This window comes from Rhinoderma darwinii, chromosome 2 (assembly GCF_050947455.1).
Source record: "Rhinoderma darwinii isolate aRhiDar2 chromosome 2, aRhiDar2.hap1, whole genome shotgun sequence".
NCBI classification, from domain to species: domain Eukaryota; kingdom Metazoa; phylum Chordata; class Amphibia; order Anura; family Rhinodermatidae; genus Rhinoderma; species Rhinoderma darwinii.
Genome location: NC_134688.1, coordinates 251,848,844 through 251,920,932, shown reverse-complemented (window position 1 = coordinate 251,920,932; position 72,089 = coordinate 251,848,844). Strand labels below are relative to the sequence as shown.

Below are 72,089 nucleotides of genomic sequence, written 5' to 3'. Positions count from 1 at the left end.
TAAACACCAAATACCACAAGAAATTATGCAAAAAATATATATATCCTTTATTACAATAAATACAAGAACATGATGGCCATCAAGACCTAAAAACCACAAACAATTAAAATACGCTAAGTGGACAACACAGGGCTACTCAAAAGAATGGCATATATATAATAGAAAATATACCATACAGGGTCATTGTAACAGTCAGGCCATAATTTTATATAGTATAACAAATAACAGGCCCCTGGAGCTCAATCGCCAGAAGAATATACTGAAACAGAAAAATAAAGACCCTTATCAGAGATGATATGCAAATAGGGCTGAATAGCCAACACCGAATGAACAGTGTGAATATGGTTGTATAGATACCAGGATATCACCCAGAAATTTCAATAGGTCCCAGGAGCCATACCAACCAGTGTTTTGCATATCAGGCCAAAACAATGAATGTCCACCGCAAGAGCCCCGACGCGCGTTTCGCGGTAGCTTTTTCAAGGGGTGCTAGCTAGTGAGATGACCTACACTAATATTTGTACTAAGTTAAGGAAGAGGTGTGTTTGTAAGCAACGAATGGCAGCACAAATCACCGATACACAACACCTGAAGTGTGTCAGGTGTCATGTATTGACGAGTCGAGCCTGCACATGATTACCTAAGTGTGGATTGGTAGGCAGCGAGACCGACGTCATTGGCAATATCAGGTACGTCCGAGAAGTGAGAGGTGCGCATGCGCATACGCGTCATATTAAGATCGTCCCAGAATGAAGGAGATCATCGCATATAGATGACACATCGTACAGTGGGGGCCATCTTAAGTCTGGGCAAAGATAAGGAATGCGGCTATGCAGACGGCCAAATCTCAAGATGCCGGAAGCAAACGTCAAAACATGTATGTAGAAATAAGTAATGACAATAAAGAGTTTAGGTTGAAGGATGAAGGTAGATTGCACATCAAAATACAATAAGACCGTAATATCTACACAGACAGATCATATATAGTATCACAATATCAATTCATATATACATCCATGTTAAATTGATCACAGGTCCAATCATCCATTATACACAATACATAATACATAATATTGGAAGGAGGGGGCAATTTGCATAAATATAATAATAAAAATATATATATAATAAATAAAAAAATATAAATATACAAAATAACAAATTTCTTTATTTTACATATAAACATATAAGCAAATATAAAGAGATAATATAATAATAAAAGTAAAAGTGAACAACACGTGCAGAGTGAAGTGATAAATAAAAGAAAGTAAATAAAGTGAACCACACGTGACAAATAATACCTTTAAAGATCTATACTACTGTTCATTAGTGTTTAAATACATACAAATAAGTATAGGTATATTCCCAAAATGTGATACCAAAAAGTATATACACATAATAATAATAATGTGTAAATGTAAGTGAATATATTTAATAAGTGTAACCAAAGTGTATATGACAAAAAATATATATGTAAATAATAAATATATATATTTTTATAATAGTGAAAATAAATGTGTGGAATTAATATAAAGATTAGTGTATGAACTATAAATAGGTGTTTGTATATATATATATATATATATATATATAAAATATAACAAATATAATCAACAACATGAAAAAACTCCATATATAGAGATTTTATATGTATGATATGTATACCTGGATGTGCAATGTATGCAAAAAAATTATATATATTTGCATACATTTTGTATCATTTAGTTGGAATGTGCTGTTCAACTTTTTGCTGTGTTTATGTGATCCATATATGTGGGGTTAGTGACTGCCTCCACTTGTTGTTCTTGCACTCCTCCCATTCTGCCCTGGGTGATTTTAATCAGTTCAATGCTGGATCCTACCATCCCCAGGTATATATGTAGGCTTAGTCCCAGTTCTGGGTGTATGTGCAGCGTAGGTTCCCACCTTACAGAGGTCGCCTTGTCGTGGCAGGTGGGCTAACACTTTTTGATCAAAATGTGCACTAAGAACCTCCCTATTTGTAAGTAGATTTAGCTTTAGTGCATATTTATTTATATTTAGTGGTTTAGGTGGCATTAGTGTCGCAGGGTGCTGTCACCATTCTATGTTTGCTGTATATCTGCAGTCATGGGTGTTCTTGCACCTGCATACATTTTGTATCATTTAGTTGGAATGTGCTGTTCAACTTTTTGCTGTGTTTATGTGATCCATATATGTGGGGTTAGTGACTGCCTCCACTTGTTGTTCTTGCACTCCTCCCATTCTGCCCTGGGTGATTTTAATCAGTTCAATGCTGGATCCTACCATCCCCAGGTATATATGTAGGCTTAGTCCCAGTTCTGGGTGTATGTGCAGCGTAGGTTCCCACCTTACAGAGGTCGCCTTGTCGTGGCAGGTGGGCTAACACTTTTTGATCAAAATGTGCACTAAGAACCTCCCTATTTGTAAGTAGATTTAGCTTTAGTGCATATTTATTTATATTTAGTGGTTTAGGTGGCATTAGTGTTGCAGGGTGCTGTCACCATTCTATGTTTGCTGTATATCTGCAGTCATGGGTGTTCTTGCACCTGCATACATTTTGTATCATTTAGTTGGAATGTGCTGTTCAACTTTTTGCTGTGTTTATGTGATCCATATATGTGGGGTTAGTGACTGCCTCCACTTGTTGTTCTTGCACTCCTCCCATTCTGCCCTGGGTGATTTTAATCAGTTCAATGCTGGATCCTACCATCCCCAGGTATATATGTAGGCTTAGTCCCAGTTCTGGGTGTATGTGCAGCGTAGGTTCCCACCTTACAGAGGTCGCCTTGTCGTGGCAGGTGGGCTAACACTTTTTGATCAAAATGTGCACTAAGAACCTCCCTATTTGTAAGTAGATTTAGCTTTAGTGCATATTTATTTATATTTAGTGGTTTAGGTGGCATTAGTGTCGCAGGGTGCTGTCACCATTCTATGTTTGCTGTATATCTGCAGTCATGGGTGTTCTTGCACCTGCATACATTTTGTATCATTTAGTTGGAATGTGCTGTTCAACTTTTTGCTGTGTTTATGTGATCCATATATGTGGGGTTAGTGACTGCCTCCACTTGTTGTTCTTGCACTCCTCCCATTCTGCCCTGGGTGATTTTAATCAGTTCAATGCTGGATCCTACCATCCCCAGGTATATATGTAGGCTTAGTCCCAGTTCTGGGTGTATGTGCAGCGTAGGTTCCCACCTTACAGAGGTCGCCTTGTCGTGGCAGGTGGGCTAACACTTTTTGATCAAAATGTGCACTAAGAACCTCCCTATTTGTAAGTAGATTTAGCTTTAGTGCATATTTATTTATATTTAGTGGTTTAGGTGGCATTAGTGTCGCAGGGTGCTGTCACCATTCTATGTTTGCTATATAAAAAATATATATATCCATATATAATAAATAAAAATAATAAAAATAAAGAATAAAAATAAGCACCCCATGAAAAAGCCTCCGGATAATCAAAATTAGAGATGTTCAGAAGGCAATTGATGAACGAAGTCCAAAGAGATCTTAGTTCGGAAATATAGCATATGATGATAAGTGTTCACTTCAGCACAACAACAACATCTCACAACGAACATACATGTAGCCCCTGAAGGGAAACAAAAATAAAGATAGTAAACATAATATAAAGAAATGCTACCGAGTATACATGCAGCCACACTGCACAAATGCTTAAACAGAAAACCACACCAAGTATCATCGCAATAGTATGATCAACCAAACTAGCAGAATGTATGCAAGTTAAAAGATTAATGATGCTATAGGACCCAAAATATAATGAAAATTACAGAAAAGAAGCAAAGGACATTTTCTCATTGAGACCCAGAGGCGAGCTTGTCTTTAGTTTCGTAATCCATATACATTCGATCCGTTCTAGTTTTCGGAAAGTATCTCCTCCACGTGAACCAACAATGATCTTATCTATGCCATGAACCCTCAAATCCTGCCACTTGTTGTTATGGAAATCCCGAAAATGCAGAGGAATAGTCTTCAATTTGCTAAGTTCTTCCCAGTTATTATCCTCTATTGTTCCTGCCTTTTTAATATCCCTCACATGTTCCTGAATTCGCATTTTTAATTCTCTTGTGGTCATACCCACATATGACAGGCCACATGGACAAGTGGCCATGTATACCACACCAGTAGTGCTGCAATTGATAAAATGTACGATTCTGATGCTTTTTGTCTTCTCAGAATCTGTAAAAGTATCAGTTTTCACAATCAATTTGCAGACGGAACAGTGACCACACGAAAAGGATCCCCACACTGGTCCTTTAGAGCCAAAGAGGTAGGTTTTAGGACCAGGAGCACCATAGTGACTCCGGACTAGGTGATCACTCAGAGTTTTACTTCTTTTGGCTGTAAGTTGGGGTTTCAAAGGCAGATGTTTTTTCAGATCAGGATCAGTAAGCAGGATTGGCCAGAAACGACTCACAATATTTCTCATCCCAGTCCATTGTGAATTGTAAGGAGTGATAAGTCTCACTATATCATCCTTCTTCTTGTGTTTCTGTTGGATGAGCAAGTTATTTCTGTTACTATGACAAGCCCTATAATATCCCTTCTCAATATCACTCTTCGGGTATCCACGTTGTAAAAAGCGGGTCCTCAAACATTGTGACTCCTTTTCAAAATTAGAATCGGAGTCACATACCCGTCTTGCTCTCAGGAACTGTCCCGTAGGGATAGCCCGTATGACATGAGAAGGATGAGAGGATGTTGCATGTAGGAGAGAGTTAACAGAGGTTTCCTTTCGGAAAATGGTAGTACTGAGCTTACCTGAATCCTGTACCATCATTTTGATGTCGAGAAAATCCATATTCGTTTGGCTGATCCTGCTTGTTAGTTTGATGTTCTGTGAATTGCTGTTCAAAGATTATATAAATTCATCAAGGTCTGCTCGCGTACCCTGCCAAATAAACAGGATATCATCGATGAAACGCATCCAACCAACAACACTACCAGGCACCTTATCCATGGTTTCCTGTACAACTTCCTGTTCCCAGTATCCTAGAAATAAGTTGGCATATGACGGTGCACAAGGGGCACCCATTGCCGTCCCCCGGAGTTGTAAATAGTGTTTGTCCCTGAACACAAAGTAATTATGCTCAAGGACACCACTTCCACTCCGTTTCACATTGTGTACAGTCAACATCCGATAGTCCCTCTTCCTGTGTCAACTACATCTCAGGTACCCGCAGTGGACTCTGCATTTGGGGACTTTCTGCATATCTGGCAACAGACCCGCTCCTCTATTTTGCTGGCTGTCGATCGCATAAAGCGAAAAGCGGATACAAAGAGAAGAGAGCCACCTCAGTATCTTGCGGGTACCAAAGTCTGGCTGGCCTCTGGGAACATCCGTTTGAAGATGCCTTCTCTGAAAGGCATTACTAATACCTCACATTTGTTTAAGGACAATCGCTTGGTTAGTTTTGAGCATCTTACCTCTCAATACTCTATACCTGTTTCAGATTTCTTTAAATATCTCCAGATTAGAGATTGTGTCACGACTTACAATCATTTTGATGCTGTATGTCTTTTTAAAGTGTTTGGATATCTCTCTAAACGTAGCAGGGGTTTTAGCCATGTATATAATATGTTGCACTCACACTCACTTTTTTCTAAAACACATCCCATGCGGTCCTGGGAGAGAGACTTGGGATGCTCCTTTTCAGAAGAAGCATGGGTGTCTGCCTTTAAATTAATCTACAAAGCCTTACCCTGTATCCAACACGTGGAAGCTGCTATAAAAACCTCTATGCGATGGTATTATACCCCAGATAGACTACACAAAATGTTCCCTGAGTCGCCCCCATTATGTTGGAGGAGCTGTGGCCACACTGGCACTCTATATCATACGCTATGGGCATGCCCCATACTTATCCCATATTGGTCTCAGGTTTTTGACCTTGTGACCTCAGTCTCCAAATGTCGCATCCCCCGTCCCCTCAAATGGCCCTGCTGTTTATAGATATGGGTTCATTTCCTGTACCACTACGATGCTTAATTTGTAAAATCCTGGTCATGGCTAAACTGGTCGTGACCCGTCTCTGGAAGAAGACCGCTGCTCTGTTATTAGGAGAACTGATTACACTGATCAACACAACCTATGCCTATGAAAGAATCATCTCCTTGGGCAACTCCTCGTTTCATAAATTCTCACTAGTATGGAATCCATGGTCAACTGGCGGGTACTATGCCACGTGACACACTTACTCATTTCGGTATTGATGTCATATTTGCTACGTTGATATAGATGACATGTATGTTCTCTTTTTGTTTATTTCTTTTCCTTTCTTTTCTTTGTTGTAATACCATAACGTCTCTCCAACCACGTTTACTCTCTGCGTAGAGATGGTTTTATTGTACTGTTGATATTGCAATGTTTGTATGCAATACTGCTATTTTGTTTTCTCACAAATACCAATAAAAATTATTGAAACGAAGGTGCCTTCATACAAGTTTGCTCCCAGGTTCCTTGGTCCTTTTGAAATTCTGCAACAAATAAATCCTGTCTTCCATAGGATGCGGCTGCCTCCTACCCTCAGAATCCCCAACTCCTTTCATGTGTCCCTCCTGAAACCAGTGGTCCTGAACCTCTACAGCAAGACTTCTAGTTCCACAATTGCTCCCAGGGGTTCTTCTAATGTGTTCGAGGTGAGGGAGATCCAGGACTGCAAAAGAGTAGGGGGAAGGACTTTCTATTTGGTGGACTGGAGAGGGTTTGGTCCTGAAGAGAGGTCCTGGGAGCCGGAAGAGAACCTCAGTGCTCCTGCTCTCATTAAAAAATTCCTCTCTCGCTGTGGTCCCAAGAAGAGGGGGCGTAAGAGGGGGGATACTGTAGCGTCCATGGCCACGGGCCATCGGGTTTACTCACCTCCCAACGCCCGCAGCCATGGATCTGTGAGTGCTGGTCCCCATCTCCTTCCTAGGAGACACCAGCGCTCACTTCCGCTCCGGTCCGCTGTGTCCCATAGGGTGCGCGCGTACGCTCGTGCCCGCTCTTAAAGGGCCAGCGCGCACATGAAAACAATCATCATCATCAATCCACATGATTTCCTGGCCTATAAGAAGGCCCCAGCCCTTCTGATCCTTGCCTTAGCATTGTTAGTTTATCCCAAGTCTGTCTTGCAAATGGTCCCTTAGTGTTTCCGGTTCCAGTTGTTACCCTTGCCCTGTTACCTGTTCCTGTATCCTGTGCTGTGTTCTTGTTCCTGTGCCTACTAGTGCTGGAGTCGTGTTCTACTGCTCTTGCTGCCGTTTGCCACATCCAGTGACTTCTGCCACGTCCAGTATCTTCTGCCACATCTTGTACTGCCCGTCACGGTCTGGACTAGTTCAAGTACCCGTGTGTTACGAACTGCCATTAGACTTTTGTATAGACTGAGACCTGGTCACACCAAATATTGATTTGATTTAGATTTCTCTTTTGTTCATTCACTTTGCATTTTCTTAATAAATTGATTAAAAAAAACTGATAACCTTTCTATTTTTTAAACCATTCTTACTTTGCAGCATTATTTTTTACACAACTGCGTAAAACGTTTACACAGTACTGTATGTTATGACGTCTGTGATTTGAAAATAGTAATTCCTTTCCAATATGCGTTATGTTTGAGAAAGTTCCAAGTGTTGCTAACAGCATCACACCCAGGCATCTCTCTAAGGCCCATGGAAAATGAAAGATGCTAAGCTATAGGCAACTGTACAACTTTTTCTTTGCCCTAGTTTTGAAAAATCTCCCCCTAAGAATGATTGGTATAAATCAGAAAAAATATTTTCATGATTACAGCTGTTTTTTTAATTTGTTTCCCACTTATCCCTCTTCTGAATTCTTCAAATGGCTTTCGCCAATCGTCTCCAAATTTCTGTTAGGAAACTCCAGACCATAAATAGGACAACAGAACCCTCTTGAAACCAAATTTAGCTCGAAGACCTCGTTAGCAGATCTTAAACAATATCATATAACAGCTTCATATCTTTTACTGGCCCACATTGCAATATAATAGATGACCATCGAGGACCAAATTACTTTTTCAAACAGTCTTCTCACCTAGATAAAGAGCATGGCCATTTCACTCTACTTTCCTTCAACACAGATTTTTCCCTAAGATTTAGATGAAATGTTCAGAGTAAGGGTATGTTCACACTGAGGTTTTTCGGGCTGTAAACTTCCCGAAAAATGGCTAAAAAATCGGAAGCAGAACGCCTACAAACATCTGCCCATTGAATTCAATGTGAAATTCGGCGTTCTGTTCCGACGGGTCGTTTTTTACGTGGCCGTTTTCCAAAATGGCCGCGTAAAAACACGCCCGCAAAAAAGAAGTGCATCTCACTTTTTCAGCCATTTTTGGAGTCGTTTTTCATAGACTCTATAGAAAAACAGCTCCAAAAACAGCCATTAAAAACGAGGCGAAAAACGTGACTTTGATTAAAAAACATCTGAAAATCAGGAGCTGTTTTCCCTTGAAAAAAGTTCCGTATTTTGAGACGTTTTTTATTTTGTGTGTGCACATACGCAATTTTCGCTGCATTTTTTACGGCCGTTTTTGGAACTGTTTTTCCATAGAGTTAATGAAAAACGGCTACAAAAACGTCCCAAGAAGTGACATGCACTTTTTTTTCGCGGTCGTCGTTTTACGTGCCGTTTTTGGAAAACGAAGAGTAAAAAAACGCCCCGGCGGACAAGAACACCGTATTTTCCATTGAAATCAATGGGCAGATGTTTGTGGGCGTTCTGCTTCCGTTTTTCGAGGCGTAAACGTCCTGAAATACGCCTGAAAACACTCCGTGTGAGCATACCCTAATAGGCAAAGTTTTTTAATCTCGGCAAAATATGAGAAAATTTATTTTCCTGAAAAAAAACAAAAAAAAACGAAACTTAATAAGAGCCATACAGGATGGCCAGAATGTTGACAAAGGGAAATCTCCAGAAACACTAGAAGCCTTATGGCTGTCACATTGAAATACCCAAACAAGCTATGGTAGCTGTGTGGAAACATCTGGCAAAAGATTATTGAAGAAACACAAATTACAGATTGGGGTCCACATTCTAAGGTAGATATGGATATTGATAAATTGTCAGGGCTCACCATGCTGCCTGCTGGAGAGGACTCTAATCTCCATGTACCAGAGGTCTGAGTGCAGGGGCATAACTAGGAAAGACTGGGCCCCATAGCAAACTTTTGACTGGGGCCCCCCCTCCCCTGGGTGTCACACAACCCCCCCCCTTGTAGATAGTGCCTTTTTTACAGCCCCCCCTGTAGATAACGCCATACAGCCCCCTTTGTAGATATCTACAGAGGGGGCTGTATGGCGTTATCTACAGAGTGGGACTGTATGGCCTTATCTACAGAGAGGAACTGTATGGCGTTATCTACAGAGGGGGACTGTATGGCATTATCTACAGAGGGGGACTGTATGGCGTTATCTACAGAGGGGGACTGTATGGCGTTATCTACAGGGGGGATTGTATGGCGTTACCTACAGGGGGGACTGTATGGCGTTACCTACAGGGGGGACTGTATGGCGTTATCTACAGGGGGGACTTTATGGCGTTATCTACAGGGGGACTGTTTGCCGTTATCTACAGAGGGGGCTGTATGGCGTTATCTACAGAGGGGGCTGTATGGCGCTAACGCCATACAGCCCCCCCTGTAGGGAACGCCATACAGCCCCCCCTGTAGGGAACGCCATACAGCCCCCCCTGTAGGGAACGCCATACAGCCCCCCCCTGTAGGGAACGCCATACAGCCCCCCCTGCAGGGAACACCATACAGCCCCCGCTGCAGGGAACGCCATACAGCCCCCCCTGTAGGGAACGCCATACAGCCCCCCCTGTAGGGAACGCCATACAGCCCCCCCTGTAGGGAACGCCATACAGCCCCCCCCCTGCAGGGAACACCATACAGCCCCCCCCTGCAGGGAACACCATACAGCCCCCCCCTGCAGGGAACACCATACAGCCCCCCCCCCCCTGCAGGGAAAACCATACAGCCCCCCCTGCGGGGAACGCCATACAGCCCCCCCTGTAGGGAACGCCATACAGCCCCCCCTTGCAGGGAACACCATACAGCCCCCCCCCCTGCAGGGAACACCATACAGCCCCCCTGCAGGGAACACCATACAGCCCCCCCCTGCAGGGAACGCCATACAGCCCCCCTCCCTTGCAGGGAACGCCATACAGCCCCCCCCCCCTTGCAGGGAACTCCATACAGCCCCCCCCTGCAGGGAACACCATACAGCCCCCCCTGCAGGGAACACCATACAGCCCCCCCTGCAGGGAACACCATACAGCCCCCCCTGCAGGGAACACCATACAGCCCCCCCTGTAGGGAACGCCATACAGCCCCCCCCCCTGCAGGGAACACCATAAGCCCCCCCCTGCAGGGAACACCATACAGCCCCCCCCTGCAGGGAACGCCATACAGCCCCCCCCTGCAGGGAACACCATACAGCCCCCCCCTGTAGGGAATGTCATACAGCCCCCCCCCTGTAGGGAACACCATACAGCCCCCCCTGCAGGGAACACCATACAGCCCCCCCCCTGCAGGGAAAACCATACAGCCCCCCCCCTGCGGGGAACGCCATACAGCCCCCCCTGTAGGGAACGCCATACAGCCCCCCCCTTGCAGGGAACGCCATACAGCCCCCCCCTTGCAGGGAACACCATACAGCCCCCCCCTGCAGGGAACACCATACAGCCGCCCTGCAGGGAACACCATACAGCCCCCCTGCAGGGAACGCCATACAGCCCCCCCCCTGTAGGGAACGCCATACAGCGTCCCCAACCCCTCAAAAAAATGCGACCTTCAGTGTGTGCTACAAATAACATGCATCCCCTATCCACAGGACAGGGGATACATGTGTGATCGCTGGAAGTTCTCCATGACTAACCTCTGACTTCCGGCGTCTGCGCAGCTCAATAAAAATGAAAGGAGCGCGGGTCACGCATGCGCACAAGCGCGACCGGCACTCCATTCATTTCTACGGAGCTGCCGACACAGACCCCGGAAGTCCGAGGTTTGTGATGGAGAACTTCAGGGGACTTTCAGTCCCCCGTTCTCCCTATCAATGCCAGCGATCACACATGTATCCCCTATCCTGTGGATAGGGGATACATGTCTTTTGTGTAATGGCAGAGCGGGGAGATACCTCCCTGCTCTGCCGTAGTGTTCAGTGGCGTCCCGCTGTAGCAGCTATAGCGGCTGCTAGCAGAGCCTCCGGCCATGGTGAGGGCCCGTGCCGGCGGGCGACACGGGCCCCCTCATGCCGCGGGCCCCGTAGCAGCCGCTACGGCTGCTACAGTGGTAGTTACGCCACTGTCCGAGTGCATTCTTAGTAGACGTTACTTGTCTGCCTCAGCTAAGGATCCTTTTACACTGGCCAATTTTGGCCGTAAAAACGAGCGCCAATTAACAAAACAGCTCGTTGAGCGGCCCTCTTTTGCTCCTTTCACAAGGAGCTCTGATCAGTAATGTATGGGGATGGGTTGTTGCGATTACGGCGACACGGCAAATTTATATAGTTTTTTTATGTTTTACTTTTGCACAATAAAAAACACTTTTTTATTTTTTTGTTGCCACATTCTGAGAGCAATAATTTTATTTTTTACTGTCAATGGTATATACTAGTCCTTCTCAATGAATTAGAATATCATTATCATCAAAAAGTTAATTAATTATTATTATTATTTAAATTCAATTGAAATAGTGAAACTCATATATTATATAGATTCATTACACACAGAGGTATCTATTTCCAGCATTTGTTTCTTCTAATGTTGAAGATTATGGTAACAGTTCATGAAAACCCAAATTTAGTGTCTCAGAAAATTAGAATATTATATAAGCACAATTTCAAACATGATTTAAAACCGAAATGTAGGCCTACTGAAAAGTATGTACAGTATATGCCCTCAATACTTGGTCGCTGCTCCTTTTGCATGAATTGCTGCATCAATGCGGCGTGGCATGGAGGCGATCAGCCGGCGGCACTGCTAAGGTGTTATGGAAGCCCAGGTTGCTTCGATAGCGGCCTTCAGCTTGTCTGCATTGTTGAGTCTGGTGCCTCTCATCTTCCTCTTGACAATACCGAGTTTGCTGGCCAATCAAGCACAGTGATACTAGAGCATGAAGTGATCTAAAATGTCCTGGTAGACGGTTGCGCTGACACTGGACTTGATATAACACAATGGACCAACACCAGCAGATGACATGGCCCCCAAACCATCACTGACTGTGGAAACTTCACACTGGACCGCAAGACACTTGGATTGACACCTCTCCACTCTTCCTCCAGACTCTGGGACATTTATTTCCAAATGAAATGTAACATTTACTTTTATCTGAAAACAGGACTTTGGACCGCTAAGCAACAGTGTTGGTCCACTGTATTATATCAAGTCCAGAGTCAACGCAGGACCTTAGAGCACTTCATGCTTCCCTCTGCTGACAAGCTTTATGGAGATGCTGATTTCGTTTTTAAGCAGGACTTGGCACCTGCCCACCCTGCCAAAAATACCAATACCTGGTTTAATAACCACAGTATCACTGTGCTTGATTGGCCAGCAAACTCGTCTGACCTAAAACCCATAGAGAATCTATGGGTTATTGTCAAGAGGAAGATGAGAGACACCAGACCCAACAATGCAGACGAGCTGAAGGCCGCTATCAAAGCAACCTGGGCTTCCATAACATCTCAGCAGTGCCACAGGCTGATCGCCTCCATGCCACGCCGCATTGATGCAGTAATTCATGCAAAAAGAGCCCTGACTAAGTATTGAGGGCATATACCGTACATACTTTCCAGTAGGCTAACATTTTGGTATTAAAAATCATTTAGTTTTCTGAGACACTAAATTGTGGGTTTTCATTAACGGTTACCATAATCATCAACATTAAAAGAAAAAATGCTGGAAATAGATCCCTCTGTGTGTAATGAATCTATATAAAATATGAGTTTCACTTTTTGAATTGAATTAATTAAATAAATAAACTTTTTTGTGATATTCTAATTAATTGAGAAGGACTAGTATGTATGAGGGATTATGTTTTGCAGGACTAGTAGTTTCAATTGGTACAATTCTGGGTTACATATGACTTTTTAATTACTTTTCATCCCTTTTTTTTGTAAGGCGAAATAACAAAAAAATCTGAAATTCTGCCATTGCTTTCTAGGTTTTTTTATTGGCGTTCACTGTGTGGGATAAAAAGCAGTTTGTAAAGGGCAAAACGTTGTTTTGCTTTTTTTTCATGGAATTTTTTATCTTTTCTATAAACTTAATTTAACTTATTTTTTTTACTTTTTTGTTTACTCCCTTTAATGGACTTGAACATCCGATCTCCTGATCGCTTATATAATACATTGTAGAAATGAGCGAACCGAAGCAGCCGAACTCCGTTTCAGTCCGAACTTTGGTATAATTTCGGTTCGGTGCAAACACGAACCTAGTGCAATTAGTTTCAGCTGAACTTGGTAAAATCGCTAATGTTAAATATGGCGTCCGCCTCATGGCAGAGAGGAGTAGGAAGGATCACATGACCCCAGGCCAGCCCATAATGTGCTGCAAACAGATCCCCCAGCCAATCAGGAGGCAGTATGAAAGGCTATGCACCATGCTTCAGCAGCCATTTTAGGCAGAGAAGCTGAGAAGATCTCTGTGACAGAGAGAGACACAGTCAGGGGCGGATAGGCCATTGTAATTACCGTTGGGCAGATAGTTTAATACATAGTAGGCTGCCTGGCCCGCCCATCCCCCCTCTACGCTCACGTTTGTTTGTGTTTTCTATGCTCGGTCAGGCACACATTGTCCTGGCCAGTGTCAGAGCATTATGAGCGGCCCTGCGGCGCACATAACGACCTGACGCTGGTCAGGCCGGCGTCAGGACATTCTGTGCGGAGATAGCGCTGCCATCAGCCTCCTTGCTCTCCTATCCCCCGTTGGCACGCGGCACCTTCTTTATTTTCCAGCTCCTGGGCTGAGCGGTCGCCTTGGCATGCCATTACTTCTTCCATTTGAGAAGAGGGCAAGAGGCAGAGGTCGCAGAGCAGTCAGACAAAATTTGAAGTGTGAGTGACAATTTGCGTGAGTGTGTCTTTTGGCTGATAAGGATATCTATGACTTACGGGCTGACATGATCACTGTACTAGGCACTGATAATCAGCCCCACCCCCAAGGCTACATAAGTGATGAGTCTCCCTAGTACAGAATTCATGTCAGCCCACACAGAAGTAATCAGCCCCTAGACTAGAGGATGATTACTTATGTATGGGCTGACATGATTTTTGTACCAGGGGCTGATATAACTTATAGAGCCTAGGGCCTGATTATCAGTCCCTAGACCAAAAATCATGTCAGCGCAGGATTGGGGATACATGTGTGATCGCTGGGAATCTGACCGTTGGGACCCCCAGCAATGAGGAGAGTGGGGGAACGAAATTTCCCTGAAGTGCTCGATGGGAATGGAGCGCTGATACTCATCAACAACAAGCGCGCCATTCATTTCTCTGGGACATCTGAGACCACTGTCTCTGTCAGCTCCATAGAAATAAACGGAGCGTCGGTCGTTTATGCGCACCAGCGCTGCATTTTCATCGAGCACTTCAGGGGAATTTTGGTCCTCCATTCACCTCTTCCCTGTGGTCGGACCCTCAGAGATCACACATGTATCCCGTATCCGACAAAATTGCTTTTATTTTCCATCCCCCTTCCACAAAAATTTGATAAAAGTTAATTGATAAGTCCCATTTACACCAAAATTATACCAATCAAAACCACATCCCATCCCGCAAATATCAAGCCTGCATACAGTTATCGACAGAAAAATTTAAAAGTTATGGCTCTTTGAACAAAATGATGCACAAACAAATTATTTTCTATTAAAAGTGTTTTTATTGTGCAAAAGTAGAAGAAAAAACAAACAAACCTGTAAATATTTGATATTGCCGTAACCGAATTGAACCATAGAATAAAGGTTACATGTTAATTGCACCGCACGGTGAACGGTGTAGATTTAAAATGCAATTGTGGAATTGCTGTTTTTTTTCTCCATTCCCCCTCCCAAAAGTTAATAAAAGTTAATCAATAAACTATATGTAAGTCAAAATGGTTCCATTAAAAAATACAACTCGTCCCACAAAAAGCAAGCCCTCATACATCTATGTTGACAGAAATCGAAAAAAGTTATGGCTCTTTGAATGCGTCGATGAAAAAAACGGAAGAAATCGCTTGGTCATTAGGGTCCCTCCAATGTTACTCTCCCGCCCAATCTGACATCGGGCTTGGAAAGCCATAACTGCACACTGGGCAGTGCAGTTACCGAGGCAACTGTACGACGCCCAGCGAGTAACGTGCATGGGTCCTATTTTAATTACTAGGACCTGTGCACGATACGCACACGGTGTCGTACGGTTGCCTCGGTAACTGCACTGCCCAGCATGCAGTTACGGCTCTCCACGACCTATGTCAGATTGGGTGGGAGAGTAACTTTGGAGGGACACTTTTAAGGCCAAAACAGACTAGTCACTAAAGGGTTAAGTGGCTTTAGGCTACAGCATTTCATTTTTACGGCGCTCTAGTCTAAGTGGCCAAATACAGGGGTGGGATCCGGCTGGTTCGTCCCGGTTCCCCCGAACCGGTTGTTAAAATTACAGCCGGTTCACAGAACCGGGTGAAGTGGGAAGCCAGAGCCGGTCCCCTGCACTCAATTGTATTCGCGTCTTTAGGACGCGGATACAATTGACTTCACTAGCGCTGCCCATGCAAGGCACATGATGCCTCGCCATTCGGCGCTTTAGTGATGATGCAGTCGGCGATGACGTCATCGCGCCACTGCATCATTCCGCTGGAGGACTGGCACCGCTGGAGGACGGAGCGGGAACGGGACAGGTAAGAAATTGTTTTTTTCCCTTCTACCATGGGCAGCGTTGTATATAGTCCCCAGTAGCTACAGGGGACTATATAGGGAACATAAACTACAGGGGACAATACATAGGTAGCAGTAGCTACAGGGAACTATATAGGGAACAGTAACTACAGGGGACTATATAGGGAACATAAACTACAGGGGATAATATATAGGTAGCAGTAGCTACAGGGGACTATATAGGGAACAGTAGCTACAGGGGACTATATAGAGAACTGTAACTACAGTGGACTATGTAGAGAACAGTAACTACAGGGGACAATACATAGGGAGCAGTAGCTACAGGGGACTATATAGGGAACAGTAACTACAGGGGACTATATAGCGAACAGTAGCTACAGGGGACTATATAGGGAACAGTAGCTACAGGGGACAATACATAGGTAGCAGTAGCTACAGGGGACTATATAGGGAAGAGTAGCTACAGGGGACTATATAGAGAACTGTAATTACAGTGGACTATATAGGGAACACTAACTACAGGGGACTATATAGGGAACAGTAGCTACAGGGGACTATATAGGGAACAGTAGCTACAGGGGACTATATAGGGAACAGTAGCTACAGTGGACTATATAGGGAACAGTAGCTACAGGGGACTATATAGGGAACAGTAGCTACAGGGGACTATATAGGGAACAATAGCTACAGGAGACTATATAGGGAACAGTAGTTACAGGGGACTATATAGAGAACAGTAACTACAGGGGACTATATAAGGAATAGTAGCTACAGGGACTATATAGGGAACAGTAACTATAGGGGACTATATATGGAACACTAACTACAGGGGACTATATAGGGAAAAGTAACTACAGGGGACTATACAGGGAACACTAACTACAGGGGACTATATAGGGAACAGTAACTACAGAGTACTATATAGGGAACAGTAGCTACAGGGGACTATATAGGGAACAGTAGCTACAATGGACTATATAGGGAACAGTAGCTACAGGGGATTATATAGGGAACAGTAGCTACAGGGGACTATATAGGGAACAATAGCTACAGGGGACTATATAGGGAACAGTAACTACAGGGGACTATATAAGGAATAGTAGCTACAGGGACTATATAGGGAACAGTAGCTACAGGGACTATATAGGGAACAGTAACTATAGGGGACTATATAGGGAACACTAACTACAGGGGACTATATAGGGAACAGTAACTACAGGGGACTATAGAGAACAGTAACTACAGGGGACAATACATAGGTAACAGTAACTACAGGGGACTATATAGGGAACTAACTACAAGGGACTATATAGGGGACACTAACTACAGGGAACGCCACAGGGGGTTCTATCTACAGGGAACGCCACAGGGGGTTCTATCTACAGGGAACGCCACAGGGGCCCTATCTACAGGGGGCACTATACAGGGAAAGCTACACTGAATGCCACAGGGGGCACTATCTACAGGGAACGCTACAGTGGGCCCTGTCTGCAGGGAACGGTACATGGGGCACTATCTGTAGGGAACGCTACTACCTACAGAGGGCTCTATGGGGAAAACGATCTACAGAGGGCTCTACTGGGAGCACTATTTACAGAGGGCTCTATGAGGGGCACTATCTACAGAGGGCTCTATGAGGGGTACTATCTACAGGGGGCTTTATGAGGGGAACTATCTACAGGGGGCACTGTGTGTGGTGCATTACTTTTCAGTGTTTGACACAATTTTATTCATGGGCACAGTGTATGGTACTATTATAATAAGGGGTACAGTGTATGGTACTATTATATTCAGGGGCACAGTGTGTAGCACTATTATATTCGGAGACACAGTGTATGATACTATTATATTTAGTGGCGTAGATTGTGGCACCATAAGAATTTGGTCTTCGTTTATAGGTGGAGAAATGTTGAAAGTGAGCTTCCGAAGACATCTGATTGAGCAAATTGAACCATTTCCGCAGAAATGGGTCATGGCCAGGAGGCATCATAGAGTTCTGGACCAGATGGAAAAGTAAAGAGAAAAAGAACGAATCTGAGAAGTCGTCACCTGTGAGTCACTAAATGTAAATGTTTATTCTCCCTGTGACTGCTCAGTACTGTACTCGCTGTATTAACTGCAGCGAGATGATGGGTGTATCGTTCTTTTTTGTGAAACCGCAACTCCCAGCATATCCTTACCATTGTTCTGGCTATACTGGGAGCTGTAGTTTTATTCCGTATAAACTTAAATGGCAGGGGTTAAGCTAAATTTGCAAATTATCTCTGTACTGAGCTGTATTTGTACTGGTGCTGTATATATGTACTGAGCTCGGTTCTGGTGCTGTATATATATGTACTGAGCTTGGTTCTGGAGTTATATTCATCATAACAACCAAACTCAATACATATATACAGCACCAAAGAGAAACTCAGAACATATATACAACTCCAGAACCAAGCTCAATACATATATACAGCACCAAAGAGAAGCTCAGAACATATATATATATATATATATATAGCACCAGAACCAAGCTCAGTACATATATACAGCACCATAACAAAGCTCAGTACATATATACAGCACCATAACAAAGCTCAGTACATATATACAGCATCAGAACAAAGCTCATACACATATACAACACCAGAACCAAACTCAGTACATATATACAGCAACAGAGCCAAACTCATACACATATACAACACCAGAACCAAACTCAGTACATGTATACAACTCCAGAACCAAGCTCAGTACATATATACAACTCCAGAACAAAGCTCATTACATAAATACAAAACCAGAACAAAGCTCAGTACTTAAATACAGCATCAGAACCAAGCTCAGTACATATACCCACCAGAACCAAGTTCTGTACATAAATACAGCACTAGAACCAAGCTCATACACATATACAACACCAGAACCAAACTCAGTACATGTATACAACTCCAGAACCAAGCTCAGTACATAAATACAACACCAGAACCAAGCTCAGTACATATATACTGCAACATAACCAAGCTCAGTACATATATACAGCCCCAGAACCAAACTCAGTACATGTATACAACTCCAGAACCAAGCTCAATACATATATACAGCACCAGAACCAAACTCAGTACATAAATACAACCCCAGAACAAAGATCAGTACTTAAATTCAGCATCAGAACCATGCTCAGTACATATATACCCACCAGAACCAAGCTCAGTACATAAATACAGCACCAGAACCAAGTTCAGTACATATATGTCAGAACAACCAAGCTCAAAACATATATAATTCCATTTCAAAAAGTGTCTCTCATATATTATATAGACTCATTACACACAGAGGGATCTATTTCCAGCATTTTTTTCTTGTAATGTTGATGATTATGGTAACAGTTAATGAAAACCCAAAATTTAGTGTCTCAGAAAATTTGAATATTATATAAGCCCAATTTAAAAAATGATTTTTAATACGGAAATGTCGTCCTACTGAGAAGTCTGTCCAGTATCTGCCATCAATACTTGGTCTGGGCTCAGACTCTGCATGAATTACTGCCTCAATGCGGCATGGCATGGAGGCGATCAGCCTGTGGCACTGCTGAGCTGTTATGGAAGTCCAGGTTGCTTCATCACTGACTGTGGAAACTTCACAAAGTAAATTTCGCATTTCATTTGGAAATCTCATCCCAGAGTCTGGTGGAAGAGTGGAGAGGCAGCAATCCAAGTGTCTTGCGGTCCAGTGTGAAGTTTCCACAGTCAGTAATGGTTTGGGGGCCGGGTCATCTGCTGGTGTTGGTCCACTGTGTTATATCAAGTCCAGAGTCAGCGCAGCTTCTAGCAGGACATTTTCCAGCACTTCATGCTTCCCTCTGCTGACAAGCATTATGGAGATGCGGATTTCATTTTCCAGCAGGACTCGGCACCTGCCCACCCTGCCAAAAGTACCAATACCTGGTGTAATAACCACTGTATCACTGTGCTTGATTGGCCAGCAAACTCACCGACCTAAACCCCATAGAGAATCTATAGGGTATTGTCAAGAGGAAGATGAGACACCAGACCCAACAATGCAGACAGGCTGAAGGCCGCTATCAAAGCAACCAGGGCTTCCATAACACCTCAGCAATGCCACAGGCTGATCGCCCGCATGCCACACCATTGATGCAGTAATTCATACAAAAGGAGCACCGACCAAGTATTGAGGGCATATATTGTACATACTTTTTAGTAGGACAACATTTCGGTATTAAAAATCATTTTTGTGAAATTAGGCTTATATAATATTCTAATTTTCTGAGTGACTTAAATTTTGGGTTTTCATTAACTGTTACCATAATCATCAAAATTACAAGAAAACAATGCTGGAAATAGATCCCTCTGTGTGTAATGAATCTATATAATATATGAGAGACACTTTTTGAATTTAATTACTGAAATAAATTAACTTTTGATGATATTCTAATTCATTGAGAAGGACTAGTATATATACTGAGCTTTGTTCTGGTGCTGTATATATGTACTGATCTTTGTTCTGGTGTTGTAGTTATGTACTGAGCTTTGTTCTGGTGCTGTATATAAGTTCTTTACTTGGTTCTCGTGCCGTATATATGTACTGAACTTGGTTCTGGTGTTGTATTTAGGTACTAAGCTTGGTTTTGGTGTTGTATATATTTACTGAGCTTGGTTTTGGCGTTGTATATATGTACTGAGCTTTGTTCTGGTGCTGTATTTATGTACTGAGCTTTGTTCTGGTGCTGTATTTATGTACTGAGCTTTGTTCTGGTGCTGTATTTATGTACGGAGCTTGGGTCTGGTACTGTATATATGTACTGAGCTTTGTTTTGGTGCTGTATATATGTACTGAGCTTGGTTCTGGTGTTGTATATATGTACTGAGCTTTGTTCTGGTGTTGTATTTATGTACTGACTTCGTTCTGGTGCTGTATATTTGTACTGAGCTTTGTTCTGGTGCTGTATATATGTACTGATCTTGGTTCTTGTGCTGTATATACAGTGAAGGAAATAAGTATTTGATCCCTTGCTGATTTTGTAAGTTTGCCCACTGTCAAAGACATGAACAGTCTAGAATTTTTAGGCTAGGTTAATTTTACCAGTGAGAGATAGATTATATTAAAAAAAAACAGAAAATCACATAGTCAAAATTATATATATTTATTTGCATTGTGCACAGAGAAAAAAGTATTTGATCCCCTACCAACCATTAAGAGTTCAGCCTCCTCCAGACCAGTTACACGCTCCAAATCAACTTGGTGCCTGCATTAAAGACAGCTGTCTTAAATGGTCACCTGTATAAAAGACTCCTGTCCACAGACTCAATTAATCAGTCTGACTCTAACCTCTACAACATGGGCAAGACCAAAGAGCTTTCTAAGGATGTCAGGGACAAGATCATAGACCTGCACAAGGCTGGAATGGGCTACAAAACCATAAGTAAGACGCTGGGTGAGAAGGAGACAACTGTTGGTGCAATAGTAAGAAAATGGAAGACATACAAAATGACTGTCAATCGACATCGATCTGGGGCTCCATGCAAAATCTCACCTTGTGGGGTATCCTTGATCCTGAGGAAGGTGAGAGCTCAGCTGAAAACTACACGGGGGGAACTTGTTAATGATCTCAAGGCAGCTGGGACCACAGTCACCAAGAAAACCATTGGTAACACATTACGCCGTAATGGATTAAAATCCTGCAGTGCCCGCAAGGTCCCCCTGCTCAAGAAGGCACATGTACAGGCCCGTCTGAAGTTTGCAAATGAACATCTGGATGATTCTGAGAGTTATTGGGAGAAGGTGCTGTGGTCAGATGAGACTAAAATTGAGCTCTTTGGCATTAACTCAACTCGCCGTGTTTGGAGGAAGAGAAATGCTGCCTATGACCCAAAGAATACCGTCCCCACTGTCAAGCATGGAGGTGGAAACATTATGTTTTGGGGGTGTTTCTCTGCTAAGGGCACAGGACTACTTCACCGCATCAATGGGAGAATGGATGGAGCCATGTACCGTCAAATCCTGAGAGACAACCTCCTTCCCTCCACCAGGACATTAAAAATGGCTCGTGGCTGGGTCTTCCAGCACGACAATGACCAAAAACATACAGCCAAGGCAGGGGCGTAACTAGGAAAGACTGGGCCCCATAGCAAACTTTTGACTGGGGCCCCCCCTCCCCTGGGTGTCACACAACCCCCCCCCTTGTAGATAGTGCCTTTTTTACAAACCCCCCCCCTTTTGATAACGCCATACAGCCCCCTCTGTAGATAACGCCATACAGCCCTTTGTAGATATCTACAGAGGGGGCTGTATGGCGTTATCCACGGGGGGACTGTATGGCGTTATCTACGGGGGGACTGTATGGCGTTCCCTACAGGGGGGACTGTATGGCGTTCCCTACAGGGGGGACTGTATGGCGTTCCCTACAGGGAGGGCTGTATGGCGCTATCTACAGGGGGGCTGTATGGCGCTATCTACAGGGGGGGCTGTATGGCGCTATCTACATGGGGGGGCTGTATGGCGCTATCTACATGGGGGGGCTGTATGGCGCTATCTACATGGGGGGGCTGTATGGTGTTATCTACAGGGGGGCCTGTATGGCGCTATCTACAGGGGGGGCTGTATGGCGCTATCTACATGGGGGGGCTGTATGGCGCTATCTACATGGGGGGGCTGTATGGTGTTATCTACAGGGGGGCCTGTATGGCGCTATCTACAGGGGGGCCTGTATGGCGCTATCTACAGGGGGGGCTGTATGGCGCTATCTACAGGGGGGCTGTATGGCGCTATCTACAGGGGGGCTGTATGGCGCTATCTACAGAGGGGGCTTTATGGCGTTATCTAGAGGGGGGACTGTATGGCGTTATCTACAGGGGGGCTGTATGGCGCTATCTACAGGGGGGCTGTATGGCGCTATCTACAGGGGGAACTCTATGGCGCTATCTACAGAGGGGGCTGTATGGCGTTATCTAGAGGGGGGACTGTATGGCGTTATCTACAGGGGGGCTGTATGGCGCTATCTACAGGGGGAACTCTATGGCGCTATCTACAGAGGGGGCTGTATGGCGTTATCTAGAGGGGGGACTGTATGGCGCTATCTACAGGGGGGCCTGTATGGCGCTATCTACAGGGGGGGCTGTATGGCGCTATCTACAGAGGGGCTGTATGGCGCTATCTACAGGGGGGCTGTATGGCGTTATCTACAGGGGGAACTCTATGGCGCTATCTACAGAGGGGGCTGTATGGCGTTATCTACAGGGGGGCCTGTATGGTGCTATCTACAGGGGGACTGTATGGCGCTATCTACAGGGGGGCTGTATGGCGCTATCTACAGGGGGGCTGTATGGCGTTATCTACAGGGGGAACTCTATGGCGCTATCTACAGAGGGGGCTGTATGGCGTTATCTAGAGGGGGGACTGTATGGCGTTATCTACGGGGGGGCTGTATGTCGTTCCCTACAGAGGGGGCTGTCTGGCGTTATCTACAGGGGGGACTGTATGGCGTTACCTACAGGGAGTCTGTATGGCGTTCCCTACAGGGGGGGTCTGTAGGGAACGCCATACAGCCCCCCTGTAGGGAACGCCATACAGCCCCCCTGTAGGGAACGCCATACAGCGTCCCCCCCCTGTAGGGAACGCCATACAGCGTCCCCCCCTGTAGGGAACGCCATACAGCGTCCCCCCCCTGTAGGGAACGCCATACAGCGTCCCCCCCCCTGTAGGGAACGCCATACAGCGTCCCCCCCTGTAGGGAACGCCATACAGCGTCCCCCCCCTGTAGGGAACGCCATACAGCGTCCCCCCCCTGTAGGGAACGCCATACAGCGTCCCCCCCCCCTGTAGGGAACGCCATACAGCGTCCCCCCCCCTGTAGGGAACGCCATACAGCGTCCCCCCCCTGTAGGGAACGCCATACAGCATCCCCCCTCCTAAAAAAATGCGACCTACAGTGTGTCCTAATAAAAGACATGTATCCCCTATCCACAGGAGAGGGGATACATGTGTGATCGCTGGCAGCGATAGGGAGAACGGGGGACCGAAAGTCCCCTGAAGTTCTCCATGACTAACCTCTGACTTCCGGCGTCTGCGCAGCTCTGTAGAAATGAATGGAGCGCTGGTCACGCATGCGCACAAGCGGCACCGGCGTTCCATTCATTTCTACGGAGCTGCCGACACAGACCCCGGATGTCCGAGGTTTGTGATGGAGAACTTCAGGGGACTTTTAGTCCCCTGTTCTCCCTATCGCTGCCAGCGATCACACATGTATCCCCTGTCCTGTGGATAGGGGATACATGTCTTTTGCTTAATGGCAGAGCAGGGAGATACCTCCCTGCTCTGCCGTACTGTTCAGTGGCGTCCCGCTGTAGCAGCCATAGCGGCTGCTAGCGGAGCCTCCGGCCATGGTGGGGGCCCGTGCCGGCGGGCGACACGGGCCCCCTCATGCCGCGGGCCCCGTAGCAGCCGCTACTGCTGCTACGGCGGTAGTTACGCCACTGAGCCAAGGCAACAAAGGAGTGGCTCAAAAAGAAGCACATTAAGGTCATGGAGTGGCCTAGCCAGTCTCCAGACCTTAATCCCATCGAAAACTTATGGAGGGAGCTGAAAATCCGAGTTGCCAAGCGACAGCCTCGAAATCTTAATGATTTACAGATGATCTGCAAAGAGGAGTGGGCCAAAATTCCATCTAACATGTGTGCAAACCTCATCAACTACATAAAACGTCTGACTGCTGTGCTTGCCAACAAGGGTTTTGCCACCAAGTATTATGACTGATTTTCGTCCCATATATTTCATAGTCACAGAAGCCGCTGCAGAAGAGTACTCCTAGATGGGACACGGTTAGATTGCGCCTCTCATTCGCAGGAAAGTTCCCAATGGTATGGACTACTGAGGTGTGGAACAGTGGAGACATAATGAATATAATAAATAGATTGGAATTCATGAAAACTAGAGAGTCAGAGCAGGAATACACGACTGTAGTAGGCAAGGACCCCCATACAGTGGTGCGCTCCCACCTGGTCGGTGCCTCTTGATGCCGTGCACTATACTGGCCGGCTGCTGCCTACTAGCTCACTAATGCCTCAGAGGATTCCCACTCGGCTATTTTAGGTAAATCATATTATTAAAGAGGTTTTCCCACAATCATCGATAATCACCTATCAACAGCATAGTTGATAATTGTCTGATCGATGAGGGTCCCACCACTGGGAACTCCACCGATCATGAGAACTGGGGTTTGCCCCGCCTGCTGCCAATTTGGACCCACCCACAACATGGGGCCACTTTTACATTTTTTTAAAGTTTAGTTAAGGGTATGTTCACACGGCAGCGTCCGTAACGGCCGAAATTACGGGGCTGTTTCCAGGAGAAAACAGCCGCGTCATTTCAGCCGTAACGGCATGTGCAGGCGCTTGAACGCCGCGTCCATTACGGACGTAACTGGAGCTGGTTTTCCATGGAGTCCATGGAAAACGGCTCCATTTACGTCTGAAGAAGTGATATGAGGGTATGTTCACACGGCCTATTTACGGACGTAATTCGGGCGTTTTAACCCCCGAATTACGTCCGAAATTACGGCTTGAAAGCGTTGACAAACATCTGCCCATTGAAAGCAATGGGCTGACGTTTGTCTGTTCACACGAGGCGTGTATTTACGCGACGCTGTCAAAAGACGGCGCGTAAAGACGCCCGCGCCAAAGAAGTGTCATGTCACTTCTTCAGACGTAAATGGAGCCGTTTTCCATGGAATCCATGGAAAACCAGCTCCAGTTACGTCCGTAATCGACGCAGCGTTCAAGCGCCTGCACATGCCGTTACGGCTGAAATGACGGGGCTGTTTTCTCCTGGAAACAGCCCCGTAATTTCGGCCGTTACGGATGCTTCCGTGTGAACATACCCTGACACTTCTTTGGCGCGGGCGTCTATTTACCCGCCGTCTTTTGACAGCGATGCGTAAATATACGCCTCGTGTGAACAGACAAACGTCAGCCCATTGCTTTCAATGGGCAGATGTTTGTCAACGCTTTCAAGCCGTAATTTCGGACGTAATTTGGGGGTTAAAACGCCCGAATTACGTCCGTAAATAGGCCGTGTGAACATACCCTAACACTTACTTAAGCCTTGGAATGTCCGCAGTTAAAAGGGTTTTCTGGGATTTTAAAATCTCTGCATTTGGGCTCAAATGTAAAAATAACATACTGTGCAAAATACTTACTTTACCAATTTCGCTCCCCTGCCGCTCATGTTTTTCCTCCCTGTGCACTGACGTGCTCTCCATAAAGACACATCAGGCGACAGGTGGCTAATCACTGGCTACCATGTTGACATCAATATGGAAAGAACCTTACTGTACACAGAGAATGAACAGGAGCGGCAGGGGGTGCACAAAACTGATGGGGGGAATCACAGCAGAATCGGTAAGGTAAGTTTATTTCACAGTTTGAGTTGAAACGCAGAGATTTTAAAACTCCAGAAAACCCCTTTAAGAAAATTATTATGGTCAAACTTTTTACATTGAACCAATGATACAAGAAGTTGGAAACTTTCTGCAGGATAGTCATGACTGTGGCATTCCTGTATGGATTGGTTGGGTTGACATGTTGCGGCACCACTGGTCACGTGATGATCAGCAGTTACCAGTCTGGAACAGTGATCAGAGCTCTCTATGGGCAGAGATCTTGAGAACTGTGATGAATTGATACACAAAGTATATTAGAAAAATGCATAACAAAATGAAGAAGTTTTGCTTGCTGAACCTGGAAATCTCTCTGAGGCCCATACTTACTACACAACACGGTTATCCAACTGCCCAATCTCAATAGATTGCAGAATAATATTGCGCCTTATCTCTGACTACTGCAACCTATGGGGGCACATAAAATCATATGTGTACATGCACCCCCAATTTTGCAACGGCCAAAATCTGACATTATTGGATTTCTGAAATTGCAAAATTGTGGATGCATGAAAGGGCATGTACACACCCAATACTGTGCCCCCATAAGTTAACCCAAAAGGCATGCAACATTGCGTTGCAAACTACCGCAATCGGACAGTGCAATAGTCACAATGCTAGCATCTCTGTGGAGTCAAGGCCTGAGATTGAGCCTTTGTGCAATCTTAATGTGTTTCAGCAGGATTGGAACATGGCGCTAGTGAACCACAATTTTTGGCAATGTTCTTGTAAACTAATTTTTGCTCAAAAACGTGTAGTGGCAGACATATCAACATAACGCTCCCTTTCTTCATAGTTAGGGGCACTGAGCCCCTTCTCCAGTCCTACCCTAAAATAATACACCACACTCTCAACTACATGTCGCACACCCAGAGCAGGTTTAACTTATTACAGGGCACGTCAATTACACACTACAGAGTTTACACTAAAACATGCTCAGTTCTAAAATGTTCCCATGTGAACAGCGGCCTTCAGCTCCTTCCTTTCGGCACAACACGAGTTAAACGACCGAGTATAGCAAAGAGTACCAATTGCATGCTGGAACTTGTAGTTATAGGCCCAACTAAAGAACCGCTTACGCGTCACGAAAACTACACTTCCCAAAAGTATCTGCGGGCAAGAGCGCTTTGATTGGTTCCTTAGTAACCCTACGTATACTTGCTGGGAAGTGTGGTTGCACCGCGCGAGAGCTGGCTAAAAGGTGAGGCGGATAAGGTTTGATATTTTGTATGATTTTGTGAGGAAAGCGGGAGATTTAGGTAACCGGCTCGTTACTTAGCTGACTGACTTTATATAGTGCCCATGAAGCCAACAGCAGCACGTCTCCGCGTATGCATGAGACATGGTAGCACCTATAGAAGCCTATGGTAAATGTGGTTTATGCTATGTATAGGCTGTAACATGCATTTTTGCACTAGAAGCTCCACTTCACAGCGCGTTGGCTTCGGTTTGTAGTCTGGATATGGCTGTTGCACTATATAGAGTATGTGCATCCCAGTGATTAGTGATGTAATTCATTAATGGAGTGCAGGATTTGTAGTGTGGAAGAATGCGTTGTTGTGTCAGTCACTGCACTTCATCTGTATGGAGGCTACATGAAACATGAGGTGGAGATAGTCACTGGCCTCATGTATGGGGCTTGTACAGGTTCTAGCCTTCACCCAGCATGCCCCATGTGAAATAGCTGCAAGTTTCACCAGTGATGGTTTCCTGTCACCTTCCCAAATGTGGCACCTATCAGTCACCACCTGTGGTGCGGGATGTCCCCAGATCTGCCCCTCTTCTATCAACACTGCTCAATAGCGCCACTTTGTGGCAGGAGTACTATAAGGTGTGTGTGTATCTATATATATATATATATATATATATATATATATATATATATATAGATACACACGTAAATGGCAGCTCTTATTGACTGCTGTAATAAGAAATATAATAATGGGCTTTGGGGAGTTACTCGGCCATTGACCTGCAGATGTGTCCGCTCTGCAAGCTGTAATATACAAGTTGATATCTATGCAGTTTACAAATAACCCCTTCCTGTATACTTTGGTAAGGTTTCAGCAAATAAAGATAATAAAAAGTTTAGCAATTTTTTTTTTTTATCAGTTCCTCGTGATTTTTAGGATCTCTGCTTGCAGTCATTGAATGGGAACCTTCATTGTTTACCTCTGGAGACTGTACTGTAACCAGTCATCCATCTGTGTGAGCAGGACATGAGCAGGCCAGTTTTTAATTTCTCTGGAAGTAAACACTGAAGATTCCCATTTAGGCTGGATTTCCACACCGCGTAAACACTGCAGAATTATGGCAATGGTGTTCTGTATGGAAATTCTGTAGCATTTACAGTAGCAGAAACCTGGATGAGATTTTACAAATCTCTGGACCACACTGTGGAAATAATCACAGAAATGTTGTGCAGAAAGTGTTCTGTGGTGCGACTTTCAAATCTGCAACATGTGCGGAGACGATCCGTGTTTGGGCCGTAGACAATGGGTAGCATGTGTTCCGGGCTAAAGTACGCAAATTGAGTTATGTTTCCGTTTGCACAGTGTTTATGCTGCTGTAAGGGCTTATTCAGACGAACGTGATATACGTCTGTGCAACGCGCGTGATTTTCACGCGCCTCGCACAGACCTATATTAGTCTATGGGGCCGTGCAGACAGTCCGTGATTTTTACGCAGCGTGAGTCCGCTGCGTAAAACTCACGACATGTCCGTTCTTCGTGCGTATTTTGCGCATCACGCACCCATGGAAGTCAATGGGTGCGTGAAAACCACGCATGGCACACGGAAGCACTTCGATAACGCAGCAGCATAGTGGATGAATTTTAACAAATCTCACACACGCGCTGCCTAAAATTCCGAGTAGAAATTGACCTGCGGTGCAGACCGCAGCATGTCCGTTTCTGCTGCAGAAAGTGGCCAGAATTGCTGTGTTTTTCAGAGATGTCTCCATCTCCTAACATTGTGAAAAACACAGCAAAATATGCACCATTTTCTGCCATAAAAACCGCAGGAAATTGGTGTGTTTTTGCCGCAGTGGAATGTCTGCGTTTTTCAACAGAATTGCTGCGGAAAATTATGTCGGAACATACCCTTGGGCTCCACAGCAGCTATTGGTTGTGTGATGGTCATGGTAAAATCGTGGGTTACTGTGATCTCAATAAAGAAGAGTCATGGGCAACTTGTGACAATAACGAATATTCTGTCCATGTTGGAATTACTTCCGCCCAAGTCTTTTCCCCCATGAGGAAATATTAAAGTTGCGCAACATAGATCGTGAAAACTGATAGGAATTCAAATACATCTGAGGTTGTACGGATATGTCAGATGCCGGAGTACAATAGCTGTTAAAGGGGTATTCCAGTCACAAACACACTTATAACCTATGCACTGGATATTTGATAAATGTTAGATCGGTGGGGGTCAGACTCGCTCGGCTGTTTTCGTGACTGCAATACAGTTTAAATGGAGCGGCAGTGGGCATGATCGACCATTCAAACTCCTCCTTGCTGCGGTTGCATGCCTTAGGTGTACAGCAGGGGGTATCAAACTTGGCTGGGTAAATAGGCCGCACATAGAAAAAATGTGAAGTTGACGGGCCGCGTTACTTTAAAATTTGATACAATACAAAATCAATGTTAATTAATTAGTTATTTGAACTACTATAACAATACTACATTACTATAATAATAGCGCTAGATTTAAACTTACCGGAAACTTGTGCGTTTACTTCACGTGCTTATTTTAACAATCCAGTTTAAGTGTCGCTAAATGCAGTCTGGCTGCTCAGTTTGCAGCGTGTGGCAGACACAAGAATGTCAAGATTGGGCAGCCCCTTCTTAGATAGTGCCATAGTGCCCTCTGTAGATAATGCTATTGGGACTTTCTCTAGGAGTGGAATGCCCAGACAGAGCATAGGCCGGGGATTCCGCTTCTAGAGGGAACCCCCTGATGACACTGTCCATAAATGAACAGTGACGGCAGGGGCTTCTCCTGGAGCGGAATCCCCTGCAAGAGCGTTGGCAATGTGGATTCCGCTCCAGGAGTAACCAATAACGCCACTGTCTTTATATTGACAGTGACATCAAGGGCTTCCCTGGGCTCGGCGCTGAAAGTAGCGCTGGGCCCGGCGAGTCCTTGACTAGTGGCGGAGCTCCTCCGCTCTGAACTAATGCTGAAGCAGAGAGCTGGCGGTCCCTTACTTCAGCATTGAGTTCAACTGTATTTGCGTCCTGAGGGCGCAGATACAGTCGACAGCGGGACATACCTCCAGCCGCCCGGAAAAGTGGGACAAAGCTCAGGATCTGGGACTATTACGCTGAATCTGGGACGGTAGGGAGGTGGCCCTGGGGGGGAATGTAGCGCTATCTACAGGGTGGGTGTGGGGCAATATCTACAGGGTGGGGTTGCACTATCTGCAGGCGGCTGTCTTGCTCACCTATCACCAACGGACTGCCCTCCGTCATGAAGGAGCGCCGGAGCATTCCTCCTTCGCCCTGCTCTCTCCCAAGAGAGGTACGGTGCCCCGTGGGCCACAGATGACAGCCTCAGGGGCCGCGTGTTTGGGACCCCTGGTGTACATGATCGATTTAGCCATTTGTGGGGTTCCGTTCTAACATCGCGTTTCCAGTGTATATAGCTGGAATAACCCTTGAAGGCTAAGTTCACACTAGCGTTGTCTCCCATTTAGGTCTCTTCTGTCAGAGGAAGAGATGACCGAAAATCCAAACGGAGAGCGTTGCTTCCGTTTGATTTACCATTGATTTCAATGGTAATTCTTTTGTTTCAGTTAGATTCCGTTTGCCTCTGTCCGGCTGGTTTCTGTTTTTTTCACGGAAGCAAAAGTGACGTCTGCAGCACTTAAATCGTTGTCTTTATGGTACTAAAAATTATCCATTCCAACCGTTGGGAAATCTGGGTGTCGGAACACTTATTATTCATACTTAAAACTTTTTTTCTTAGTTGTTAGTCTTCGTTCACATCTGCGTTGGGACTTTCCGTCAGGGGAACCCATGAACTGAATAGAAACGGAAACCATAGGTTTCCGTTTGCATCACCATTGATTTTAATTGTGATGGATACGGTGCAAATGGTTTCCGCTTGTCACCGTTGTGAAAGGGTTCCGTTGTTTTGACGGAATGAATAGCGCAGTCAACTACAGTATAGATTCCGTCAAAACGAAGGAACCCTTACACAACGGTGACAAAAGGAAACCATTTGCATCGGATCCGTCACCGTTGAAATCAATGGTGATGCAAACGTAAGCCTATGGTTTCCGTTTGTATTCCGTTTGTGGGTTCCCCTGACGGAAAGCTCCGATTGAAACCATGAACGTAGTCCCGACGCAGATGTGAACGAAGCCTAAGTGATAAACTATAAAATTGTAGCGTTTACTTTCGAAAGAAAAATTAAAGTGGGGTGATGCAAGTACACAATGGGGCAGATTTATTAATAATGGTTTAACAATAGGGGTGCTAGACTGAACATACACCAAATTTTTCAATGACGCGCACACTGTTTGGGGCATCTTGGCGCATGTTCTATACTTTAGACCAGTATTTTGTGCCTGAAAACTGGTGCACTTCACGACTTGACAACTCCATTGCCATATTCTGTTTGAATCCCGACATGACGAGCATGTCACAAATAAATTTTCTTTTTGCCGCAAACAACGCCTCTGCCTTCCATTGAAATCACTGGGGGTGACTTGGGCCTTCTTTTGGCGCGGATTCTGACGCAGTTTTCGCATCAAAATGAGCGCCAAAAAACTCTGTGTGAACAGGTCCTTGGGCTACATTCAAACGAACGTAGCTAACCTCGGACTGGAAAAACTGCACTTTTTCACGTCCGAGACTAAAGTCTATGGAGGGATGCGTGAAACGCAAAAAAATAGGACATGTCCTATATTTTCACTAACCATGCACACGCTCCATTGAAACAACGGTCGTGTGAACGAACCCATTGACGTATATGAGTCCGTGTGACGGCCGTTGTAGTGTTTAGTTGTTTACACGGACTACATATACTCTCGCCTGAATGAGCCCTTAGAGTGTGATAAATACCAGGAGACAGCCAACGCACCTATATAATTGCTGCTGGCACCGGGCTTTTTTATTTTTTTTATTTTTTTAATTATCTTTGGAAGTGTATATTTTTGGGCTACTCTAAGTGAATGTACCATTCTTTCCCATTGTAGTGAACATGATTAAAAGAGGACCTGTCCGTTCTCCTCTGTTTTTAGTAAATACTTGTATTCCCCATAAAATAACAATGCTGGAGCAGCTTTTCTTAGAACTTTGCCTTGTGCCGTTCCTCTGTTATTCTGCCTAGAAATGTATGAATAAATTGACAACTGATTATTATTACCCTTGTCAAAGGGGTATGTCCCTACACCGTCTGAGACTGTGATCGCTGGTTGGACAGTGTTAGACTGTGTTGGTGGATACACCCAGTCGGTATCACCTAGTTGTCAATTTATTCATAAATGTGTAGGAGGAATAACAGGAACTGTACTATGCAGAGTTTTAAGTAAGGATACTTCATGGTCAATGCAAGTATTTACTAGAAGACATGTCAGGAGAGGTGACAGATCCTCTTAGAGGAGTTTTCTACTTTCTGAAAACTGATGTCCTATCCACCGGATAGGTCATCTTTATATGATCGGTGCGTGTCCGACAGCCTAAAAAAACTGTTCACATAATGTGGCTGAAAACCTTTTCATAGAACTGTATTTATGTACGTTTTTGCAACTTTATTTCATTTGAATGCTGTAGTTGGGCTGTCAAAACAATTGGATAATATGGAGTTAAAAAATGCATGTATTAGCATGCAGATTTTTTGCAGCAGTGATCTGCACTTTGCCACATCACTCTTAGGCCTCATTCACACGAACGTGTATTACGTCCGCGATACGCGTGTGAAAATCACATGCGTCGCACGGACCTATGTTAGTGAATGGGGCCGTTCAGACAGTCTGTGATTTTCATGCAGCTTGTGTCCGCTGCGTAAAACTCACGACATGTCCTATATTTGGCCGTTTTTCGCGCATCACGCACCCATTGAAGTCAATGGGTGCGTGAAAATCGCGCAGGGCACACGGAAGCACTTCCGTGTGACGCGTGTGATTCGCACAACTGTAGATAAAGAAATGAAGGAAAAAATAAAAGCACTTCCTTCATTTCTTTTTCTAAACTTCACAACCGCGTGTCATAAGCGTGGCACATGTGTGAAAATCACGCAGCACATACTGATGACACACGCAACTGCAACGCGCAAAAAATGCTGCATTTTTTGCATGCGCAAAACGCACACGTTCGTGTTTATTAAGGCCTTAGGCTGGGTTCACATCAGCATTGGTCTCCGCTGTAGCTTTCCGTCGGAGGTACCCATGAATGGAAAGCCAAACCAAAGCTTTTGTTTCCTTACAAATGGTTTCCGTTCTGTAAGGCTTCCGTTTTTTTTGCGTAAACAATAACTGTCGACTGCACAATTGTTTCTGTGAAAAAAACCTGAAACTTTGCGGAACGAAGACAAACCAAAACCATTTTCAATGGAAGCATTACCATTGAAATCAATGGTAATGCAAACGGAAGCTTTGGTTTCAGTTTGGCTTTCCATTCATGGGTTTCTTCGATGGAAAGCTGCAACGGAACCCATGACTGGAAACCAACGCTGATATGAACAGGTCCTTAGTATTTAGAATAAAATATGTTTTGGATGGTGGTTAAAGAGCAGAATCTTTCTGTAGTGACTGCAACTTTGTGTTTTGTAAACCATGCACCATATATTTATCTCTTATGGCTTTGATCACACAAGCAATACTTTATTAAAATGCACTCAAGAAAGTATGGAAAAGAAATGTGCGTCATTAGAAACAAATTAAAGGCTTGGTGTCTCCTGTTAGACATACAGCATGGTATGCGAAAGAGTCCCTGAACGGATCACTTTCAGTACGGGACAGTTGTCCGGCAGCGAGGCAGGCACTCCTAGCGTCGTACATAACTATGATGCTAGGAGCCCGGCTCCCTGCACTGTGTCCGGTACTTGCGGCCGAAATACGTCCGTCAACTACGGACGTAATGACCTCGTGTGAACATACCCTAACCGAGGGCTGCGACCCAAATGAAATGTGATAACGAACAGCATGTGCGTCACAATTGTTACTCCTATTGTCATTCCAATGTCTATTCTATCTGGCCACAATGTTAGGCTTTTCTTTTGATTGCTTGTTCAAAAAGCAAATAAAAAATTACGTTATAAAAAAAGAAACAAATTCGATACGATTCTAACGTTGCAGGATAGAGGTTCATTTAGATGTTAGGCCCCATTTACATCACGTTTTTGGCCTACGTTTAAAATACACACTTGAAAAAGCCCTCGACGTATATGTTAGGCTTCGTTCACATCTGCGTTGGGGTCCCGTTCTGACGTTCCGTCGGAACGGGACCCTGAACAGACACAAACTGACACATTGATTTCAATGGTGATGGATCCGGTGCCCATGGTTTCCATTTGCCCCTGTTGTGCACCGGACCTGTCGTTTTGCCAGAAGCGATGGCGTAGTCGACTCGGGGTTCATGGTCCCGTTCAGACGCAACGTCAGAACGGGACCCCAACGCAGATGTGAACGAAGCCTTAACTGTAAGCTGTGACGGAAGCCTAATAATGGCATCCATCACACACAAGCGGTTATGGGATATGTTTAACGTATACATCGTGTACTCGTGACCTTGTCATGACTTATGCAATAAAAGCTTCTGGGTGACGGTTACCACTGATGCATCAGTCACCCATGGGCTATTATGACATCTGTTCAAGGTATAAGTTATGAAGAAAAGAAAATAGATCCGGAGTGTATATATGTAAAATATAACTTTTACTGAGTTTCCTATTAAAAAAGATAGAAGGTACTAACATACATAAAAAATGATTCCATATGCTGTATATTCATACATCTTCATCATAGGTCTTGTTATATCTCGTATAGTTTGTATCTATAGCATTTATCTTTCTAGACTTTTGATCAACAAATAGACGGCAAGATATCCACCCAATAAGGGGTTAAACGAACGTATTGTTGCTTTTGAAGAGAGTTCCACATATATTTCTTATTGTGTTCCCTTAATGCAATTGACTATTTCAGTCATAAATTGTGGGGGTCAATGCCCCCCCTACCCATTCAGATGCTGGATGGTATTCAATATAAGGTGAGCGGGGAACCTCTCTCCGTAATGAAATCCTCCCGACGCGTTTCCTCTTGGCCAAACGATTCCTCAGGGGAGATGGGCCAGAACCAGCTTTACCCGGATTGTATAGGCGCTGGAAAAGGTTACTTATGGTTGTCTTTTCAAAAAAAGCATGTGCTTGCATTGGCAAGGAATCAATCACCCATATTGTTTGGGTTTCAAATCTCGTCGCCTGTTTCTGGCGTCTGACTTCAGAGTAGAGGGAAATTCCCCATCATTTTAAATCCAGTAACTCCGCCCCCCTTTCCTGTTGACATTCACCCACAACGTTAATGGGTGTGTACAACTATAAAGGCGATGATTCGCTATACAAGTGAAACGCTCGCTGACATAACAATCCTGGTATGGCTTCGCTGCGCACACCCACCTTACTTGAGGCATCGCCTTCATCCATCACCGTAAAATGCATCGAAGTCCCTCCTTTCAAAAATCAGAGCGATCCCGTGAACATGAATCCACAACAAGCGGCATTCCTCCGAACACCCGTGGTATAAATACATGTTCCCCAGGTAATGGCCTGTACCGCCCCCTATTAATGATGCGACAGACAGCTATTGGCTGTAACGTATATAATTCCTCGCTGAACTGCCCCACGCAGCAGCGCTTGTTTTCACATAGGCAGTAAAGTTGAGGAACTGGAATGCATGTAAAGGTAATGAACGAAGAAGGGACGAGTGTTGTAGATGAGGGGCGGGGAATCCTTATGCCATATGGGCATTGATTCAGAACTGCCATTCCCTCATCCACCACTTCAAGGTTTAATCCAAGAGCACTGGTTTAGGAGTTTAATTTATTTCCTAAATAGAGTGTATTTTTGATCATGTGATCGTGGTATTTAGGATCTTTAATGGCAAAACTAGACCTGGTACGTAATTATGTCTATATCACGAATTTAGATGTTTTTAGTTGTTTAGTTGTTTTTGTTTTAAATAAAACGTGTAGTCCAGCTGTTCATTTAGTCCGTTTGGTGCAGTTGACCCTATTTTAAAGATCCATCTGGATTCTTTCTGCAATAAAATCCTGTCAATGTCACCTCCTCTAATTGATGGTTGTAATGATTCTATAGCGGTGAATTTTAGACAGTTTAGCTCTACCCCGTGTTCCAAATGAACGTGGTGGGATACGGGTTTGTCTCTTTTGTTAGCAACGTCACCTAAATGTTCGCGGATTCTCTTCCTCCATTCCATAGTTGTTTTACCCACCTAACCTAAAGGACCGGGGCAAGTAATTTTGTAGATAATGTTTTTCAAACATTAACAAAATCTCCTATGGGATAATTGACGCCTGTGTGGGCACTTTTAAACGCCTTTTGGTATTTGCACAGATGTGCATGCTTTGCAGTGTCCACATTTAAAACCGCCGTTAATCTTTCTGTCTAGCCAACAACCTTGTTTTTTCAAGCTTGATAGATGGCTGCGCATAACTCGATCTCCTATACTTGTACCCCTCCTGTAGGTCATTTGTGCCTTTAGGGGTCACAACTTCTCTTAGATCATTATCCATCTGGAGGATACTCCAGTGTTTTCTAAAAACCTCTTTAACCATTTTGTCTGCCATGTCAAAGGTTCCTATCAGGTGTATAGGTTGGTTGGTAGTTTCCAGTTTTTTTTTTAGGGACCAGCAATTTTTCCCTTTTCCGGGCACATGCATGTTTTATATGCCTCTTTTAAAATTCTTGATGGGTAACCCCTCTCTAGGTTCCAAATATTAGGCTTTTTTTTTTCGAAATTCCTGTACATTCGAACAGTTCCTCCTGAGGCGGAGATACTGTCCTTTTGGTATGCCTCTCTTGAGGGGACCAGGGTGACGGCTCTCACCTCAGAAGGCTGTTCGTAGAGGTGGGTTTTCTGTAGATGGTTGTTTTTAATCTACCATTTCCCTCTATGGATATAAGAATATCCAGAAAAGGGAGTGTGTTGGAATGTGCTTCCGAAGTAAATTTCAAACCAACAGCATGCTGATTAAGAATCTGTGCATAATATTCAAATTGGTTCATCGATCCTATCCACAAAACGAAGATGTCGTCAACATAGCGCGCCCACATTGAAACCGGTAGGTTAAAGTTGCAGGATTGCGGTTCATTTAGATGTTAGGCCCCATTTACATAACGTTTCTGGCCTACGTTTAAAATACACACTGGAAAAATCTCTCGACATATATGTTGACTGTAAGCTGTAACGGAAGCCTAATAGTGGCATCCATCACACACAAGCGGTTATGGGATATGTTTAACGTATACATCGTGTACTCGTGACCTTGTCATGACTTATGCAATAAAAGCCTCTGGGTGACGGTTACCACTGATGCATCAGTCACCCATGGGCTATTATGACATCTGTTCAAGATATAAGTTATGAAAAGCTCATCACGTATGCCTGTGGCATATGTTATGCAATGGCGTACGTCACCCAAAGGCTCGGATGTTAAAACATATGCACCACTCTTTATACATTTATTTTTTGCAGGATTCCGTAGTTTGGAATAGCGTAGTCTACTACGCTACTCCATACCTAAAAAGGTATATCAGCCTGACACTCTCTTTTGGCCTCCGTCAGGTTAATAAAGTTCTATGGACACTTCTAGTGTTTTCGCTCGGAACTTTTCTGGCGTACACTCTAAATGTGATGTGAACAGGGCCTTATAATACTTTGAGAGCTATGTTGTCTTGTTATAGATGTGTAAGCTCTAAGTGATGGTAATCTGCTCAAAAGTTATAGTCAGCAACAGCTACTGCCAATTGTAGGGGCAATATTGAGTCTAACAAATTATATCAATGGACATGTTCATACCATTGTGTTACTTTGGATGCTGCGCAGGAGAAGTTGTATAGTAGACGGAGTCTTAGGCCTCATGCACACGACAGTGTTCAGTCCATGATGTACGGACCGCATGTTGGCGCATTTCCTGGACCGAGCACAGTTCAGGGAGCCGGGCTCATTATGTATGACGCTAGCTGTCCCTGCCGCCCTGCGGGACTACATGTTTTCAATATGGGACAGTAGTCCTGCGGGGACGCAGTGACTCACGGCGTCCTACATAACTATGATGCTAGGACGCTATGATGCTCCCTGCAGTGTGTTCGGTGTGGGAAATGCGGCAGACATGAGGTCCATATATCACAGACCGAACACGGTCGTGTGCATGAGGCCCTAGGGTTCAAAGGAGCAAAAAAAGGGAACGATGGAAGCAACGGATCCGTTGTACAACAGACACCGCCAGCGGCAACTGGAACCTGTTGACTTTAATAGGTTCCGTGGGGTGTCCGTGATTTTACCAGACACAATAGCTCAGCATGGCTGCACTATTGTCTCCGGTAATCCCTGCCAGATCTGCGAAGGGGGCCCCTAATGGAGCCTTCAACGCAAATGTGAACGAAGTCGGAGTGCTAAATCAGTAGGTATATATTAAAAATTTAGAATTTTATTGTTCTAAATACTAATATTTAGGCACCCAAAATTCAGCAACATTCGCTGAATGTTGTTTTTGTGTTAATTGATGACTGGACTTCATAATTGAGCTCATGATATCTTATTAGAACATTTTGGGTAAGATGACATGCAGCAGATTTGTTACAGACATTTCTGCTACAAAAATCTGTCTCGTATATCTGACTGAATTGTAAAAATCACACGCACATGCTGCATATGCCATAGTCACGGAAATGTCTGCATTAAATCTGCCATGCGTGAAAATTGTTCACGTTACTCTTATGACATCAGGAAATATTTTAAGAAACTTTTGGATCCACAGTAGTTTAAGCCATAATAAGGGTACAAACACACTGGGCGGATACGCTGCGTAAAACTACACCGTATCCGGCCTGGGACCTGTAGGGAATTTGTGGTGTGGGTTTTTCGGGGTAAATGTCCACTGTGGAAATCCTACTTCAATAAAAAAAAAAAACTTTAAACTTACCCCGGCTGTAGTCATGGCGACTTTTGAGCGTAGCCCGGCCTCCTGGGATGACGCTGTAGTCCATGTGACTGATGCAGTCTTTGGCTGTAGCAGTCACTTGGAATGAAACGTCATCCCAGGAGGCCGGGCTACGTTCGGAAGAGGGGATCTCATTGCTAGGACTATTGCCGGGATAAGTATGAGCTTTATTATTAATTAATTTTTCATTTGCGGCAGAATCGCAGCGTTTCCGAAGCAAAAGTCGCAACACAAAGGTCTTTGTTGCAGGTTTTACCTCCCCCATTGACTTCAAGGGGGGAAACCCGCAACAGAAGGGCAGCCATTCCGCAGCATAAATTGACATGCTGCCGCTGAAAAAAAACAAAAAAACGCACTGCAGGTCAATTTCTGAACGTTTTCTTTTGGCTGATTTTTTTTCTGCTGTTTGTGGATGAGATTTGTTTAAATCTCACCCACACTGCTGCTACTGTATTACGCTGCGAGTTTTCCGCAATGAAATCCGAATGAAAGTTGAATACATGATACTAAGAACTTTTTGTAAACAAGTAACGTTAGGGCTCATTCATGTGTTTTTGTTTTTTTATTTTGCACAGCTTTTTTTTTTTTGGCCAGATGTTGCTTAACCCCTCAATACCGAAGGTGTTTTAAACCTTAGTGACCAGAGCAATTTTCACAGTTTTGCTATTCACAGATGTAACGCAGTATAACTTTATATGTGTTTTATGTATCGGTGTGAATTTTGCACTGTTTTCTTGGGACATGTAGTGCTTCCTTTTGTGGTATATATGTATAGGTAATGTTTTTGTTACTTTTTTTTTTATAGCCGTGGAAAGACAGAAAAAAAAGAGAAAATTAGATTTTTCATCATTTAAAATGTAACAGTTTGAAAATAAAAGTAATTGCATCATACAAATGTATTGAAATATATATTTTCATTTATCCTGATCATAAGGACACCTGACTTGGAGGTGTCGTTTATTTTTTTTGACAAGAAATATAGTATAAAGCACAAGTGCCCCTTTTTTCAATTGCGCACTAAAATGTCTTCATTTAGTTTTTTACACCATGGTATTCATGTATGGGTAATGGACTTGAAGTCCAATAAATAATGGTAAAAAAAATTGTGTTCTACAAACTAGACACTCTAAAGTCTATTTCTAGCGGTTAAATTTCTGTTTTAACCCTTCACACTTTTACAGAATTTGTCCAAACTTGGGCCAAAAAAATGTAAATTGCATTTATTTTTTTACAAAAGTGTCACTTTTCTTTAAGCCATTTCGAAACACCATATGACATACTGGTAATAGTGACACCTTTCCACATTCTGCTATTTCTCCCGTGTACGGAGATACCAAATATGTGTGTCTAATCTATTATATGGACCCGTTATAGGGCATATCATAGAAGGAGTCCATTTTGGCTTTTGGAGGCCTTTTTACGCCAGAGCTTATTTTAGGGAACCACGCTATATTTTCCGTGGTACTGCAGGTCATTTTGACAAGTATAAATGTCCTGCTAATATTCATCTAGGGGTATAGTGAGTATTTTTAATAGGTGGAAAGAAGTAAAAAATAGTTTTTTACAGAAAATACAGTATTGCTGCATTTTTACAGCGAAACATTATCCAATAAGTAACCCCCCCCCCCCTACAAAAACAGTGTGAAAGTTAATAATGTGGGACTGTATGATAAATTTCAAAGCATGGATAGTTACAGAGACCAGGATTAGAGGGACATGTAGGGCAATAAAATAGCGTGTCCCTTCGTATGCCATTTTTGCTGCACACTGCATCGCTTTTGGGGGTATTGTTTTTTTTCAGTAGCAGGAACAGGGTGCACAAAGTGTCGTTCCACAAGCCGTCGGACATCTTCTGCCTCATGGCTGTGTCTGGGGTCAGGGGACTCCATTAAAAGGTGCTCAATTATGTTCTCCAGAAATGTAAAAGTATTTTGCCCATTTGATATTTTTGTACAGCACAAAGCCGTTGAATGTTGCCATCAGAATAAGGTGGATGGCCACCTTTTTATACCAGGCGTGGGATTTTCTTTGCACCAGGTATGGCTGTAAAGCCTGGTCAGACAAATCCACTGCCCCCATGAATTTATTATAGTCTGTGATGCAGTCCGGCTTCTCTTTATCAGAGGTGGCACCACGTTCCCTCACTGTCACTTTTGTGTCTGTGTGAACAGTGCTTAGCATGAACACATCCTTGCGGTCATTCAATTTTATTGCAAGAAGGTTTCCACTGCAAGGACCACTTGGTTCCCCCCTTCTCAGGCGTTTTCTCACCAGCTCCTGTGGCAAGCCCCTTCTATTTTTGCGGATTGTTCCGCAAGCCCCTGTGTCAGCGGCATGCAGGTGCTTGTACAAGGGGACGCTGGTATAGAAGTTATCAGTGTATAACTGATAACCCTTATTCAGCAGAGGCTGCATCAAGCCCCAGACTATTTTGCCACTGCATCCTAGCTCACTGGGACATCCTGGGGGGTTAATATCACGGTCTTTGCCTTCATAGATTCTAAAGGCAGATGTGTAGCGTGTACCGCTCTCACAGAGCTTGTAGATTTTAATCCCATATTTTGCTCTCCTTGAGGGGATGTACTGGCGGAATGAGAGCCTGCCTTTGTAACTCATCAGCGATTCATCCACCGCTAGGTTTTTTCGGGGTTGTACACCGGCATAACTGACCCCTCGAAAATTTTTATCAGGGGCCTTATTTTATACAGGCGGTCACGGCCTGGATCACTACGGTGTGTGGGGGGGGCCTGGTGATTGTTGTTTAAAATGAAGGAAGCGCATTACCGCCTCATATCTGCTTCTGGTCATAACGGCTGGAAAAACAGGTGTGGCACGTGTAGGGCTTGTCGCCCAATATGACCGGATTGAGGGCTTTTTCACTAACCCCACTTTGAGGATGAGCCCCAATTTTTTTTTAATTTTGCCAGTATTTGTGGGGTGCCACTGCTTTGCATAGGAGGACGTTGGCTTTTCAGCAAAGAATTGGCGAGCATACAGATTGGTTTGGTTAACAACCAGCTTCAATAGTTCATCTGTAATGGATATTTTTTTTAAAAATCGGGCTGTAAAATTTTCCAGATTAATATTTAACCCTGGTGTGGCAATAAATTCTGAGATATTAGGGGAAAATGACTCTGTGGGTACCCACTCAATATATTCTGGGGAAATAGAGTGGGTCGTGTATTGTGGTACTTCTGCGACATGCCCTGTGCTTGTGGACTCTCCATCGACAAAATTGCATTTGCAGAAAGCGTATCCCTGTCGTCGCCATCACTGGTAGACAACATTTCTACCTCGGACGCGGTTTCTGTATCGCTTTCATCCGAGTCAGAAATTAACATGGCGTATGCATCTTCCACCGTGAACCTTTTATGGGCCATTGTAATTACACACACTTACGACAAAGACTGTAACCAGACGCACACGCAGACAAATGATGTATTATTATTTTTTTATTCACAGACAAAAATACACGGATGTCACAAAAGCACGCTTCACAAAAAACGATGTCGAACAAACACGTAGACTATAAAACTTTTTTTTTTTTTACATATATTTTTTTTTTAACTTTTTTTTTGGCACAAAAAAATACACCGACGTCACACATGTACACTACACAAAAACCCTGGGCCAACCCTGGACCAACCCTGGACCAGCCCTAGGCTAGAACCTAGAATATCCCTAGACTAAGGCCTCATGCACACGACCGTATTTTTTCCCACCCGTAAATACTGGCGTAAATACGGGTCCGGTGTCACACGTTTTGCACCAGTATTTACGAACCCGTGCCCGTAAATATGGGTCCGGTGTCACACGTATTCCACCCGTATTTACGAGCACGTTTTTGGCGGCAAAATAGCACTGCACTAATCGGCAGCCCCTTCTCTCTATTAGTGCAGGATAGAGAGAAGGGACAGCCTTTTCTGTAATAAAAGTTAAAGAAATTCATACTTACCGGCCGTTGTCTTGGTGACGCGTCCCTCTCTTCACATCCAGCCCGACATCCCTGGATGACGCGGCAGTCCATGTGACCGTTGCAGCCTGTGATTGACCTGTGATTGGCTGCAGCGGTCACATGGCCTGAAACGTCATCCAGGACTTCGGGCCGGATGTCGAGAGGGACGCGTCACCAAGGCAACGGGCGGGAGACCGGACTGGAGGAAGCAGGAAGTTGTCGGTAAGTATGAACGTCTTTTATTTTTATTTTTTACAGGTTTATACTGATCGGTAGTCACTGTCCAGGGTGCTGAAAAAGTTACTGCCGATCAGTTAACTCTTTCAGCTCCCTGGACAGTGACTATTTACTGACGTCGCTTAGCAACGCTGCCGTAATGACGGGTGCACACATGTAGCCACCCGTTATTACGAGAGCTCCATAGACTTCTATGGACTGTCCGTGCCGTTATTACGGCCTGAAATAGGACATGTTCTATCTTTTTCAACGGCACGGGCACCTTCCCGTAAGAAAACGGGAAGGTACCCGTGGCCAATAGAAGTCTATGAGCCCGTTATTACGGGTCGTGATTACGACCCGTAATAACGGGCGTTTTTACGGTCGTGTGCATGAGGCCTAACTCTAAGGATAACCCTAGCCTAGGTATACAGTTGAAGTTTATATAAAGTTCATATATTAGATTTTTAGCAATTTTGTGTCTCTGGTGTCACTATAAAATTCTCTCTCCGTCTCTTCTCGTACAAAGTAACAAGTGTGAGGAGAGACGGAGGAGAAACTTTGTTTATATTTTGTGATCACTGTGAATGGTTCTCACAGTGATCACATGAACGGAGACCACTGTTATTGGTCTCCGATCATCACTCTGAAGTCTTGGCTGTTGCGAACAGCCTTGGCTTCAGAGGCAGATTATGTGATGCCCACGAAAACCGCTCCGATGCGGTCCCCTCCCTCCCAAACCACTCCGATGTGGCGCTTGCTATTGAGCGCCGCATCTGAGGGGTTAAATATGATCGGAGACCACTGCTTGTAGTCTCCGATCGTTGCCCTGAAGCCCGAGGCTGTTACTAACAGCCCGGTCTTCAGGAGATCCCCGCACGATGGCAGAAAAGTTCTTCTGAAGTGCCGACGTGAAAAGCCGACACTTCAGAAGAACTGCCCTAAACAACCGACGTAAAAACACTACGCCGGTCGTTAAGGGGTTAATATTGTTTAACCTATGCTTTTTAAAAATTCGTTTTTTCTATAGAGTGCTTCGGCAATTGTTTTAGCGTCCTTCTAAGGGTATGTTCACACATTTAGCAACAAACGTCTGAAAACACAGAGCTGTTTTCAAGGGAAAACCGCTCCTACTTTTCAGCTGTTTTTTAAGCAACTTGCTTTTTTCATTGCGTTTTTGGAGCTGTTTTTCTATAGTTAATGAAAAACGGCACAAGAAGTGGCATGCACTTCTTTTTCGCGGCCGTTATTTTACGCGGCCGTTTTTCAAAACTGCCACGTAAAAAAACGGCCCATCGGAACAGAACACCATTTTTCCCATGGGCAGATGTTTGGAGGGGTTCTGCTTCCGATTTTTCGGCTCTGTGAACATACCCTAAAGGTTTACAGTCAGCAGATTCGTTGGTACGGTTTCTGAAACACTGTACGGCCCCCAAAGCATCTCCTACAAAGCTTCTATATGGACGAGGCTTCGAGCGGCATCTTCTGCCGGCAGGTTTAACATTTTGTCTGAAGACACAGCCTGGAGCAAAACCTGTGTCACTTTTTTTAGGTATTTTTTTTTATCCTTTTAAAATGCAAGCCAGGAAAGTGACACGATTATGTGTTTTATATGCAGTATCATGATTCAGTGTTCTATAGATGCAATTTGGGAAACCTGAAGTTTAAAAATTCACTGGGAAAAATACGAGCACTAAGCTTGTTAGTTGATCATGACAAATCGTATTAGTTTCTTTGGGACTCAAACTGATGACAAAGTGCATCAATTTGTATCATTCTTGATTTTACTTTTACTATTGATACATTTTTTTCTTTCCCCTCAATTGTACAGCAAGTAAAAACGTACTTCAAATAAATCTTGAAGAGGCTGTCTCGTACAAATAACCCCTTTTCAAAAATAAGCCGGCATGCCAATCAACTGATCACCACGGGTCTGGCTTCTCTCATTCCCGGCGATCAGTTCTTTAATGTCGGGAAAGCAACAGCCTCCCACTCATTTTCCCTGCAGCGACTGCTGATCTCTATGTAATGCAGAAACGCGCATTAAGTTTGGCCAGAGCGGGAGCCGCTCCTACAGGGCGGCTCTCCATTTTGGCATATAGAGGGGGGTTCCAAGCGGGGCACCGCCCTCTGTTGTCAATAGGTCCTAATAGAGCATATTGACAGGGGTTGTCCTGTTGGGACAAACCCTTTAAGTGGATATATTTTTCACTTTTGGCAACTTTAATTTAATATTTAAAGGGGTTTTCCCATCTGAGACATTTGACATATCCACAGGGTATGTCATAAATGTCAGATGTGGGACCCGCACCTATCCCTAGAATGGGGCCTCCTAAACCATGTTCTACAGCTCTGTGTTGTGGCTGACGCGTGCGATGTCCGACCATGAATTACGGAAACAGCATAGCTTGCATGCTACGCTGCTCCCATAACTACCATTCACTACTATGGGAGTTACGGAAACAGCCTGGCTCAGTGAGCTACGCTGTTTTCATCTTCATGGTCGGAAAATCACACGCTTCAGCTGTAACACAGAGCGGTAGAAGGGAGTTAAGGGGGCCCCGTTCTAGAGAGAGGTGCGGGTCCCAGAAGTGGGACCTGCATCTATCTGACATTTATGACCCATCCTTTGGATAGGTGATAAATGTCTCTGATTGAAAAAAAAATTAATTTAAGGCTGAATTCATGAAGTAGTGTGTGTTAGCGAATGTAATTACTCCTTTGATGCAATATTGTAAACTATACATATAAATATGTATAATGTTTTTTTCAGGCCTCATCAGAAGACACGATCTCTGAAATAACCTATGCTGCTTGGGGAGGCTGCTGCATAGTCCTGTGTACTTCCCGTTTTGTTTTATCAGGGTTCTCTTGTAACTCTGCTTAACAGGCTTCTCTAGACTTCATAGACCAGTTAAGGTAAGAGTACAAAGGAAAATTGTACAAACGTTTTGTCAAAGAACTGAGGACTTAAAGTTAGTTTAAATGTATTTCTTGATTCCTGGTCCTGAGCTTCACAGGTGAATGTGTGACCAGGCAATATCCAATGTCCACGAGAACGCGCATGTAGATTTCTACAAGTTTTAAAGTTGTTGAAATAAATGACTAAACATTGTAAATAATAGAATCAGAACTAATGTGCAGAATGCAACTTGACCAGCAGAATGTTATCAACTTTAAAAAAACTTTTGAAAATTGCATCAATTTCAGTAACTCTAATCTGAATTTAAGTCTTATCTACTTAAGGGTATGTTCACACGGCGGGGGTCCGTAACGGCTGAAATTACGGGGATGTTTCAGCCTGAAAACATCCCCGTAAATTCAGCCGTACCGGCATGTGCAGGCGCTTGAACGCCGCGTCAATTACGGCCGTAATTAGCGCTGCTATTCATTGGAGTCAATGAATAGCGGCTCCAATTACGGCCAAAGAAGTGACAGGTCACTTCTTCTACGCGGGCGTCTATTTACGCGCCGTCATTTGACAGCGGCGCGTAAATATACGCCTCGTGTGAACAGACAAACGTCTGCCCATTGCTTTCAATGGACAGATGTTTGTCAGCGCTATTGAGGCGCTATTTTCAGACGTAATTCGGGGCAAAAACGCCCGAATTACGTCCGTAAATAGGCCGTGTGAACATACCCTAACAGAGACCAAATGAAACACGATTTTATCCTTGGGCATATTACTCAATCTAAAATGAAAACTATGTAATCCTAATACATTTATATCCATGACAATAAGCATTTATCAGGCAAAAGCAGGAGAAAAGACACAGCAAATGTGGCTGAAATCTAAATATGGATTGATACATTACACATTAATGTCTATAAAAAATAATAATCTTTATAGTGTGATTTTTGCATGGTATGTAGAATGCTTTGAACCTAGCATTTCTCTGTGGTTTTTTTTAATTTTGTTTTTTTGCAGGTGCCTAGAGATCACTAGCTGTCTGAGTCATGGAGATGCCATCATATTACACCAAGCTCCTTGGAGAGCTGAATGAGCAGCGTAAAAGAGATTTCTTTTGTGATTGCAGCATCATTGTGGAAGGTCGAATATTTAAAGCACATAGAAATGTTCTATTTGCCAACAGTGGCTATTTCCGGGCCATGCTAGTACATTACATTCAAGACAGTGGAAGGCACAGCACAGCTTCCCTAGACATTGTGACATCTGAGGCCTTTTCAACAATCCTGGATTTCCTATACTCCGGAAAGCTAAACCTGTGTGGAGAGAATGTCATTGAAGTTATGAGTGCAGCAAGCTACCTTCAGATGACTGATGTGGTTAACTTCTGTAAGGCATATATACGATCTTCACTTGACATTTGCAGGAAAATAGAAAGAGAGAGTTCCTTTGGACAAGCCGATAGTGGTAGTGATGGTCTTAATAGCGGAAGAGGTGCTGCTAGGTCAGTGCCAGAAAAATCATCTCGGGGAGATTGTCAGAAAGATCCCCCATGTGGGGACTGTAGTAGCTGCAACTCTGTGGAAATGGTAAAAGATCCTACAAGTATAGCCTCTCCAGGAGAAAAAAGTCCTACCAAAGTGATGGAACCCAAAGAAGAGTTTGACTCTGATGTGGTGGAAGTAACTGAAGGTCTTCAACCATATCAGATGCAGCAAGATTTGGAGCAAGGTGAAGAAAGTCCACAAGGTGGTTCTGGAGTGGACATACCGTGTAATAATTATCACATGAAGCAGTTTTTAGAGGCTCTCTTACGTAATAGCTCTGCTCAAAGGAAAGAAGACTCTGGGCACCATTTTCCTCGTGACTTTGAGTCACGGCAAGAGGAAGCAAGTGTGTCGATGAGCTCTATGATGGATATTCAAGGTGACTGGTATGGTGAAGATACAGGTAAATCTCTTGAAAGGTGTCCTTTTTTTTATATGTTTTCCTCCTTTGTGTCTACGGTTCTGTGAACGCTTGTTTGCCTGATATTTGGCCGGTGTAACAGGGCCTTTACTTTTACACTCCTGTAACCTGTTTTAACTGGTAGTCTCTTGATAACATAAGAAGCTGATATTGTGGAAAAGCTAGCACTATGAGAACTTGTTAAAATTATTTTTTATTTATTTTAATCTGATATATTTTCTGAGCAAAACAATGCAAATAACATTTGCCTTAAAGTGTAGCTAAACGTTTGACAAACTTCTGACATGTCAGAAGTTTGGATTGGTGGGTGTCCGAGCACTGATACCCCCACCAATCGTTATACTGAAGCAGCTGAAGCGCTCGTGTGAGTGCTTAGCCGCTTCGTGTCTGTTCGGCTTTTTCCGACTTTGTACGGACTCAATAAAAAGTCTGAGCCCGTACTCGGAGACATCGACTTTCTGGAAAAAGCCGAACCGACACGAAGTCTCCATGCTCGGACCCCCACCAATCCAAACTTCTGACGTGTCACTATGACATGTCAGAAGTTTGTCAAATGTTTAGCTACACTTAAATGTCCCTCCAGCCCCCACTCCCATACCACAGTTAAGGAAAAAAGAGGTACACTGTCAAAAATAGAGCATACAGATTAACTCACGAATATTGCATCATTATATACTTCAGACTTATACACTTGAGATGAGGGTGTTACAGTATTGTATCAATAGGTCACATGTATATTGTATTAGAAGACATCCTATCTCGGAGCAAGATAGCTGATGCCAGGCGTGGTTCGTCCAGCCATGGTGCTCGTAGTTTTTAACATTTATGAGGTCTACCTCATCTAGCATACACACCTTTTTCCATTTGAAGTAATGTATTAACACAACCAATAAATTCCTTCCTTGTTGGAGGATCCTTTGAAAGCCGAAATCTTTTTTTTTTAAATAAATCTGTCTTATTTGATTTTGAATAACTTCTGATTTGTTTTTTATTAAAAAAAAAAAATTTTTTGGACATACAGCTTCTATGTATTCTGTATACATAGAAGCTGGTTCCTGCTGTCACTGAAGCAGTCAGTCTTGCTAACCTACCCGATTGACCGCAAGACTCTGCTTCTATGTATGCAGGTTACATAGAAATTGTATCTCAAAAAGTAAAAGTTTTTATTTATTTTTTTTTTGTTAAATCGAGACCAATAGAAAAGTTGTTGAAAGCATTGACTTTTTTTTTTTGCCTTCAAAACTGTTTATAGTTTTTAAGGACATTAAAAAATCTGTCCTACTACCTGCTTTAAAAAGAACATAGGTTATATAAAATGCCCTATGAAGGAAATATAGTTGTGAAAAGCACTTGGCGTCACTCCATGAAACCTTAGCAATATATTCGAAAATAGAAGACCGCTGGTCCCAGGCTAAGGTAAACTTTCTATTTTTGTTTAGCTGCCAACGGACGGGATGTTAGTAATCCAGATATGAGAAGCTTATAGAGACTGGAAATTTATTTATATGGGGCTGCCGAAGATAGCGCTCGGCAGCCCCATAGAAATGAATGGAGCGGTGGTCGAGTATGCGCACTATGCATTTCTATGGGGCTACCAGGAACTGCAAGGTAAGCCTGTTCTCAGCGGTCGGACCTCCACCGATCAGATATTTATCACCTGTTCTGTGGATAAGTGATAAATAATCATTATGGGAAAACCTCTTTAATCCTGAACTGGTACCCAGAGAGGCTAGGATATCCAACACTTGATCAGTCAGTATCTGTAAGTCCCTTGCTTTACTCTGGACAGTATATGAATGCCTTATCAGAAGGTAAGTTGACATTTATTTTACAATTTTAATTTAATTAAATAGGTCAATTGGTACAATATGCTATTAGAACAAATTTGCTATTTGGACTATGATAACAGATTTTTGCAAATTATTTGAAAATTGTCAAATGTACCAAGCCACCTGGTTTTGAGCAGAAAAAAAATGAGTGCTTGCAAATTCTTTTTCAGGGGATGTCTTAGTTGTACCAATCAAACTACACAAGTGTCCTTTCTGTCCATACACGGCCAAGCAAAAGGGCATTTTAAAGCGTCATATTCGTTCACATACAGGAGAGCGACCATATCCTTGTGAAATTTGTGGCAAAAGGTTTACACGACAGGAGCACCTGCGCAGCCATTCTCTTACTGTGAGTATATGCGTTGCTATATGTAATCCATTACCCCCTCCCCCTTGCGCTTTTTTTTAAAGTTTTATAAATACATTGAATCACAATGAATAGAATTAGACTCTTTTTTTTTTTTTTCTGTTGATAAAAAAACCAAAAAAAAAACTTTGTTTATGTCAAAGTGAAAACATCTCTACTAAGTGATCTACATTCACAATTGCAAAATAATTCAATGCATAATTATTTCCCACCCCATCACTATAAAGCTCTCATAGACAAGAAGACTGCAGCACTTAAAAATAAAGTCCAAATGTGACTTTTTTCACCAGGATATGTGCAACATTTAACCCCCATGAGGCCTTTATCAAGGACCTTATGGAGGTCGAAATGTTGCATATGTACTGGTAAACACCTCATGTTTGGACTTTTATTTCGGAGTATTGCTGTCTTCTATAATTGCTATGTGGGTTGTCAAGAAAACAGGATGTCAACTACTGTGCACCCCTTTTCTAAGTGAGTGCTGCGGTTTTCCTTTCATACTCTTAAAGCTGGCCATACAAGTTAATTAAAAGTTGCCTGAAGCTGCTTATTACAACAGGATCTGTCAATGATCTATTGTGATAGGGACACTTAGGGTATGTGCACACACACTAATTACGTCCGTAATTGACGGACGTAATTCGGCCGCAAGTCCCGGACCAAACACCGTGCAGGGAGCCGGGCTCCTAGCATCATACTTATGTACGATGCTAAGAGTCCCTGCCTCGCTGCAGGACAACTGTCCCATACTGAAAACATGATTACAGTACAGGACAGTTGTCCAGCAGCGAGGCAGGGACTCCTAGCATCGTACATAAGTATGATGCTAGGAGCCCGGCTCCCTGCACTGTGTTCGGTCCGGGACTTGCGGCCGAAATACGTCCGTCAATTACGGACGTAATTAGTGTGTGCACATACCCTAAGGGTACTCTTACACGTCCCAACGTAGGCCATGTAAACGAGTGCCCATCAACGAGAAAGCACGTTGATCAGTGCTCGTTTGCTCCCTTCGCAAAGACATATGTATGGGGACGAGTGCTTATTACTACAATCGCTCATCCCCATACACTTCTATCATGTTGGCAGCACATCTCCTTGTTTACACAGAGAGATGTCCTGCCGACAATGATAATAATTTAGGCTGCATAAACTATAAAACCAGCTGGTGAACGCTCGTTTGCCTGATAATTGGCCCATGTAAAAGGGCCTTTAGCCTGTCCTAGTGGTTTATCTCCCACTTCCTATTGAAATAAACACATGTAGTTATGTATGTGGACTTCCTGACTTTCCGACGATGGCAGATTTGGGCATGTTGGATTTCAACATGCCCAATCCTTTATTCCCGTTGGAGTAAGGAAATAGCCTGATGGTCACGACAGCTATTTCTTAAAGGGGTTCTCTGTATCGGACAATCTCTTCTGGGACACCAGTAATCAGCTGTTGGCTCTGGGGAAACCTGGCAGTAAATCTTCCATTTCTCTGCAGCACCACCACAATAAGGCGTTACACAATGTCCATTTAAAACAATGGGATATCTGTGTAATACAGTACAGGTCCTCCAGAAAGAGACGTTCTCTGTAACTGCTTTCTACACTGGACAAGAGATGAGGATCTTAAACGGGGACCCCTCTGTATTATTGCAGTTCCCTAATAGAATATGTGAAAATGGGTTTTCGGAACTGGACAACCAGTTATATGTATGGCCAGCTTAAGTCGTGATTGGAACAACCAAATGGTTTTAGAAGCCAAATCACCTTACAAGTCATAATAGTATGAATACTTCTGTACCTGGAATAATGTCCCACTGATCAGTGGTGGATTAAGTAGACCCTGGGCTGTTCCACAAGCTTTGACTTCCCCATCGCTGCTCTGCCGTGTCTGCAGTGAACACCACATTCCTGTTCGAGCATTGACAAATGGTTGTTACAATTCCCCTAGTCAAAAGGCTGTTTCCCTACATACTGACAGTCTCCAACCATGGCTGACAATATCACACTGTGTAGGAAAACATTCTCTTGACAATGGGAATGGTAACACGCATTTGTCTATTAGTCCTGGGTACACAAAGAGTTTTTGTGGAATACAAGGATTTCCTACAACAGACATGTCCGGAAAGGGGACCAATCCTCTATAGTTTCAGTGACTCACAAGTGACGTCTTCTCTGATGGGAGTCGTTCTCTTTTCTTCTACATCTGACACAGACCATTATGGCGACTTCTCCTGATATCTTTGCTCCTCGCTTCTGCAGCCATTTCCATCCTCTATTGAAAAACACAAATTCAGACACCAGGGCCCAGGCCCATACATTAAAGGGGTTGTCCGGGCACCGACTGTCTTTTTCTCAGACTAATAAATTCGGACCCCAGACTAGATTATAGAATAAATACAGACCCCAGACCTTCTAAACTATTGCAGTCCACAGACCATACACCACCCCCTAAACAAATACAGACCAAAGAACAAGTACCCAGAACGAGGCTCCTTAGGAATGCATTGAGAGCATGAATAAAAAAAAAAAAAAAAAATGTGGAGTGCTCCTTTAAACACAGACCCCCTAAATATAGACACCAGACCTCCTAAATACAGACCTCATAAATACAGACCCCTTAAAGAGGCTCTGTCACCACATTATAAATGTCCTATCTCCTACATAATCTGATCAGCACTGTAATGTAGATAATAGTGAGCCAGGACGCGATGTCTATTCACACTCCCGACACTTCGGTAAAGTTTGTGTGGGACTTACTCACACAGTACAGCGAGCTCACGTCCTGGCTGGAGGCAATGTCTCTTCACTCTCAAGACACTTCAGTAAAGTTAATGTGGGTGTATGTGACAGCAAAGTGTGATCTCGCAAGATCACGCTGTGCTGAGTACAAATGGAGATGAATGGAGGGAAGTGTATGACGCTGATTGGTCAGTGTCATACACTTCTCTTTACAACCCCCACTTGGTCAAAAGTTAAAAAACGCCCAGTTGTCCATTAAGAAACTAATTAGCATAAATCTAAAATTGCTCATAACTTGCTCAAAAATGCTAATTTTTCAAAATATAAAAAAACAACTTATCTACATTACAGCGCCAATCAGATTATGTAGGAGATAGGGCACTTATAATCTGGTGACAGAGCCTCTTTAAGCAAATTAATTCCCTTCTACTTAGTAGCTCACCTCAGTCTTTTCTGTGGAGTCTTGCTGCTGTTCAAGGACCTGCGTTCTTGTGTCCAGCAGGTCTCTTAACAGTAGTAAGAACTGCAGGACATGCACAATGCAGTTTTGTTTTTGCCGCAATTTGTGGCAAAAACGTGACAAAACTGTACTTTGGGCGGTCGGTCCCGGGCGGCTGCCCAAAACGCCCTAATGATCCTTTCTTGCTCCTGATCAGTTTCCTGGGCAAAAACAACAGTGAAGGCAGAAGAAGAATCCAAACAACTTCATGGCAGTGTTATTAAAAAGTACCATGTTTGGGCAGGATACTAGTACGTTTTAAAGTTCCGGAATATCTCTCGAAGTAAAGTTGAAGTACTCTGGGAGATATAGAGATATGCACACACCCGAGGGGTGGGGCGGTTTGTTAACAAATATCCTATTGCAAAGCCCTCTTTTTCTTCAAGTAGAAGAGGGCTAAATAAAAAAACACAAATCCCAGACAGCCCTAAGTAATTTAAAAACGGAAAGGATATAGCACAACTGTTAATGTGCCTAAAGTAGGTTGTGCTCTAGAAACTAAAGGGCTTTGCAAGGAGGGCAATAATGAGACCGGTTGTCAAGGGACCTTTGTCAACACTGAAGAAGTTTAAAAAAACGTTTATAGCTAATGGTCTGTTCCCATCAGCATTGGCTTCCGTTCATCCATTCCGTCACAGGAACAGCCAAACGGAAACTATGGCTTCCGTTTGCATTACCGTTGATTTCAATGGTAATGCATAGTCAACTACGCTATTGTTTTCGTTTGGCATTCCGTTCATCTGTTCCTCTGACAGAATGGATGAACGGAAACCCCAAATGGAAACTGACGCTGATGTGAACAGGGCCTAAGATGAGAACTTCAGCTTGTTAAACGTGCTCATACTGATAAGTAACGCTTTGGGGATTTAACATGCTCTGGAAAACGTGAAGCGGCAATGAGTAGCAAAATGAAGGGAATTCCATACTGCTGCATTCTGCAAGAGGACTGTGACTATTTATTTTCCAGCCAGCAGACTCCATACATAAAATTGTGACTGGATTTAAAAATAGCTGTTCACTCACCACGCCAAACAACTGGACAGAGCTTGAACGCTTTAGTGCGGTATGTGTGAAAGATGTGTCCACCCATGCAAATCTGTATTTGCTGCCAAAGATGCCTCTACTAAATACTTGGAATAGTGATATTTTGTAGTGACTTGTTTTACTTCAAAATGAAAGATATTACAAGTTTTTATTTCTATTAAAAGTTATGCAAATAAAATGTTAAACAAGTCTTGTTTCTATAACCCTCCAATTTGTCACCTTTATTGATTTGAGAACTTGTACGGATACTTTGTACATGACCATATATTGAAAGGTATAAGCACTCTCAATCTCTGCTGTTACCCTGTGAATCTTCCAGCAGAATGCTCCTAAAACTGCCTGGAATGGGTGGCCATAAAGAATCCGCATTCTCAGGGGGTTTCTCTGCTGTTATTGTTTCGCTTCCACTTGCATTTGTAGTGTTGGATGAGTTCTATTCACCTAGTACTAGATTCATGTTAGGAGAAATCTACTTCACTGAACGTAAAAATGTTACTAATATCTATGCGACTGTACTTTTCTAGGTTCATCGGTCCAACCGTCCCATCATCTGTAAAGGTTGCCGTCGTACTTTTACCAGCAGTTTGTCTCCTGGTTTGAGGCGTTTTGGCTTGTGTGACAGTTGCACGTGTGTCACGACTACAAACGATGACTCTCAGCATCCGAGCCATACAGAAGCCGCATCAGACAGCATGGACAAGGATGAGGGTGATGGAGACTGGCCAATTTACATTGAGTCGGGTGATGAGAATGAAGGTGCGGAGGAGGATGTTGAGGATAAAGAACAAATCCACAGGGAGGTACTGATGTGATGCACAGAGAAGATTCTGCTGTAACCTCTTTACACAGGCCATCTAGGTAGCATCATGCTATAAAGCGTATGCCGTCCTTTATCTGCCACTATTCAGCATCTTGGTGGTCAGCGGGTTTTATGCCGCCTTGGCTATGCACAGTGCTGCTAGTTCAGTAGCAGCAGAACATTTTCTATTTTACACTTGTTTATTTAAGTGCTGTGCACTAAATACCTTCATCATCCAACATGACTTTTTAGTTTTAAACTGCATCTCCCAAATTGCTCTGCCATTCTTATTCCCACAAAATGGTTAGCAAACTGGTGAACGTAGAATAGACCATTCCAGACTGTATTCAGTTATCGCTCTAGGTTCGACGGAAATTGTCATTCAAGTAAATCTCATGAAGTTTATCGGGAGAAAGGTAAAGTATCAGCATCTTCAGATATTCACACTAGCCTGGACTGAACATGCTAGTTAGAGCTTGTTAAATATCTCTGCCTTGCAAATGAATGTTCTCTGAAGTGATGTAATGGAGTAAGAAAAACAATATGTGCCTCCGTAAAAATGATGTTTGCATACATCCACCAGCATTTTCAAGTTGGCATCCAAGGATTCTGTGCTTTCTGGAAAAGATAGGAGCAGCCTCTCTTATTACAACATGTATTACATGACATGTTTATCAGACAGATGGTAACGTTGTATGAAGGGCTGCACAACTCCATGTTCTGCTAAAGATAAAGCTGGAATTAGACATTTTTCTCTTGGAATGCTCACCATTGCGTCTGTTCTACCAATACCATCATATACAAGAAGTTGAAATCCTCAGAATTAATAGGAACTAATATTGTAATCATGACATGTACTTGGCACGTTTACACTGAGGTGCACTAAAATAACCAGGTGATCGATGCTCAGTGCTTTATCAATTGTATACAAAATAAGCTAGCTGTTTGTGTGTGTATACGGATGTAGCCATCTTCAACTTGACGGCTACACCGGATATATATATATATATCTCCGATGTAGCCGTGAAGATGGACACACACACACACACACACACACACACACTCACACTCACACTCTTTCTAGGAATTTTGACTGTAGCAGCAATTATCCAGGATATGTTGCAGATCAATGTGGGGAGGGTTTGGTTGTCTCCTTGTGATTACATGAGGATAAGACTTACTGGAATAGAGGAAACACCAAGATCTCAGGATGTCCATTGGAGGTGATGATAGGCGTTAGAATTGGGTACTTTCAGGAGTAGTATCCATAACTCTACACTAGTCTTGTAAAGCATTTAGGCAGGACAATTTTAGTGTCAAAATGACAGCTGTATTACAATTTAAAATATAGCATTTCAAATGTCACATCTCGTGAAGACCATTGCTGGTTCAGTGCCTGTACAAAGTATGCATTGCTGTCATACATTGTGGGAAATGTAGTGCTTTAAAGGGCAGCCAGTGTAAAGAGAAAAATAATCATCTGCCCTAATACAGCTACAGCAGTATATGTTTTGTACGTGATGTCAGGGCAACAGAGCCTTATATTATCTTATGTATACCCAATATGCAGCTTTGGAGAGATGTGCCTGGGTCAGGTTGCTTCCATGCATAGCCCCTTCCCTACTGAGTTCACTCAAACGCTGGTGTTGAAAGAGATAAAACTAATAGCGATGGAGGGAGGCCCAATTCTCCAGGAAAAACTCACTTGTCCAGTTTTTCCAAGAAAAACACATTCAACGCAGAAGATTTTTCCGTTCCTTCTATGTAGATTGGTCTAAGTTCATATGGTGTTAAAAATGGTTGTGGCCACTGGCACTAACCCGGTTGCCTCGATTCTCACAAAGGTGTCATCCGAGTTTTACAATTTAAAGGACTTGCACATATAGAATACAAGCTGTGAACGTTTTCATTACCTGTTTTATTTGGTGATGTGTTTTATTCACCACGCACTGCAAGTTGTTGTAACGGGACGCATATATGTTCTGGTGTATATGAGCCTTTAAGGGGGTTTTCCCACCACAGACACTTATGGCATTTCCACTGAAGTGCACTCGGCTGTTTCCCTTACTCACGTAGACGGTAATGGGGACTCACCAGGCAAGCATCCCAAGGGCCAGTGGGGTCCCAGCGGTTAGATTTATAGTAATCTGACTTTTTGGCTTATCCTATGGATATGCCATAAAGATTAAAATGGCTCTGTCAGGTCTCCAATGCTACCCTATCTGAGGGCAGCACAGTATAGAGGGGCAGTTGCTGAGCTCAGAGATCTGGTTTTCTATGATTTTAAATCTATATTTTAATGTAAAAAGCTGTTGAAATGATGCAGGACTCATATACAGAAACTGTGAGTCCTGCTTTCTCCGCCCACAGAGAGTCATTGACAGCTTTTCTTGTGTATGAGGTTTAGCAGGACTTCAGAAAGTAGATTTTGAGAATTTAAAATGTCTATACACATTCGATTAATGTCGGCCAAAGATCTAATGTGCATGGCGATGTTCGGAGTCTTTCCTCATCGCAGATGTTGGGGAGATAAAGCTCTGGCTGTTGGATTTCAACATGCCCAATTCTTTTGTTTGCAAGGAGATAAGCCGATCCCAGAGGTGTCTGGCAGCGGTTTCTCCTTTCTATTGAGAACACATTCACACTCTGCCTAGTTGACTGTGTATGTCTATAGGGAGGTCGGGAGGAATAAATGGTGGAACCTTCAGCTGCTAGCTATCTAAAGTATATCTCCAGCTTAAAGAGGCTCTGTCACCACATTATAAGTGCCCTATCACCTACATAAGGAGATGGGCGCTGTAATGTAGGTGACAGAAGTGCTTTTTATTTAAAAAAACGATCTTTTTTCACAAAGTTAGGAGCGATTTAAGTTTATGCTAATGAGCTTTCTTAATGCCCAAATGGGCGTACTTTTACTTTCGACCAAGTGGGCGTTGTACAGAGGAGTGTATGACGCTGACCAATCGGCATCATGCACTCCTCTTCATTCATTTACACTGCACTAGCGATATAGATATATCGCTATGTGCAGCCTCATACACAAGCCCTAACATTACTACAAGTGTCCTGATAATGAATACACATGAAATCCAGTCATGTGTACTCAGAATCCTGACACTTCTGAATCTTTTTTTTGTGGAAAGGAGTGCATGATGCTGATTGGTCAGCGTCATGCACTCCTCTGTACAACGCCCATTTGGTCGAAACTTTGTGAAAAAAGATCGTTTTTTTTTAATAAAAAGCATTACTGTCAACTACATTACAGCGCCGATCTCCTTATATAGGAGATAGGGCACTAATAACGTGGTGACAGTCTCTTTAAAGAGGCTCTGTCACCAGTTTATCAATTTCCTATCTCCGAATAGGCGCTATGATGCTGATAACTAGTGTGATGTTTAAATAAAAAAACAACTTATTTTTTGCAGAGATATGAGCATTTTTCTAAATATGCTAATGTGGCTCTAATAGCCAAATAGGAGGTGACTCTTTCTTTTCTCTCTCTCTGTTTTCTGTGTGACGCTGTCCAATCATCATTCAGCTTCTCCCCCTTCCCTGCCCAGCAATACAGTGTGATCATATAATATACAGCTTCCATTCCCAACTGTGTATTCAACTGGCGAAATCTCCGGCTGTGTCACAGCTAGAACTGCGATCCTGGTGTCATATGAAAGATTAGAATCTCCTCTTTTATATGCCACTTTTATAAGCATGTTCTAGGTGGTCCACAGCCGGAGATATGGCTGTTTAAAGTGATCCTCCTTCCCTCCAGCCTCAGTCTCTCACACCGTGTGAAGCAGCTTCATGCTGATGGGACAGTGTCAGAGGCTGTGAGGTAGCTCCACCTCAGGAGAATCGCTGGTGTTGACACCCACTTATCTAATAAAGGCTCATTGACCTATTTAGAAAAAAAAGCTCATAACTTTTATAATCATGAACGTTTTGGGACACCGTTTTCACTAGCATTATCAGTGTAAGGCTATGTTCACACAGTTTTTTGCAGGCAGAAAATTCTGGCTCAAAATTCCACGGGCAAAAAACGCAGCAAAATACGCTTTCTCTGCCTCCCATTGATGTCAACGGGAGGTAAGATACGTAAACACCCGAAGATAGGGCATGCCACTTTCTCACGCAAGACTGTTTTTCCGCTTGCGGGAAAAAAACGCCTCTGCCTCCCATTGAAATCAATGGGAGGCATTTTCGGCAGAAAACGCGCCAAAAAACTGACGCGGTTTCCGCATAAAAAAAACTCTGTGTGAACTGGCCCTAACAGCACCTATGAGATTAGCTAGGAGCATTACTAAACTAGTGACATAGCCTCTTTAAATAGGCTCTGCACTTGAACAAACTTTTCATAAATCAATAGTATAAGCAAATATAAGAAACTTTGTAATGTACCTTATTACAGAAAATGCCTATTTCTCCAATTATCAGGCTGCTTCCCCCGCCTAAACGGTTATTTGATATATATGGATAAATGTTTCCATCAAGTTCAATGAAGGGATGGGAGAAACGGAATGGATATGGGTAAACTATAGAACTTTTGATTTACCCCTATTGATCCAGAGGAAAAAATACAGATAAGGCATTAACCAAAATATCCCAAGTGGCGAACATACTGGATCAACATTCAAACAAGAATTCTATAAATTGACATGGGTGCTTATATATTTTTTAAGTGTTTTTATCTCACCCCAATGCTGGATTCTCAGCTACGCTACTCATGACTGCAGTTTAATGTTCTCCCTGCTGCTGCTTCTATATGTATGATCGATAGCGATAGGAGAGCAGGATTCTCCCCTTTTCTGTGTGTCCGGTGTATGGGAGAGATTATAGTAGTTAGGCTTCGCCCACTATCTTAAAAAAAAAGCTGAAAATTAGAGCACAAGCCTGCAGAGGGGGAAAACTGCTAAAAAGCATCACATAAAAGTCCTATATAATGGCCAGAAACAATGTTATTCCTCATGTACACATATATGACCGCTTATTCTGAAAAGTTAGGTACGCCTCAAGTGTTTAAACCGCTTTTTACATGAGAATCCTGAATGAAATCATAGAAAAAAGAGTCTGTGTCACCAGATTATAAATGCCCTATCGCCTACATAATCTGATCGGCGCTGTAATGTAGATAACAGTTTTTATTTTATTTTGAAAAACGATAATTTTTTAGCAAGTTATGCGCAATCTTAGATTTATGCTAATTCGTTTCTTGATAGACAACTCGGTGTGTTTTTACTTTTAACCAACTGGTTGTTGTACAGAGAAGTGTATGACGCTGACCAATCAGTGACATACACTCCTCATTGTTCCAGCCCAGCTTCTTTCACTGCACAATCACACTAAGGCTGGGTTCACACGAGCACATTAACGTCCGTAATGGACGGACATATTTCGGCCAGAAGTCCCGGACCGAACTCAGTGCAGGGAGCCGGGCTCCTAGCATCATAGTTATGTACGATGCTAGGAGTCCCTGCCTCTCTGCAGGACAGCTGTCCCGTACTGTAATCATGTTTTCAGTACGGGACAGTAGTTCCACGCAGAGGCAGGGAATCCTAGCGTCGTACATAACTATGATGCTAGGAGCCCGGCTCCCTGCACTGTGTTCGGTCCGGTACTTGCGGCCGAAATACGTCCGTCAATTACGGACGTAATTAGTGTGTGTGCACATACCCGAACAATGAGGAGTGTATGACACTGATTGGTCACTGATTGGTCGGCCTCATACACTTCTCTGTACAACACCCAGTTGGTAAAAAGTAAAAACACGCCCTGTTGTCCATTAAGAAACAAATTTGCATAAATGTAGTATAAAATTGCTCATAACTTGCTCAAAAATTATCGTTTTTCAAAATAAAAAACACTGTTATACATTACAGCGCCATCAGATTATGTAGGAGATAATTTGGTGATAGAGACTCTTTAAGCTTGGCGACTATCCTAGGCTGCCCTCAAATAGGGTATCATAGGGGACCTGACAGCTATTTTAAGGGAATAATTCTTTTAAATAGAATAATGGCTTCTTTGCCTAGATTTTGTACCAAATAATTAATTGAAATGTAATATTCTCTATGAAACTAACAGCTGGCTATGAACTATGAGTTTCCACATAGTTTTTTATATTTTATCAGAACTGTATTTTTTATGTAATCGTCTTGATACTTACTTTTATTTGAGGCATGGCAGCTCGAAAGAAATTCCTCTATCAACAATTATTTGACCATAGAAATCCCTCTATAGCCATAATTATTTGACCATAGGAAGTTTTCTTTTGTTTAATCCTGCGGTTTTTCCTGTGTTTTTCTTTGAGTATGAATATATCTTACAGAATCTTTTTATATGGACAATGTCTTTACTATTTACAAATTCTGCAACTTTACATGTAAGCTCCTCTTTGTATGTATGTGATGTTTTAAATATCTTTTGTGAAGAGTAAAGGGGATAACCATTAAATGTACGTTCTAATTGTAAATATGGTTTTAAGTAAAGGAGTGTTTTTACTACAACTCCAATGCATGTAAAGGTAGAACTACAACGTCATTAAAGAGAACTGAATCCACTTTTACAAGTGACTGGACCAAATGTCAATGTCTTCTATGAAATTTAGGACCATGTCGATTTTTTTTTTTTTTTTTTTTTTTTTTTTTTTTTTTTTTTTTTTTTTTAATTTTATTTCCAGTACTCACAGGTGAAAGATGAAATATTCGCTCTCTCTCATTCTCTCTCTCATTCTCTCTCTCTCTCTCATTCTCTCTCTCTCTCATTCTCTCTCTCTCATTCTCTCTCTCTCATTCTCTCTCTCTCATTCTCTCTCTCTCATTCTCTCTCTCTCATTCTCTCTCTCTCATTCTCTCTCTTTCTCTCTCATTCTCTCTCTCTCTCATTCTCTCTCTATATTATATTATATATATATATATATATATATATATATATATTCCTCACAGCATCTTATCATTTAATTGTAAATTAGGACTGAACTTAATTATGCAAATATAGTACATACTTGATATTTATTATACACCTTGGCTAATAAATCCATTCATTAATGGTCTGTCTTTCTTCCATCATAACTCACTCACCTGTGTATGAATTTTGTTTTTACATCCCCTTGTCCTAGCAATTTAGATGTTTGTGATAGGGCATTCTACTATTGGGGTTCACACATACTGTTTTTGGTGGGGGTTTTTTTTGGCCAAATGCTGCAGCCAGAGGTTACCTTAAATTCTCTAGTAAAATATGTGAAAGCTTACATACACAGCTTGGTTTGTGGCAATTTTGGGGTGTTTTTTCCTAAATGCAGCAAGCACTAAGTATGATGTTTTTTTCCCCACCGTTTTATTTATAGGACTTCAAAAACACCTGGAAAAACATTTGAGCACATGCTTGTCCTGTGCCTATCTCTGCAGTCAGGGCAGAAATGATAACTGATGGGTTGTGACATGAATCCTAGTACACTCAATTTTGGCCCTGCACATCTAGAGCTGCTGTGCCTAGCAATGCAAAACGAGCGCTGTAACGAAGACTGTGGCCCCTTCAGTTAGTTGATTGGCGGGGGTGCCGGCAGTCAGACCCCCACCTATCTGATATTGATGACCTATCCTAAGGCTAAGCCATCAATAAAAAATGTCTGGACAACCCCTTTTAAGTTTAATGTCCTCAACCATCTCTTGCTTCCTTTTATGCTGTCATAGAGTTAAATGGGTTGCCCATGGACGAGGCACTAGGTGGAGTGAACACTATTGAATTCAGTAAGAGCTGTAAAGATCCTTGCAGTAAGCTCCTCTAGTGGCTGCTGCAGGCAAATTACTCTGTGTGATGGTAAGCAGTTCAGTGTTGCGGGGGAGCCTTTTACCACGAGCCTCATAACAATCGTGTGGTCTGTCTCTATGGTAGGTACGCCACTGAGTATAACATTGAATATTTAATGAATAGCGCAGCATTCTACGCTATTCCGGTAAAACAACTGTCAACCTCACATAGGGGTTGCACGATACATCAAAATATGGATACTATTTAGATGCTGTGCACACGCAAACCGTTCAATACCGTGATTTCATGTATTTTGATACTAAACTGTGCAGCTGCACAGCTTAGTATTGTAATACAGGGATTTAGTCAGTAGCATGATGTGATGAGGCCGGCACTACACTAATGATCTCTGCCGTTATCCCCTTGAAAGCCGTGATCAAAGCTACATTTAAGTTAAATTAAAAAAAATAAATAATAAAATAAATCTGAAAAAACAAACACACAAGGCACATTTTACAATAAACATTAAAATATTGGCCAATACATAAAATAATATACACATTTGGCATCATCTCAATCGTAATAACCTGCGCAACAAACTTATAGCATCATTTATGTTAATCGGTGTCTGCCTTTTTTCCAAAATCTATATAAATTAAACGATAATGTGAATGTGCCAAAAAATTGTACCTTCGTAAAGTGCAACTCGTGCTGCAAAAATCAGTCGCATACAGCTACATAGAGTGAAATGTTATAAACGCGGGATGCAAAGAGAAATTTTTTCTAAATAGTTTTGTCCTCCCGGCCATAATTGGTTGTGTGCCTAAGTGGTTAACACCAATGTTGCCATTATGAGTTAAATGATAGGGTCACTTATTAATGTGAGGCACATGGTGTAATGAATTTAGAACCTCAATTTGCCTCACGTTAATAGTGACTAAACCCATCATGTACCTCAGTCATAATGGGCAACATTAATTATAATCTTAATATAGCGCCAACATATTCCGCAGCACTTTACTATTTAGAGTGTTAATGTACAGACAATATCAGATATTACGTAGTGACAAAACTAATTTACAATTCAAACAAGAGACGTGAGGACCCTGCTCACAAAAGCTTATTATCTGAGGAAAGAAGGGAGACACAAAATGTAAAAAAGTGCATGTTAAGTACAATGGTCCAGCCATATTTGATACATATAGGGTATCACACATAAAAATGCATGAGCCGTTCACCAGGCAGTGTCAGTGTATGACAGATATTTGAAGTGCATTAGGGTGCAAGGAGTGTGGGGGATACTGCTGATTGAGGGGGTCAAGTCCTCATGACTAATGTAAAATAGGGGCCAGAGAAAGGAGTTGGATTAGGGAATGTTATAGGATTGTGTTTTCAGGGCACGTTTAAAACTGGATGTTGGGAATTAATCTGATTGGGGTAGCGCAGTCCAGGGAACTGGTGTAGCATGAGAAAAACCTTGGACACAGTGGGAGGTTAGGATTATGGTGGATGTTAATCTAAGGTCGTTGGCAGAACGTAGAGTGCGAGAAGGGTGGTAGACAGAGATAAGTGAGGAGATGTAAGGAGGTGTAGCTCTGTGGAGAGCTTTGTGGGTGAGCGTAATAAGTTTTGAATTAAATTATGAAGGGTATGGGCAACCAGTGCAGTGACTGGCACAGGGAAGAGGTGTTGGTGTAGCGGTTGGTCAGAAAGATAAGTCTGCTGCATTAAGGATAGATTGGAGTGGGGAGAGTTTAGACGAGACTGAATCAGCGACGAGAGTTTTGGCTGTTGCCACAGTAAGAAAAGGGTGGATTCTGGAGAGGTCTTTGAGGTGAAAGTGACAGGAGCGTGTAATTGATTGAATCTGTGAAGTAAAGGAAAGAGCTGAGTCAAAAAAATAACCCCAAGACAGCGGGCGTGCTGCCTAGGAGTTATGGTAGTGCCACACACTGAGATGGAGAAACCAGGTTTAGGTAAGTAAGTAGATAGTGGGATTCAGTTTCAGATAGAGAGAGGACATGATGTTAGAGACCACTGATAGACAATCACTGGTGTTTTGTATTAGGGCAGGGGTGATGTCATGGGCAGAGGCATATAATTTGCGGTCATCCGCGTAGAGATTGTACTGGAAGCCAAATCTGCTGATGGTTTGTCCAATAAGGGCTGTGTAGAGAGAAAAGATGAGTGGACCTAGGACTGATTGCTGAGGAACCCCGATGGCAAGGGGAAGAGCAGGAGTAGAACCAGAAAATGATACACTGAATGAGCAGTCAGAGAGATGGGAAGAAAACCAATAGAGAGCAGTGCCTTTAAAGAGGCTCTGTCACCACATTATAAGTTCTCTATCTATTACATGATGTGATTGGTGCTGTAATGTAGATAACAGCAGTGGTTTTTATTTAAAAAAACGATCATTTTTGACAGTTACGACCTATTTTAGATTTATGCTAATGACTTTAATAGACCACTGGGTGTGTTTTTACTTTTTGACCAAGTGGGCGTTGTAAAGAGAAGTGTATGACGCTGACCAATCAGCGTCATACACTTCTCTCCATTCATGTACTCAGCACATAGTGATCGTGCGAGACGATGTGCTGTCATTTACTCACACATTAACGTTACTGAAGTGCCCTGAGAGTGAATAGACATCGCTTCCAGCAAGGATGCGATGTCTATTCACAATCCCGACTCTTCGGTGTAACGTTTGTGTGGGACTTGCAGCACATCGAGATCACGTTGAGCTGTCATTTACAGCATGATCTCGCGAGATCACGCTTGCTGTCGTTAAGTCCCACACAAACGTTACCGAAGTGTTGGGATTGTGAATAGACATTGCGTCCTGGCTGGAAGCGATGTCTATTCACTCTCAAGGCGCTAAAGTAACGTTAATGTGTGAGTGACAGCACATCGTGATCTCGCAAGATCACTATGTTCTGAGTACATGAATGGAGAGAAGTGTATGACGCTGATTGGTCCGCGTCATACACTTCTCTTTACAACGCCCACTTGGTCAAAAAGTAAAAACACACCCAGTTGTCTATTAAAGTCATTAGCATAAATCTAAAATAGGTCGTAACTCTGTCAAAATTTATAATTTTTCACAATAAAAACCACTGCTGTGATCTACATTACAGTGCCGATCACATTATGTAAGAGATGGGGCACTTATAATGTGGTGATAGAGCCTCTTTAAGGCCAATAGATTGGAGCATGTTAAGTAGAAGTTGGAGGGCTACAGTGTCAAAGGCTGCAGAGAGATCCTGAGGAATCCGTAGAGTATTTGCCGTTAGTCTTAGCCGCAAAGTGATCATTTGAGACTTTAGTAAGGGCAGATTCTGTGGAGTGTATAGTGCGGAAACCAGATTGTAAGGGGTCAAAAATGGAGTTCGAGAGATGGCAGATAATGTGAAAGTAGACCATGCGTTCCGGGAGTTTGGATATGAAGGGAAGAAGACCGGTCGGTAGTTGGCATCGCTGGATGGGTCAATAGTTGTTTTTTTCAGTAATCGTTTTATAATGGCATGTTTAAAAGAGGCAAAGATTCCAGAAGAAAGAGAGGTTAAATGTTTTAGTCAGGTGACCAGTGACCGCTCGGGAGAGGGACTGGACGAGGTGTTAGAGACCACTGATAGGATCACTAGGGCAGGTAGTAGGACGGGAAGAAAGGAGCCTAGAGACTTCTTCTGTTGTTGGGTAAAATACTGAAAGTGAAGAAGAGGGAGTGTGGGAGGGAAGGGGATCGATGTTACTAAAGACTATTGTACACTGGCCGATAATCGGCCGGTGCAGCGAGCGCCAATCAACGAGACATCGCTGATCAGCGCTCGTTTGCTCCTGTCAAAAGAGCTATGGGTCGGGACGAGCGTACGTTGCTTTGAGCGGTCGTCCCCATTCGTTATGTCGGCAGCGCGTCTCCGTTTACACAGGGAGATGTGCTGCCGATTAACAATAATACTTAACTTTTTTAAAACGATACGAAAAGCAGATGATTGAGCGTTTGCTCGTTCATCTGCTGATCGCTGCCCTGTTTACACAGGTCAATTATCGGCAATGAGCATTCTATGAACGCTTGTCTGCCCGATAATCGACCAGTGTAAAAACCCCTTAGGGCCTGTTCACACTGAGTTTTTTGCAGGCAGAAAATTCTGCCTCAAAATTCCATTGCGAATTTTGAGGTAGATTTTGATCTGCCTGCACGCCGTATTTCGCTGCGTTTTTGGCTCGCGCCACGGGCAAAAACGCAGCGAAATACGCTTTCTCTGCCTCCCATTGATGTCAATGGGAGGTCAGAGATGTCAACGTCCAAAGATAGGGCATGTTGCTTTCTCCCGCAAGTGTTTTTTATCCACTTGCGGGGAAAAAAACGCCTCCGCCTCCCATTGAAATCAATGGGAGGCATTGTGTGTGAAATCAATGGGAGGCATTTTCTGACTTTTTTTGGCGCGGTTTCCGACGTGGGTTTCCCCATCAAAACATGTAAAAAGAACTGTGTGAACAGGGCCTTAAAGGAAGGGTGTCGCTAATTTTTTTTTTTTTATATTAATTTGATAGTGTTTTATCAAAAGAAATGTTATTTATTTGTGTGTTTTGTGTTTTTTACTTTTTTTTTTTTTTTTTCTAACATTTTCTTCACTATGGGGGTTGCCATTTTTTTTTCATCTCTGTATGTGTCGATTAACGAGACATACAGAGATGGAATACGGCACATATATCCCCATAGAGAATGCGAACGGGAGCCGTTCCATTCACTATGGTGTACGCCGTCTGTGTGGGAACGGCGCATGCGCCGCTCCCACACAGTCCAAATGAAAGGTCTTCGGCCGAGCGACATCCGGCACAATTTTCTTGTGGCTGGAAGCTGCGGCCGGACAGTAAGATGACTACTTCCGGTCGCGGCTTCCGGACATCTGATTAGAAGCAAGGACTAGGAGCGGAGGGAGCGGCGGCGGCAGGAGCAGGTAAGTTATTTCTGTGTGTGTGTATGTGTTTTAGGGTGTGATTAACACTGTATGTAAGCCTACTACACTGTGTGTTCGCTCAAAAAATGGCGCCACACAGTGTAGGAGGTTTGAACATTCAATCCCCTCCTTTCTCCTGGCACTAGCCAGGATAAAGGAGCGTGGGTTGTTTGAGGACGCTAGAGCGAGTGTGTCTTATCAAATTTTGCAGCATAAAGAAATGTGGTTGCTTTACCACATGCCAATGCTGCAATTTTGGGAATTGCTCCCTCTAGTGACCAGCACAGGGAAATGTTATAAATTAGAATCTAATTTATAATATTTCCTGACTTGTGAAAAAATTAGAACAATGTCTAATCATGTATATAATAACTGTTTAACACAAAAAAAAAATGATGCTGGATTATGTCAATTTTAACTATAAAATAAGTGGCCAGGTCTTCAGCACTGAGATCTGTGAGCGGCGTCTGCACTTTACGACCTAAGGAATGAAAAGTATCAGAGGTGGGTTTTTTTTGGCTCGGTGAAGGGTAGAGTTGTAAGTTCTCAGCACAAATTTGTAACGGAGGAAATCTACTGACAAATGCGATTTTTCTCCACAGACATACGAGACATCTCGAGCACCGCTGAAGAAAGCCAGGGTTGTGGACGTCTTTGCGGTGTGGTTCGTGGGGTAGGGGTGCTGCTTTATCCAAAGAATTTTTGAGTGTTATTGTAATGTTCGGTGGCCAGACTAGCCAAAATGGCGCTGGCACACCTGCATCAGGCACCAGAGCAGGGAAGGGGACGGCTGCCGGAGCAGCTGCTAAGCTAGCAGTGTTTGTTAGGGGGTGCCTAATCGCTATGAGGTACTCCCTGTGGATGTGGCTGATGAAATGGAGAAAGAGGATGGCGTAACTGTAGCTGACGTCCCGGCCAATGATATGATACTAGCGCTGTGAGCACCAAAAACTCCCCTGTGCCCATTAAGAATGAGGGTGGTGGCCATCTTAGATCTGATGAACCTACTCTAAAGGATGTATTGCAAGCGGTGACCCAATGTAATGTCTCATTAGACTCTAAAAATTGAATCTCTGACGAGAACTGTCCTTTATGAAACATGATTTGAAAAAGTCAATGAGCGGGAGGTGGAGGTCCGTGTGAGTGAGGTTAAAGATAAACTACCCTCCCTGGTTGCTGATAGCTGCTAACACGATTAACAACTTGCCGCTTTGTTTGCTAAAACTGATGACCTGGAAAATCGCTTGAAGCGCAATAATGTTAGGGTACTGGTCATACCAGAGAAAACTGAGGGGCCTAATCCTACCGCTAAGGCCCCATGCACACGAGCGTAAAACCGCTGACCGTACTACGGTCCACAGTTTTACGGACTCATTCGGTACTATTGGACGCAAACATTTTTCCGTAGCGCTACGAATGGGTGTCCGTGCCGGGAATTATGGAGCATGTCCTATTTTCCCTCATTTACGGGCCAGTGCTCCTATACTTTGTATGGAAGCACGGCCCGAAAATGTGGGCGGGGCTGTCAGTGGCCAAAATCGCGGGCTGTGCTTACGGGCACGGCCGTGTGCATGGGGCCTCACTTTGATGACTGGCTAAAAAAATCTGTTTTATCCGCACTGTATGCGGTGGAACGGGCGCACCGAGTTCCTACAAGACCTCTACCTCAGGGTGCCTCCCCACACCCAGTTCCGATTAAACTACTGCATTACAAGGATCGGGACGCCAGTCTTAAAGCTGCCAGACAAAGGTATTGCAGTCAATGGCCAGCGTGTTGCTTTTTACCCAGATTTCTCAGCAGACTTCCAAAAGCAAAGGGCACAGTTTCTGGATGTTAAACCCTTCCCGACATTAGCCATATGGGTATGTCATGGAAAGCCAGTGCTTCCCGTATTTTGCCGTATCCATACGCCAAATGCTTGGCACCGGCTCAGAAGCTGAGCCGGTGCCATCATCGCCGCATGTCAGCGCTATCTTACAGCTGACATCCGGCTGTAATGGCGGGGACCGAAATTAGCTTCGATCCCTCCATTAACCCCTGAAATGCAGCACTCAAACGCGATCGCAGCATTTAAGGTGTTTGCAGCTCATCGGAACCCCAGAAATGAAATTGCCGGAGTTCAGGTGGCTGCAATGGCAAATGGAGGCCTAATACTGGCCTCCTGGTCTGCCTCACACGGAAGCTGGTCAGGACCCGCCCGGCGGCGGAGCCTGATTGCCTTCCGTAGTTGCCGGCAAGATGGCGCCGGCTCAGGAGCTGATCCGGCGTCATCAGCGGTGGAAGTCCACTGTATGTTACGGCTGACATCCACCTGTAACGGCAGGAACAGGAGCTAACTCTGATCCCTGCCATTAACCCCTTCGATGCAGCGATCGCTGCATCTTAGCAGTTGCTAGCATTGCGCTACGTAGGTAGCGCAATGTATTAGAAAACAAAAATCTGACAGTTGGACCTTCAAGTCCTCTAGTGGGGCTTGAAAAAAAGGGTAAAAAAAAGTGAAAAAATTTATACGTTTGAAAACCATAAAAGTTTCAAAAAATAAAATACAATCGCCCTGTTCCCTTATCAAGTCCTTTATTATTGAAAAAAATAAATAAACCATACGTATTTGGTATCGCCGCGACCGCAACGACGTGAGGTATAAAAATATTATACTATTTATTGCAGGCGGTGAACAGTGTAAAAAAAACTATACCAGAGTTTCTGTTTTTTGGTCACATTGCCCTACAAATATTGATAAAAAGTGATCAAAAAGTCTCACGTATCCAAAAATGGTACCTATAAAAACTATAGCTCGTCTCGCAAAAAACAAGCCCTCATATAGCTCCATCGACTAAAAAGTTATGGTTCTCACAACATGGTGACAGAAAGAATACATTCTTTTTACAAAAGTAATTTTATTGTGCAAAACATTGTAAAACATAAAAATGTGCTATAAATTAGGTATCGCCGGAATCGTACTAACCCGCAGAATAAGGCTGGATTCACACGAGCGTGTGTGTTTTGCGCGCGCAAAAAATCCGGTGTTTTGCGCACGCAAAAGGTACATAACAGCTCCGTGTCTCATCACCATATGATGCGTGGCTGCGTGATTTTCGTTTGTATGTTTGTAAACAGAAAAGCACATGGTGCTTTTCTGTTTTCATTCATAGTTTTTACTGCTGTTGCGCGAATAACGCGCGTCACATGGAAGTGTTTCCGTGTGTTGCGCGTAATTTTCACGCACCCATTAACTTCAATGGGTGAGTGATGTGCGGAAAACACACAAATATAGGACATGTAGTGAGTTTTACGCAGCGGACACACACTGCGTGAAAGTCACGGACTGTCTGAATGGCCCCATTGACTAACATAGGTCCGTGCGAGGCGTGTGAAAATCACGCGCGTTGCACGGACGTATTATACTTTCGTCTGAATAAGCCCTAAAGGTAAAATGTAATTTATAACGTGTGGTGAACCTTGTATAAAAAAAAAAACTATGCCAGAATTGCAGTTTTTTGGTTACCTTGCCTCCCACAAAATAGGATAAAAGGTGATCAAAAGGTCGCATGTACCCCAAAA

The 72,089-nt window shown here is 43.4% G+C and overlaps 1 protein-coding gene across 2 annotated transcripts; it reads left to right on the top strand.

Moving 5' to 3' along the window:
* Window positions 1-27,484: 27,484 nt before the first annotated feature.
* On the top strand, window positions 27,485-61,237 carry ZBTB8B (zinc finger and BTB domain containing 8B). Of its 2 annotated transcripts, none has more exons than XM_075853128.1 (5): window positions 27,485-27,523; window positions 46,454-46,599; window positions 47,617-48,538; window positions 50,556-50,734; window positions 55,549-61,237. In XM_075853128.1, exons 3-5 carry the CDS (start codon window positions 47,638-47,640, stop codon window positions 55,834-55,836), a joined length of 1,368 nt encoding a protein of 455 aa, XP_075709243.1. In that variant the 5' UTR covers window positions 27,485-27,523; window positions 46,454-46,599; window positions 47,617-47,637; the 3' UTR covers window positions 55,837-61,237. The 2 variants fall into 2 exon arrangements, with proteins under 2 accessions (XP_075709243.1, XP_075709242.1); XM_075853127.1 differs by having other exon boundaries at window positions 47,609-48,538.
* The last annotated feature ends 10,852 nt before the right edge of the window (window positions 61,238-72,089 follow it).

Coding starts and splice junctions, on each gene's coding strand:
- ZBTB8B (XM_075853128.1), top strand. CDS start 47,638: ATGGAGATGCCATCATATTACACCAAGCTCCTTGGAGAGCTGAATGAG. Junction 48,539..50,555: donor CTGGTATGGTGAAGATACAG/GTAAATCTCTTG, acceptor ATTCTTTTTCAG/GGGATGTCTTAGTTGTACCA. Junction 50,735..55,548: donor TGCGCAGCCATTCTCTTACT/GTGAGTATATGC, acceptor GTACTTTTCTAG/GTTCATCGGTCCAACCGTCC.